At 40.5% G+C, this 72,089-nt stretch overlaps 4 protein-coding genes across 6 annotated transcripts; 1 reads left to right on the forward strand and 3 right to left on the reverse strand.

Annotated features, from left to right (window-relative positions):
• Positions 1-18,969: 18,969 nt before the first annotated feature.
• LOC104917906 (eukaryotic translation initiation factor 4E-1A) lies at positions 18,970-23,490 on the reverse strand. Its single transcript, XM_010729489.3, has 7 exons — positions 23,366-23,490; positions 22,549-22,652; positions 22,220-22,315; positions 21,916-21,979; positions 20,345-20,458; positions 19,906-20,045; positions 18,970-19,792 (listed from the first exon to the last, which is right to left on the reverse strand). Exons 1-7 carry the CDS (start codon positions 23,459-23,461, stop codon positions 19,678-19,680), a joined length of 729 nt encoding a protein of 242 aa, XP_010727791.3. The 5' UTR covers positions 23,462-23,490; the 3' UTR covers positions 18,970-19,677.
• Positions 23,491-24,414: 924 nt separating this feature from the next.
• LOC104917907 (alcohol dehydrogenase class-3) lies at positions 24,415-29,260 on the reverse strand. Its single transcript, XM_010729490.3, has 9 exons — positions 29,139-29,260; positions 28,516-28,617; positions 27,162-27,303; positions 26,969-27,056; positions 26,500-26,719; positions 25,577-25,837; positions 25,266-25,401; positions 24,748-24,886; positions 24,415-24,620 (listed from the first exon to the last, which is right to left on the reverse strand). Exons 1-9 carry the CDS (start codon positions 29,154-29,156, stop codon positions 24,596-24,598), a joined length of 1,131 nt encoding a protein of 376 aa, XP_010727792.1. The 5' UTR covers positions 29,157-29,260; the 3' UTR covers positions 24,415-24,595.
• A 1,388-nt stretch (positions 29,261-30,648) lies between these two features.
• On the reverse strand, positions 30,649-35,472 carry gar1 (GAR1 homolog, ribonucleoprotein). 2 transcript variants are annotated; one of them, XM_027279407.1, is made up of 7 exons: positions 35,454-35,472; positions 34,247-34,445; positions 32,249-32,403; positions 32,074-32,133; positions 31,861-31,975; positions 31,614-31,766; positions 30,649-31,514 (listed from the first exon to the last, which is right to left on the reverse strand). In XM_027279407.1, exons 2-7 carry the CDS (start codon positions 34,437-34,439, stop codon positions 31,504-31,506), a joined length of 687 nt encoding a protein of 228 aa, XP_027135208.1. In that variant the 5' UTR covers positions 34,440-34,445; positions 35,454-35,472; the 3' UTR covers positions 30,649-31,503. The 2 variants fall into 2 exon arrangements, with proteins under 2 accessions (XP_027135208.1, XP_010727793.1); XM_010729491.3 differs by lacking the exon at positions 35,454-35,472 and adding an exon at positions 35,335-35,449.
• Positions 35,445-43,518, forward strand: LOC104917909 (alcohol dehydrogenase class-3). Of its 2 annotated transcripts, none has more exons than XM_019263197.2 (10): positions 35,445-35,558; positions 35,677-35,715; positions 35,953-36,054; positions 36,342-36,492; positions 36,710-36,797; positions 37,268-37,487; positions 39,097-39,357; positions 39,541-39,673; positions 40,763-40,901; positions 41,358-43,518. In XM_019263197.2, exons 2-10 carry the CDS (start codon positions 35,683-35,685, stop codon positions 41,416-41,418), a joined length of 1,188 nt encoding a protein of 395 aa, XP_019118742.1. In that variant the 5' UTR covers positions 35,445-35,558; positions 35,677-35,682; the 3' UTR covers positions 41,419-43,518. The 2 variants fall into 2 exon arrangements, with proteins under 2 accessions (XP_019118742.1, XP_019118743.1); XM_019263198.2 differs by having other exon boundaries at positions 36,710-36,791.
• Positions 43,519-72,089: the final 28,571 nt, after the last annotated feature.

Consider the following 72,089-nt stretch of genomic DNA (forward strand, 5'->3'; position numbering starts at 1 on the left):
TAAGTAATGAAACAAATGGTCCTTGGGTTTCGTCCATCAGAATAATGTGAATGTAACACCTGCATGAAAAGCAGCATGCAGTATCCACTTCAAAGCAGGTCGAATGAGACAGAAGAATTGTTTAGTCTTTATTGACCGTGGATATTCGAAATGAAACGGTGTGTTGTTAACAAGTCAGAAGAGTGCGGTACTTGGAATTTAAGTAGGTAAAAACTAAAAATGTTTTTTTTTCCAGCTGTGAGCCAATATGCATGCCCACTGCCGTAATTGATGTGGTTTCATTTGTTATATTAAGAATATCATCAAGAACACATTGTAAAAGGTGCTCACAATGTTCCTTCAGAATAGAGGCAATTCAAGGATGCAGGAACATGAGCGTACTGATCAGTGAATGCCAAGTGGCAAACATTTTGGAAAGAAGCAGTTCAACACATGCTAATTAAATAAATGAAGTTTTGTTTTTGTTTTGTTTTTTTCTTAATCAATTAAGCGAGTCCTTACTCTGTGTTTTGTTGGCCACAGGACAGGAGGAAAGATGCGGTTGAGCAAGGGAGGCAGAGTCTTGAATGCAGATTGAAATCCCCAAACAGAGGTTGCCCTGTGCCTCTGCAGCCAACACTCTTAACCTGAATTGTCTCTCAGTACAGTTTGGAGGACATTAGTCCTGCATGCACAACTCCCAGGATAAAGCCTTAAGACAGCCTGGATTGCACACACTGCCAAGAGCTAAGAATGATAGAGTGGTCTGTGTATTCACACTGTCTCTCTCTCACTAGTATTATATGTTTATTAGTCTGTCTCGAAGCCAGCCTTATAAAACTGGCCAAGGCTCTCTCTGTCATACAAACCATTTTTCACTCCACACCACAGCACCACTTTTATAGTGTTGCTCTGCCCTTAGAAGAAAACGGTAAAAAAAAATTCAAATGCGCTCTCTTTTTAAGCTGTCAGCCTGCAAAAGGGAATGGCTTAGCACAGAGTTGTTTGAGATATGAGGTCACTATCGCAATATACTGCAAGTCTTCAACTCCACTTTATCACGTTTTTTAAAGGAGGTGGTTGCAGCAGCTCCTGCAAGATTAATGTAAGATAGATGCATTGTGAGGGACCTTTACCTTTGCTATCATTACAGTATTAATGCAGTATAGATGTCGGGAAAGGGACTTATCACTGCAGTATAAATGCAATATAGATGAAGGAACTTCTTCCATGGCTACCTATAGTTTTAATGAAGTATAGATGCATGCAATGGAGGGTTTTTATCATGGTTGCCTGCCACTGGAGTGGTAATTAAACACATATGAAGGATCGGGTGTGCTTTAATTGTCTTTTGGTTGCTGTGGTCCTTTCAACAGAGAGTTATATGAAAGCCCTACAGGGAAGTAAGTGATGAAATTTTCAACACAATCAACTGTCATGATTGCAGAAACTCTAAAGCTAAGGCCCAAGTTAAAAAGATCCCTTTAAAATCGACTAAAGAAATAATCTCTGACCCAGGTCGAATGCCCAGCAAAGAGCCATAAAGCACTGTCATTCTCTAAATGAAAGGAAGGGAAATGATTTATCTTCTCTACATAATCCTGATCACCCACATCATTAGTTATAATAAAATGCTAATAATGTATCATATGTCCTCAAGGGAAACTCGTTTGTCAAACATTCATTTGAATACGACAAGAATCTCTGCATACATTCTTCGAACCTTTCGAGGTGGCACAGGTTATTACTTCCAAAACCATGGCAATAATGGATCTTGTGTTGTGAAGAATAAAGAGAATCTTATTCACATGTTTCTGAAAGGGTGCCTTGAATCCATACTCCTTAATTTAAATGTATATTGATGGTTTGAAGGATGCTGACCATGAACCTTCTTCATGCCCTTTGGATTTTAAATATGGCAAATGATGACACTGTTTGACATTTGTGACAGAACATTTTCTCAAGTGACCTTACCACATTACACATCAATGAATCCTTGCAGAACAGCTACTGCTACATGTGCTATCAGGACAACTTGCAGGGCTAGTTAGGGAGCTAATATGCTAGCAAGCTGGGGCCATGCTAGTCACAGTACTCCTTTCTATTTTCTCTCTGTTTATTTCCCTTTATTTTTAAAAAGAGTTATTGAACTGAAATCGTACGATAACATTTTGAAAGTCTAGAAGAGCTCCATGATTACATAATTTTGTCCCCATTCAAGTTAGCGGAGGGCTAAAGTGGAAGAGACAGTAGATGTCTTTAGTGTGAGCTCGTTCTTTGGGCCCCGCAATGCAGAAGCATATGTGGAAGAGCTGAGCTGGGTGATTCTATGTCCAGAGTTCAAACGTTTTGACTTAATGCAAGCATTTAACGCTGCATCCAGTTCTTAATTTATTCAAACTTAATTTATTCATGATTTTGTATCAGCTTACATCTCTTAATTGTCTAAAGAACACTCTTGTGTGAACGTGGTCAACGACGCAGAACTTAAATTCAGTGTAAAAGATACATCTATTTGCTCCTGAAGGCATGTCCACTGATCACAGAGATTCCATTGAAATGAAAGGATTTCACATCAGAATGCTTGAGATGTTTCCAATGCTGGCCTTTATTCTTCCTCTCTTTTCTTCTATTATTCTGGCTCTGAATTCTGAAGTGCTGCTTATAATAACGGAACATTTTCTATTCTGTAATCAGCACCGTGTCTGAGAGAGTGGTAGAAGGTTACAGAAGCACAAACTGGAGACATGAGAGAACAGATAACAGCTGCTAAAATGTCCTCCGAGACTTTGGAAGACTTTATAAAAGATAATGTGTTGCTGCGCACAGTAAAATCTCCAGGTAATAAACAAGTAACACCTGCACGCGGTGAATGTGGTTTACATTAAATGCAGAACAGGAAATCCTTGGTTCAACAGCCTCGGTGTCAGACATACTCCACTGTATCATCCAGAGACCGGCTTCCTATTTTAAACCACTCGTAGAAAATGAACAGCCATGATAGGATATATATTGCTGCTCCCGCTGTTGTCAGTATGGCTGGATGTACAGCCATCTTATCTATTACCTCCAATAAATTCCAATTATCTCCCTCATCAGATAGGATCACACACACACACGCCCACATGTCAGCGCAGTAATACACACACAAAGCAGACGGCAACAAAAATTCACTGATAGTAATAAAATAATCCTGTCCTTGAATCTAATCTCTACTGCCTCAACTGTAGACAAACTCCACTCCAGTGTAATTAAAGCTGATTTAGCATGATTTACACGCTATGGGCAAGATAAAATAAACATGATTAGGTTAGACAAATACTGAGGTCAATATTTTTGAAGGCTTGGAAATTAATAATACATTTCGTATGATAAACACTTGCACCGTGGGCTCCAAGAATGGAATGCTAATCAGTTGGGTTGCTGTGCCAAGCAAGGATCTGGGGCCCCCTGCTGTTATCGACTCAACCTTTTTGTTAATTGCTGAAATATGTCTCTTAAGGCACTTGTTATGCTTAGACAAGGGGGCATTATGTGCTTTGAATTTGTAATATCAGTGATTTTCTGAAGATGTCACTTTTTCTGTCTCACTATTTTTATTCTGATTCTGGAACAAACATTTTCACTCGCAACCCATTATTACAGTCTTTTTCTTTTCAAAGGCAAGCTGTTTTGTTCCCAACACGTGCACACACCGCAGCCTTAAGTAATCATTTTGTAGGGCACCGCACCTTTACATATGCACCTTTAAACAATGAGGCAGGGAATGGACGCAGATGCATGCTCTCCAAACTGTAGGGTAACGACGCAAAATGTGTTCTGCAATTTCTGCAATCTGCAATATCTGGGACATGCTGTGTTTACAGTGATTTCCACCTGAGAAGGACTGGAACCTGAGAGAGAGAGAGAGAAAGAAAATAACGCCTTGCTCATTGTGAGCTGCTTATCGCAAGCACTCAGCAGTGTCATTGTCTAAAATTAGCTTGTGCTGGCTGAGCACTATCTGGTGAAGATAAAATAAAGGGTTGGGGGTGGGGGGATCAGTTATGCTGCATTATTAATTTTGAGATGTGGAGGGAAAGAAAGAGAGGAGTAGAAAGAGATGGGTAGAGATGATTGAATTGAATTGAGCGAGGGGGTACGTGGTGTGCGCAAAGGACAAGATAACTTCCCTTTGAACCCCGTTTTTTTTACAAGCTGGAACTCCCGGAAACCATGGGAAACATTTAGCTGAATGAGGTTGCCACTCTCACCTGGCACAGCTGCAGCAGCTTTAGCTGGGCGGAGAGTCCGCCACTGGCTTGAGGTAAAGAAAAGTCGAGGAGATGACTGTACCCCCCCCCCCCCCCTGAGGCTCACAGCACACACCAGCAGAAACATGACTGCCTCTTCTTTATTTTATTTTCTGCCCCAAGAGAGATTTTGGATGGCCCCATTACACCCAATCCCACCTCTCGCTCGGGTCACTGCCACATTGCAGCTATCTATTCTTGAGGTCAAAATTCAATTACATCACGATATAAATGCCTCAATTCACTATAATGTTTATTTTGTGATAAGCCAGAGCCAGAGAAAGTTGATGTGTGGTTGTATTATACCTTTACTAATAGCTTGGGGTCTGAGGATCAACTTAGCAGGTTTTTTTAGCAGAGTACCTGTTATATAAGGTATTTATATCATTTGATATGTTGGTCATTCAGTAAATAGCTACTTATCCAGAGCAGATATACAGGATGTGGCTTCAAATGAGGCTGACTCAACAGAGACCTAAAAGCACAAAACCATGCATAGTCAATTAGTGATGTGCATGCATTTGTCTTCCCACTGAAAAGCATTTGCTGTGTGGCTGGGGCAAAATAAAGCATGTGGCTTTGGTGCAGAAGATATGCAAAACAGTGAGGATCTCTGCAAAAAAAACAAAAAACACTTACAGCAACATATTTACCATAAGAGGTGGTGCTGTCTGTGAGCCAAAATGACATTTTCCACAGTGAGCCATATATGGAAATGTCATCAGAGAAAACAAGGGAGTTCATCAGTCCACATCCACAATTTATGAGTTCATGCATCTGGACAGGTCAGGAAAAAAAATGCCAGTGTGGCACTTCATCCAACCAGTGATGGAAATCCATGCATGATCCAGTGGGGTGGTTGAGGACAGGAGAGGGTTTTCAAGATAAAGCTGTCATGAAAAATAAATGACTATTTGCAACAAACACAGTGACTCCTGAATCATGACTCATGTAATGGAAAAGTATGAAGGAACAAATGACAGAGGAAACCCTTTTCAGCCCTGACAAACTTTCACAGAATAACGGGACAGATGTCGTTGGATGGCAGCAAGGCAAATGACCAACATGTATGTTGTATGTATAGTATACTGGATGGCTTGATGTTTGAGAAAAGATTATCGGGGATGTCCCCAATGAAAAATCCTCCTGATCAGCGCTGCAGCTACAGTATTTGACCTCACGCGCTCTTAATTTTATAAAGATCACAAGCTTAAAATATCAGTATCACGTCTGCAAATTGCAGGCAACACTGTTTGAAACCGTCCTCCAAATAGTTCAGGAAAAGAAAGATTGGAAATGTGTGCCACTGAAATGAAAAAACAATGATGTTCCTGTCCTCAGTGTAATTGGATTGTGCTTTCCTGTGTACATTTAGTGAACGTGTGCCTAATACACAAACTGTAGACTCACATTTACACAAAAACACACAGGCACCATGGGATGCGAGATGTTGAAAGGCGACTGCTTGGATTACTGCATTGTAGCTTCTCTATTGTAACTTATAATAATGTCTATTTATCATTTTGTGCATTTTTCTATATCATCTCTTGATCCATGTTTTTCCTTTGTTCACACCTATTTTCCAAAAGCTATTAAAACACATTTAAGTTGATATATATATATATATATATATATATATAAAGTCATGCAGTCATTACGTAGATAACTTTCTGCTTCTAACTTTCTTCAAGGCAAGTCACTGAAATGCTTCAGTGCATGAACTTCGGCCAAAAAGAAATTGCTTTCTTGTTCAGAAAGTGAAAGGATATAATTCAGCTGACAAAAAAAAAAAAAAAACTAAATGCAAGAGATTAGATCGCCATAAAGATCCCAGTCTCAAAGAGATGAACACCTCCCTGCCATAGCCAAGGACACAGAGAACCCTGAGATCTGTCTAAATCGCTCTCTCAATTATCATAGCAGAAATGCTACAGGAGGATCCAAGGTCCTTCGATGATAAAGATGTCAGAATAAGAATAGCTCAAGTCACCAAGAGGAATGAATGTGAATTGAGTTTTATTCATGACTTTGGTGTGGGAACATACAGTAAATGACTATCAAAGTCATCTAAGTACATAAAAGCAGGTACAACTTAGAGTACAACATAACCTTAGTCCTACTGCAAGGGGACGATGCCACACATAATGCAACAGCTGCCCATGAGTCCATTTTTATTGTTTGTGTTGTGTTTTTTTTTTTTTTTCCTGGTTCTGGAGTCAGGCATATATCATATTGAGCTATTGCTTGTATATCAACAACAGCAGACACAGAGAATCTCTGAATATAATCAGTCTTTCATGGCACATCATTTTGCACTGAGCAAATAGAGCTGTGTTCACTTTCCGCCATGATGTCACTCTTATACCACCGCCAGATGGTGCCAGTGTTAAATCATACATGTCGTGGCTTTAATGAACAAAAAACAATCAATTAATTAAAATGAAAATGTGATACAAAAAGTTGCACAAACAATAATTCATTTTTTTAAAGATTGTGTGTACGATGTACACTCACCGGCCACTTTAATAGGCACACTTGTCCAACTGCTCGTTTACGCAAATTTCTAATCAGCCAAATACACGGCAGCAACACAATGCATTTAGGCATGTAGACATGGTCAAGATGATCTGCTGCAGTTCAAACCGAGTATCAGATTGGGGAAGAAAGGTGATTTAAGTGACTTGTATATATATTTCAGAAACTGCTGATCTACTGGAATTTTCACGCACAACCATATCTAGGGTTTACAGAGACTGGTCCGAAAAAGAGAAAATATCCAGTGAGCGGCAGTTCTGTGGGCGAAAATGCCTCGTTGATAACAGAGGTCAGAAGAGAATGGCCAGACTGATTCGAGCTGATAGAAAGGCAACAGTAACTCAAATAACCACTCATTACAACCAAGGTATGCAGAAGAGCATCTCTGAACGCACAACACGTCGAACCTTGAGGCAGATGGGCTACAGCAGCAGAAGACCACACCGGGTGCCACTCCTGTCAGCTAAGAACAGGAAACTGAGGCTACAAATCGCACAGGCTCACCAAAATTGGACAATAGAAGATTGGAAAAACGCTGCCTGGTCTGATGAGTCTCAATTTCTGCTGCGACATTCAGATGGTAGGGTCAGAATTTGGCGTCGACAACATGAAAGCATGGATCCATCCTACTAGTACTGGTGGTGGTGGTGTAATGGTGTGGGGGATATTTTCTTGGCACACTTTGGGCCCCTTAGTACTAATTGAGAGCATCGTTGCAATGCCACAGCCTACCTGAGTATTGTTGCTGACCATGTCCATCCCTTTATGACCACAGTGTACCCATCTTCTGATGGCTACTTCCGGCAGGATAACGCGCCACATCATAAAGCTCGAATCATCTTGGTTTCTTGAACATGACAATGAGTTCACTGTACTCAAATGGCCTCCACAGTTACCAGATCTCAATCCAATAGAGCACCTTTGGGATGTGGTGGAATGGGAGATTCGCATCATGGATGTGCAGCCAATAAATCTGTAGCAACTGCATGATGCTATCATGTCCACCAAACTCTCTGAGGAATGTTTTCAGTACCTTGTTGAATCTATGCCGCGAAGAATTTAGGCAGTTCTGAAGACAAAAGGGGGTCCAACCCAGTACTAGCAAGGTGTACCAAATAAAGTGGCCGGTGAGTGTATAGGTCCACTGTGTTTGATTTGGGGGAACTGGTGTCCGCCGTGTTTCTACACTAGGCCAGAATGGACAATCTAAACACTGGCTATAGGTAGGGCCATCCGCATGTTTCTTCACACTAGCAAGCAGAGGGTGAGGTGAGGGGATTGCAATTCAGCCACAAGATCCTACACAGTGTTTTTTTATGAAGCTTCTGGCAGCAGAAAAAAAACAATTCAAGTGTTTGGAAAGCAATCTACATTAGCATGTTAATATCCAGCTATTATTAATGAGCACAAACATGTTAACATGTTCAAATACGAAATGGCAGCATAATGCATGGTTGATTAAAATTATGCTAATCATGCTAGGCACTTTTAAGACTCCACAGGTGTTTTCTGGATTAGACCTTGTACCAGCACTGCGTGGCCATGTGTATTTACTTTGTACAGCTGAGGCTAACAGTCGAGTCCTTAGAGGAAGAGTTTAAAAGCATATTTTCATTTGATACAAGTCTTTTGTGTGGGTTGCTAATGATGTAGTTAGGGTTAAGAGCTCTGTCCAAAAAAAAAAAAAATACACCTGTCAGTACCACTAAAGCTTTTCAACCTATCTTCTAACCCCTAACCCTAAAGGCCAACTCACACCGGACGCGGAACGGAAGCGGAACGGCACCGCCGCGGTCACCGTAGCAAATAGAATCCAGTCTAGTCAATGAGAGCACTCACACCGGGCGCGGATCAGAAGCGTCCCAGAAGCGTCCCAGAAGCGGCTCTCCGTGCCACGGCGCGAGCTTTCCGCAGGATTTCTATTTCTTCCGCGAGCCGCGGCTAAACCTCGTAAATTTCAACAGAGCACTGTGCACCAGACAGGAAACCGGGCCTTGAATCAACGTAATAAACTTCCGCCCCCCCTTCAAAATAAAACACAATACTCAGTTCATGTAGCTTTTTACAACTTCACATCAACGTTACGTCATGACCGGTGGCACCAGGTAATCAAAGATCGATCAAAGGCTCTCAACGAGAGACTAATTGTTGAAGTGGAACAACACACAATCATTTATGACACAACAGATGCTTTTTATAATCTCCTCCACGTCGGAGAAGCAAAGTCAGCTGTTTGTTGTTGTTGTTTTCTTTATAAACTGTTTATCGAGGGGTCTCGGGTATGTCCAGGATTCTCGCGTGATCTCGCGTGAATACGGCCGGCTCGCTCCGCTGCTGTTCCGCGGCTGATCCGCGTCCGGTGTGAGTTGACGCCGGGCAAAGTACCGTTCCGCTTCCGTTCCACTTCCGTTCCGCGTTCGGTGTGAGTCCCGTGTAACCATTTTGTAACTCAAAGTATACTAACAACAAGTCGAGGTTTTACTGAGCATTTTATGTTCTAGCAAATAGCACCGCGAGACTTCCAAGCATCCGCCTGAGACTGCACGAAGACGCCGTGCGATAGTAACTAGCCACAAAAAGCTGCTTCCAGTTCTTTATGCTAGGCTAAGCAAAGCGCCTCCGGCTTCATGCCTAATGGACGGATGAAAGTGGTATTGATCTTTTCATCTAACTCTCAGCGAGCAAAATGAAAGATGACGTTCCCTGAAAAGTTGAAATATTCCTTGAAGACACAGCCTTTAGTCTGAACTGGGGAGTATTACAGCCCAACGTGGCTGCACGTTTGGCTTTATATTTGTCATGTTGATTTGCTGTCTGTAAAAATGAAACATCTTTTTATTAATGTAGGACCATATAGTGACAGTGTTGTGCTGTCAGTGTCTAACCGGTTTGAACTTACAGTTTGATGTAAGATCAAATGTAAATAACGGTGACTATAGCACCAAATAGAGCATCTGTCACCTTTTCACTATGCACACAGACAGATACACAGATACCACACGCACAGGCGTCTTTTTCAAGGTGAAGTTTTTAATCCAGAGGCTTTGACATCTGCGGCTGCGGTAAAAAATATATGCAGTTATATTACGTTAGACTTTGTTTATATCTCATTTCAAATACAAGGCGGCTTTTTTTTCTTTTAGCGGCGGTGGGGGGAAAAAAAAATCAATAGGCAGAATAATGATGCTGTTGTTCTGCGTCCACGCCTTTGCATTCACTGTCATCAATTTACGACACAACCTTTAGACCTCAACCTCGCTTTTTATTCATCTGCTCTCTTATTTTTTTTGTAACGAAGCAGGTGTGGGCGAGAGAACACGTGTACTATATGTGTGTGTGTGTGTGTGTTTTAGGGGGTTGAAGCCAGGTAGTACGGACATGAAGAAGAAGAAGCTATTAAGAAATTAGAGGAGGGAGAAGAAAGGGAGAGGAGGTGTGAGGGAGATCAGAGGAGATGGTGAAGTGCCGTTGGAGGTAAGATTCTCAGCACACTACACAGCCACAAGGGGGGATGAAAAAAACACAAAGGGTTTGGTTGTAGAGGTTGGCTAGTAGTCTTCCTGCTTGCCAGCCTGCATAATGATGGGAAAAAGAGGAAATGTTCGTACTCCAAGCCGAAGATAAAAGGATTTGTAAGGGTATGTAAGTACAGAAGAGGAGTCGAGAGAGCGATCAATAATTAATTTACTTTCAACAGTCAAGGGCAATTAACACGCTTTTTTGCCCATTACCCGCCTAAAAGGGCCAACGCTGTGGCTCAAGCCCCTAATCTTGCTGACCATTGTCACAATCGCAGGATTACACAGCTAAAAAAAATCAATCCACGCACACACACACACACGCGCTCCTCTAAACGCTGGAGACTTGGATTAGAGGCGGTTTTGTATAGTTACAAATGTCGAACATGCAGGATTTTGTTGCATTAACCTCCGTCCCCAAGAACGGGGGGTACGGCTGAGCGAGTCTCCGTTCGTTCTTTTCCACAAACGATGTTGCTGTTATCCATCATGAAAATGCTATTGCGCAAAAAAAATAAAAATAAAAATGTAATGGCATATCAATAACTGATGTGGCTTGAATATTTAGAGCAGAAAAGCAAAGAGTCTCTGTGGCGTGACCGCAAGTATCCCAGTGCAGACACATTTTTCTGGGACTCTTTGCATTTGTTCCGCTGGCAGCAGGGTGAGTCGGTGTCTGAGTCTCTGTCCAAAGAAGGTTAGAGGTTTGTTCTCTTCAATTGTCACAGTTTTCCAGAAAAATGAATTGTTATCTGCTTCATAAAAGCCAGCCAGTGGATGTCTGTTTCCTCTCTGCCCTCATGTTTTCTACTACTACCCTCTCTTTTAGAAATGTCTACATACTTACTGTGTGTGTGTGTGTGTATCAAATTATGATACTTTATACTTTCTATTCGATTGTGCCCTAAATTCTAAAATATCCGTCCTCTGAGATCATCATCACAAGCTCTTGCAGCCACTGAACGGTTTTCTCGATAGAAATCTCCACTCCACTTACTCCACTGCATTCATCAGCATTTCTCATATGGAATATGTTGCCAGGGAAACACCATTTACGCATGATGAGCTGACCTCACAGTCAAGATCAAACACTGCATAAGAAGCATATTTCAGCAGCTCATCCACCAGTATTACTTGATGTAATTGTGATTGTGAAAAATGTTTTTTTTTTAAGTGGGTCAGAAAAACCCAACCTGCCCAGAGATGCAGGCACAGAGATGGATGATACCCAAAACTCTGGGGAACAGATTCAGCATAGACACCAGTGATTACTGCTGAACCGACAGGAGGCAAAGCTCATTTAACTAAGCAACTGCCAGGGGATCTTTTTTCCTGCCCAAACTGAACATGTACTAAAACTGATGAAGGAGAATGAATGTGTTTTTAAAAGCAACTTACTCACCATGGGTCGGAGCAAAGAGCTGCCAGGAGCAGGTAGGAGTGCACCGTCTTGCTCAAGGACAAATCAGAATGGATGGTAATATTGCTTGTAATATGAAAGAATATCTTTTTGTTCCTGTATAATAAAGACCTGATTTGTATTTTATATAGTCTCTCATTCCTTCCCTAGGAGACAAAACAGGTTTTGTTACTGTTAATTACAGGCTGTTGTACGGAGGGAGGCCTTTTATTACTAGTGGCTCAACCAAACAAAACAAAAAAAGTGCTATCACATTTCATTACAGTCCATAATTTACAGACAAAATGCAAATGCAAGTTCAAAACTAGTGAAAAAAACAAACACGGAGTAGATATTGTGGAGCAAATTTGTGTGAGTGTCGGATTTAGTGGCATCTAGCAGTGTAGTTACTGATTGCAACCCTTCACCTCACCATCTCCTTCCTAGTGTATGCAAAACATTTGTCTGTTCTGGGCTATGAGAAGCCTATGTCTATATGTCTAAGGTAACAAAAACACCACATGTCTTATTATTATTCTTAGGTGATTATAAACTAATGGAAACATAGTTATGCATATTATATTCTATTTTTGCCATATTCTGTAAAAAGAGCCCACTAAATCTGACACTGGACTTCATCTGGACCTTCAGGATGACTTGTGGTTCTCATTTCTAAAGTAATCAAGAGAGTGTTTTTATTACTTTATTTATTCAGCCTCAATAAAGAAGCTCCTTATATGCTTAGCCAAGATCCATAAAGGCTTGGCCCTTTGAACTGCTGACATTTATAAGGTTGACTCAGCATTTTCCACTTTGCACTCCTCTACTATGTGATTTTTTTTATTTTGTCTCATAGGTCATAGCGCGAAGTTTGTCTGTGTGATGTATGATCACGAGGACGCTGTCTTGACAAACTCTCAAAGCGAATGCATTTTTTAATCCGATTCACACCTCCATGGCAAGCAGCAGTAACGTTCATGAAAGATAAATGTCAAAATGTTATAATGTTATACATTTAGTTGAGTCAGAGGTGAGTACAGTTTCATTACTGTGGTGAACCATGCAGAGACATGGAAAATCAAGCTCAACAACGTGACAGATGCATGCTATTCTAACACATTTGCTCGCCATGCTCATGCACTTATTAATTAGTTTCTTTTTTTAGCAGATTTCCATAATTTATGTTTCGGATAATCAAGTCTAAGAACCCAAAAAAAATATCTCCATGATAGCGGTGTAGGCACAGAAGCAGCTGTGCACTTGTCGATTCCATCAGTTTAACAGAGGACAACCTCTCTCACACCACTACTCAGTGAACTGCTAAATAAATGAGCTTACAGTGGCTGTTCACTTTTTTTCCCTGATGCAGGGTCGAGGCTGCTCACTAGCACTGCCGCCAGTGTGTGGATTACAGACACATTATGCAGTCTGTTCACAGAAGAGGCTGAGAAATCTGTGAGGGAACATGGCAAATTTTACCATATTTTAACACTTTGGCTTTACTTCTGATTAAATATCCAGCATTCGTGATCAAGAATGGTAATAGCCGAAAGCTATTACTCATAGTACTATTTGTTCATACAAATCCAGTCATATTTTCATGATGAACTGCAGGACTTTACATCCTCGACAGAAGTCTCAGTGAAGTGTGACTTTGAGTACTTGAATAATCTTGGTGCATTATGGATAATACTGAGCTACAACAGCACTGGAAGTTGAGTCTTGTTTGGGTTGTAAAATGCAACCCCTCTTCTGCGTACTTGAACATGAGCTCCGTTAGAAGCAATTATGAGTGTAAATATGAGCTACACCCGCCCAATCACAGTCTTAGCAGCTTTTAGCGCTACGCCCATCCCATTTCCAGTGAGTCAAGTGAAGTTACATTTGTTTGCAAAGCCTTTTCTATCAAACAAGCTCGCTTACAGAACAAAGCACATCAGTTCAGGTTAAAACAGGAGACAAACCCAGGGAAGAACAAGCAACTCACTTTCAAGCAAGGATCACAGGCTTTTATTGTTGCAAATAATCTGTTTTCATACCAAAATCCAATCCACGGTGAATATCAAAAAGACTCAGATGTTACACTCTGTCTCGGTGCAGTAACTATTCTTATCCTGAATATGTTTGTTTACTCATGTCTCCTTGAGTTTTGAGTGGAATTTATTCTTCAAATTCTCCAGGAATACCAATAAAGTTCACTGACTTTTTTTTTTCACATCATCACAATCCTCAATGCAATGCATCACAATCCTCCACACTATTGCTGCTCAGCCAACCTCTCACAATCGTATCAAAAAGCAACAGCTGTCTCAGGTAAAGGATGCCAGATATAATGAGAATCCTGAAACTTCCCCAATTAAAATCCTGCATATTGAAAGAGTTATTTAAATGTTGATTAATAGTAGCAATTTAGCAAGTTCATATGCATGTAAATCTAGATTTGCGTTTGTTTTGTTTTCAGGCACATGTGTCAAGGGCCACCAGATGTCATAACCCAGATGTTGCATTAACAAAGTGGCACCATACTTTGTTTACTGCGTTTATGACAGCAACTGCATAATTGAGCCATGAAGACATCATCATCATATTATACCAACAAAAAAAAAAGTAAATGTTGACTTTAATTCAGTTTATCTTGTCAACAAGTTCCACGTAAGTTATTTCAACTTAAAAATGTTATGTAAATGAAACCCTAACATTACATTTTTGAGTTGAAATAACGTAATAATCCATGTTGTTGTCAAAATATAAAAACTACTTTTAATAGGGGAAACATGGAACTCCATGCAGCTTTGGGATGTGGTGTCAGATGCTGTGTGAGCTCCAAAACGTGTGTACACACCCATCAGTACTGTATGTCCATGTGATATGAAGCCCTGTACTATTTGGCAAATGAGCGGATGCTTTCCTCTGCTTCAGACAGAAAGATGACAAGATTATTATTGACTCTGGGATACGGTCCACAGAACCGTGGATAAGAGCCTGCCTACTGAGCCCAGCTTAGATTCCTCACAGGCAGCCGCAGGTGAGGTACTGCGAATGAGGAATCATTAAGTGACATGTCTGTCATGAAACACAGAGGGAGTGAACACCTCCTGCAGATACAAGGAACTATCTGCAACCTCTTATGCCGCAGCCTCATCCGGAGTGGAGTCATGTCAGTGGGTTTTTAACTCCTGCACTCGTGCATAGGAGGTGGTACAAAAACATCAGTCAAGTGGAAGGTGCACGGCTTGACTCTTCCTGTCCCCTTTTGTGCACCATACAGGGCATGGTGAGCAGGAGGTTGACAGTTGCCTAAGGCGATGGTGGGTAGGGGGATCGTAATGTGGATTTTTTTTCTTTTTCTTTTTTGGTTATGGTGAATATAAATATTTAAATAAATAAATGAGACACCCAGCTGCTATTTACAGATATCTTCTTTCCCTTGTGTGTGCAACAGACACACTCAGCAGAATCCCAATTCCCTCGACCAAAAAACCTTTGTGGAAGATTGAAAGAGTGGCGGCTGAAGTCAAGTGTGAAGCTTTACTGCCTCCCCGTGGACAGTTAACAAAAGGACACATCACAATCACACTGGAATGTACACCGGTTCATGAATTATTATTCATAGCAGTGAAGGTATGCAGAGAGACAATTATTTGTAATAGTATGAAAGGATAAAAACATAAAACAGATAGATAGATGTCAGTGGGTGGGGTATATCAGGCAGCAAGTGAACATTTTGTCCTCAAAGTTGACGTGCTGGAAGCAGAAAAATGGACAAATGTCAGGGGTTTGAGTGACTTTAACAAAGGCCAAATTGTGATGGATAAATGACTGGGTCAGAGCCTCTCCAAAAATGTGACATCTTAAGTGGTCCAAGGAAGTAAAAGCAGACAGGGTCATGGGCGGTCAAGTCCGATCCAACAGACGAGCTACTGTAGCTCAAATTTCTGAAAACGTTGGTTCTGACAGAAAGGTGTCAGAACACACAGTGCATCACACATTGTCCACCCATGTCCACTGCCACATGTGAGCATCAGAAGTGGAGCACAGAGCAAAGAAAAAAGGGTAGCTTTGTCTGGTGAATCACATGTTCTTGGATGGCGGTGCATCCACGTGCATGACACCGGGACGCACTATGGAAAGAAGGCACATTCATGTGGATGTTACATTGAAATGTACCACCTACGTCAGCATTGTTGCCCTTTCATGGAAACCAGCAGGGTAATCTTCCCCGCCACAAGGCAAACATGGTTCAGGTAATGGTTTGGAGGCCAGGTCAACACCTTGAACCTGTTGCTGTGTTCCTCAAAGTCCCCACATCAAGCATAGAGATGCTAAGAATCCTAAGATTGCTTGTGGGCTTTAGTTTGGGTAGTAGACACAACATGATCATAAACAGACATTTCATCAAAGTGTCCTTTGATTGGATAGATAGAAATGTAGACAAACAGGAATGTACACTGTTTTGTGAATTGTTATTCATAGCAGACACTTGCAGTATGATAGGATAGAAACGGACAGAGAGATGTTGGAAACTTTTAAAGCATTTCCTAAGATAGACAGTGCTGCATTCTGTAAGGTATGTTCACATTAGCATGTAGAAAATCAATGTCACACAAAGCTAAGTGGAAAGTGATAATTTACTACATTTACTCAGACTTACTGCTTATACTCACCTGGACCACGCTGCTTTCATATATACTTGAAATGTCATTACTTAAGTAAAGATCTGAATACTTCCACCTTTGGCTAAGAGCCCAAATGTAAAGTTGAATTAATAAACAGCTGCATTAAAACATGTTTTTTTTTTTCTTGCCTCTGCTCATCTCTTGCAGCCTTAAGAGAAGGAGCACATTTATGTTGCCCCCCTGTGAATTACAGGTATCAACTCAGATTAGCGCTCCCATCTGTCAAGGCGTCAGAGTCATCAAATCCGCACACCTCAGATGTCAGCTGTTATCACTGAAAGGTACTAATCAGTGAAAAGGGGCCAAGAAAGGAGAAAGATTTTACATAAATCAATACTTAATGGCGCAGCCGGTAGATGATTGTGGCAGGTAGGCAGCATTATTGTCTTCTTTGGAGACTTTGAAATGGCAAGCAGAAGCAAGGAAGAGAAAGGTTTGTGGACGGTGAAAGAAGAACTACAAGAAAATGTGAACCTTAATGAAATACAAATGTGCATGTTTTTACATCTCTTTGATGCACTGACTGAAATGCACTGTACTGCATGAGCTACATTATCATGGAGGGAAATAATGAAATTATCCATCAGGAGATGTTACAATATTATCAGCCAGTTAATTACATTAACATATTTTATCACATTTTGTACTCATCTAAAGGGACTAGAAAGCTGTCACAAAATTGCTTTAACGCGCGTGCACGCACGCACACACACACACACACACTTCCCCCACAATAAATGGACAAATAATCTCACTGACCTGTACCAGGAGGACATCTGAAAACATCTGAGGCCTAAAGGATTTACTGTACCTGCAGTAAGTTCATTTAGCCATGCTTCTGTTAGTGCTGAAAATAACACAAAAAGAAATCCACCTAGCAAGGTATAGTTTACTCACACTATGCAGGAAAAAGTCCATAATATACATACTGCATATAAAAGAGAGGGACATTTCTGACTTCAAGAACACAGATGGCATTATGTGCACATGTACAAATATATATTTTATTCTGTTTATTACTGAAAAATGCCAAATAAAGTCCGAGTCGGATATTAGGAGTAAAGAACTACAAACTCTGTAGCACATAGTGATTGTCTGGAAGCCTCATTAACCACTTGGTCTTAATAAATAAACTTACTTTAACGAATAAACCTGGCCATCTTAGTTTATGAAACACATTATGATCAGCGTTTCTTTTTTTTTTAAAGCCTTTGAATGCTGTGTCCTGTGCTGTTTCACTGAGTTTCTCCAGAATTATACCACGTCAGCCAGCTTGAGTGATGAAAATCATTATAAAACGTAGCAAGTGAAACCACCCGTGCTCTTGAGTTTACATTTTATGTTATTTTTCTATCTGCTATGGATCGATTCTAAAGGTCTGCAGGGTCAGACGCACACAAAATATTGCATTATCTTCAGCTGGCAAATAATGATTTGAAAAGGCTGCTTGTTGTCTTTCGTGCATCGCAAGTTAAACTTCACCTTATAACCCCTGGAGACATTTCACTGGCTCTCTCTTCTAATTTCCTTAGTTGTCTCTAGTGCGCAAATGTGCCTTGATTGATGGTGTCAATTACAGGGAGGCTTATTTCAAATGAACGGGGGAGGGGCTGTGTGTCTGTTGCTCTCAAGAAGAGTCAATGGATGTCATAAATTACTTAAAGCCCTTTCATGTCCAGCTACAGTTTGTATAGCTTCATAAAGTGAGGACTAACCAAGACATAAATTACAGAAGCCATACAGCAAACCTGAGTAATCAAATTTCTACATAAAAACAAATGGAAATTCAAACTTAACACACTGTCAGTCCTGATCATTTTTTCAAGCAGCCTCAAGAAAACGTGTGATTAATGAAGAACACGATGCCATCCTCGCACCACTTGAGTGAGAGAGCTTACAGATGTTATGAATTGCTATTCGGCCTATTATTAGCATGCATGTAGAGCTTTCATGAAACAGATGTAACTGTAAATGGTAGATTAACAGGTCTGTTATGCATTCAGCATTCAAAGTAATTATTTTGTGCACGATAGGACTTCTTCTGCCGCTAAAACATCACCAAGATGGCATGCAATTATGACTGAGTGATCAAGATAATTAACACCTTGTTTTAAGAAAAGACACTTGACTGTACACGTTTATTTACATCACTCCTCTGTACATTCACTGCTTCGAAATGTGAGGCAGGATGTTACATTCAAGGCACAGCTCACTCCTTCAAAATAACATAAGGTTTGCTTACACATAAACTAAACAAAAACACATAAGTAAACTTTTTACACTGTCAATGGCTTGAAAAGAAATACCCAACAATATGGAGATTTGGAAAATATCCTCATATTACATCTTAATACAAAAAAGAAAAAAGCCATATTCATCACTGGCATCTTCCTGTGCTCAGATTTTTATGTATGAAAGTAAACCAACAGCTCAAGTATGAAAAGCTAGAATTTTTAGATTTGCACAGGTGATAAATCTGAGGCACCATGTATGTAAATATCTATAGACATAAGTTATGAAGCACCATAAATCTCTTTAAATATATGTTCTGCTCTTCAAAACAGTGACTCTTTAATAACTCTTCGCATATTGCACGAGCTGCTTGACAAGAAACTAAACATCAAACAGAGACCTGTTTGCAACGTTGGCAATAAAGTGACTTTTTAAATAAAAAAAAAAAACAACTACACAAAAGGAAATGTCCATGAAAACAAAAGGTTTCCCATCAATTTGTTAGTTCAGTTGGCTTCACGTACAGATGTGGAATAAATCACAGTGCATAGTTAGAAAACTCCACTGTGAAATAAATCCACACATTTCTAATAATCTGACACAGACAGCACTTAAAAAAAAAGCTACAGCTTATACCAAAGTAGAAAATGTTTTTACCTTTAATGTGAAGTGCTTTAAGAAAACAACTTATTGATATACATTAATGAGTGGATAAATAAGTTCTCCTCAAATATGGAGCTGTGTTTGAAAATGAAATCGGGGCATTAACATATTTAAATCTTCTTCAGCCCACCACCACAAAAACAATCAAGTTATTATGTTCTCAAACAATAGTGCTACATTTTAACTGTGCGTACTCTCACCGTAAACAAAAGCGTTGGTAAAGTGGCAACACAAAAAGGACGCAGCTCATCTCCACTTGAGATGTTTGTGAGCGGATAAACATGTCAGTTACATTTTATGACAGACAAACGACAGCAGAAGCATGGCTGGCAAAAGAAAAAGAAAAAAAAAAGCATGATTGATGAGTCTGGTTATGACGGTCTTCAGGCAACAAACTTGTTCTTGGTTGTGGAGCCGCTCTTTGTGGCCGTATCTGCATGCGACTGGTATCCGATGATAACTTTTGTTGGGACGCCTAATCTCTCTTTATAGACACGGCTAAAAGGGGGAAGAGGACAGACACGAATTTCCTATTAGTAAAACAGACAGTGAAAGTCATACAGACACTGGTCTATATATTAATAATGCTTGGCACTGTTATCTGTGGTCACCCTATGTGTGTGATGGCCTCTTTGTTTTCGTAGTCTGTGGTCCATATCGCTATTTTATCTCCTTTGGCTCGGACGTTGATGACAGCTCCGCACACGTCGTCGCTGTAGTCATCGAAAGCTTCACCCACAAGACACAGGAGCTGCGGGACAGACAAACATTAGTTCCACTCGCCTCGTTATTTGGGAGCAGTTCCTTTCTCGGTGGCAGCTAGAAGCCTTTTTCAAAGCAGACATTCTAACTTCTCCCAGGAGGAACAGCACAGGACATTAACCACGGCTCCGTTCTATTCAAGTGGCCCAGTATCGGCCGACATTCATTTTATTTACACCTGTTCTTTCCCTGCCGTGATCAAGCTAAATGTTTTCCTTTAAAAAAGGCCTGCGGATAAGACTGATGATGGTCATTAAAGTAACCAATACTGGTCATGACTGAACATACCGTCTCCAACCAGAACCGATCCAGGTCTGCTTTACGCTGCTGTTTGGACAGAGTTATCAGCCAGCGGCCACCTCGTCGATTCCGGTCGTCCTCCCACATGGGCTCAATCCCATCCTGTATCCAAATAAAAAAGGTCAAAGCTCACAGCACTAGAAACATCCCACCGTCTCTGTAATGAACAAAGCTTTCATTGATCTGTGAAGAGCAGTGCACACAGCAGTCCTTCAGTTCCATTGTTGTTCCTCTGAAAACATCATTTTAATACTAATCAATACGTTGACTCTACATATTTAAAAAAAAGACAATTGACTTTGTGTCCACCTGCTTTGAAAGCTTGATATGCAGTTGTCTCATCTGACCACATTGTCAATTATGAGCCAGACAAGCATGTGAATGGCTATAATTCAGGAAGAACACTAACAGAGAAGGAAGGGAATATTAATATATTAAGAGTCTAACCTGGAGAAAAATGACACCACTGGAAATAAACATTACACAAACAGAGTGGCTTACAATGTTCTGCTTAGATTCATGAAATAAAACATATCGCACAGAAATAAAACATTAATATACTCACGCTATATTTGTCTGGAAATAAGTTCATTGTCAACTGGCTGCAGTAAACACGTGACACCTGTGCTGCAGGGTTGTGTGTAGGAACTAAAGGCCTGTTCTTCTATATTGTACCTACAACTTAAGAACGGCAACCATCAATTATGGTGACTATATGCTAAAATCAGATATTTATCCACAAACAGCACAGTCCCTCCTAACCTAGTTCGGTTAGATAGAAACATTGTGTGATACGTGGTTCTGTCAATGAAACCACATCACACTGGATTCAGAAGCTGAACTAAAGTGATTACACAGTTAATCCGCTGATCATGGCAACTGTCAAAAAAAAAAAAAAAATAAAAAATCTATTTAGATGTGCATTTGGTAACCATGTCAGCATGTGAATGTGGCAATAAAAGTAGCAACCACCCTCATCTGACAGCTTTCGATTCCACCCACCAGACTGCAGCACGAGACGCCACCTTTCCATCCTGTTTCTAAGTGTCCAACAGAATTCATGACGGATGAGAACGGGTTTCGGTCTTGACTGATGCTCCTCACTAACTCTTTCTTCATAGGCTCTTTGTGGCCACCAGAGAAGATAAAGTGAAGTGCGGTGAAGTGCAGCCTGCCTTACTGCCAGTATCGGCAATAAAGTGTGTTTTGATTCGCCCCCTCTCCTCCACCCACCCAATGGGTACATGTATCACTGATGATGGAGGGTCACAAGTCAGCAAAACTCAGATGAAAGAATTATCCATCAGGCCATATTTAATACTCCTGGCTCCTTTGTAATAAGACGGTGCGTGCTCTAAATGGACCAGAATTACAGTTGGCCTCAAAGAAAATTGTTTTTCTTTCCGGTTCTGAACAAATGTACCTGAACTACAGGAGAGTGCAGCAGAGCTAGACACAGCAGAAGTGTCTCCCTGAAATAACGTGAAGATCTATAAACAGTGGAAGATCAGACGGACAGTTTGAAGTACTGTGGAAAGATAGTAAAAAAGCAATCTCACCTTAAAGAGCGAGTAGTCACAGCCAGACATCAGGTTACTTGATAGCTGAATGTGGTTGTATAATCTGGGAAGGTAGAAGATATTTTATGTATAAGCATGCAACAAAAAACAAAAATATGGTATAATATGAAGCGCATGCATCGCCAACTACTGATGAAAACTCATTTTATAAGTTGATTTCCTGTAGCATTGCTTTTTGGTGGGTTTGGTTAATTTTGCAACCTTTTTTTAAATTTCTGAATAAGTCTGAATTCTCTGTAAATAACTTTTAATGCAGCCGTGCATATACCAATAATATACTTACGCCCAGAAGTCTTCCACAGTGTCAAATTTGGAGATGAGACGAAGGTTGGCCTGCCACGTTTTGCTTTTGTCATTCTTGAAAAACCAAAGAGCCCACCTGAAAATCAAACCATGTGACAGGTTGCTTATCAATAGCTGCTTTCACTGGAAGAGATGCTCAGATCTACAACAAAACCACTGTAACCTGAAGCTGGGATCAAACACTGTATACCTGCTGAGTCACTTCTCTTCTAATTCAGCAATAAAGTCATGTGAAAGTGACTCCAGCATCCTTCAGAAGAGAACACTGCACTGATCAAAGTCAAGGTTTCTGCAGACGGGCGCTCTTACTTGTTTTGTAAGGGATGCTTGATGTACGCGTCAGGACTCACAATCTTTTGAATGGCTGTTTCGCATTTCTCCTTTTCACAGTTTGTAGGAACTGAAGTTGACACCTGGGAAACAGAAGAACAGGAAGAGGCACTAACATCTACTTTAATGGTCAGTTATCGGTGTGAGGGCAGACTGTAGATCGAGGCATTTTTATCAGACACAATTAATTTCCATCTCGCTGTCTATCTGTATTTGTACTGAGAGCTTTGGCAGCTGAGGTCCTGAACATTAAATATATATTTCCACCCACAGTATTTCCATATTATGATAAATTATAATTTCGTTTCATCCTGTTAAAATAAGTTCACCGTTTTATCTTCACGAGCAGATAAACGCTCGTGTCCGTTTGGAACGGTTGGCAGGGTAACGTTAACGTTACTTTAACGGCGTTAGCGGCGCGTGAGTCCTCTCATTGGTCCGAGCATCGTCTCAGCGTTCTGTCCGCTCAGTCAACACCGCGTGTCAACTTGAACCGGGCGGCCAACTCACTCTGTGGCAACCGTCGCTGTAGTTACCGCGAACTTTAACGTCACGAATAACGTTAAACAAACGATAAAGAAACGTTAGTGTTGACTCCGAGTGCTGCTAACTTCATGTTGTTCGGCTAGCGAGCTGTGTTACCTGCCGGAGGTAACAGAAGTTTACAGCATTACCGAGGCTGGCTGTCTCCGGACCGCCGCTTCACCGTGTGTGTTTTAACCGTGGATGAAAACACACAGAGCTGAAGCGGGAGCTCGGTCTCTTCATCACCTTCAGTGTGTTGCAGTTCACTCACCACCAGAGCGGTCGCCATCTTTTGGAAATCACATTCACTTTTTTCGGCGTCTATTAAAATAGCTGATTGGACCATCTGGTACTCCACGTGACGCATGCGCAAGACGATGTGTCTGAGAGCGTGTCGTCTTCTTCCAGTTATTGACACCGTCGGTAGATTACATAAGCATCTTTAACTATTGGATGAACTGAATATTGTTCAAATTAAATGATAAGTAATGGAAAATATACTTGTTATCATCATCTGAAATATCTTGTAGTTCAATATAACAGGGGGTTTAAAAGGCTGTTTAACTGGAGAGGAGCAGGATCTTTGCAGCCTAACTGGATCAGCCCAGTCTTTTGGCAGTGTTGCTGATGGTGATCAGACCAGGTTTATTTTTATGGGGACAGCCATCAAACAGCAAAGTCACCTTAAAGACGGTATAAGTAAAACAAAAAAATGAGATGTTAGAGATTCAAGAATCCAACTACATGCCACAAACTTGTGCAGAGGGCATTAATATTGTGTACAACCACCCGTCTTGTATTGCATATGTACTGTTATCTGTATGTAGAAGACAAGTCAAAAGTGTGTGCAGCATAAAGACATGTTTACAAATGAGAGCTGGATGATGTGTGGCACTGCACTTTGCTTTAACATTGAATACTAGTTATGAATACTAGTTGAAATATGTAGACTTGGTAATTTACATTTCAATTACCCATACATTTTTCACATATATTCCACAATGTGCACTGATTAACCACGTTGCCCTGGGTGACAGGTCAGCAACCTCATTGTGTGATTACAGTTATCGTTTATACAGGATTAACTCACCACACATTCATTGAAAGACTATTTAATATAAACCTTAACTTCAGTTTAATTGAAGCTTATTTTAACTGGGATGTGTGTTCTCTTTTAAAACATGGCATTATGCAACATATTCATATTGTCATTAATACTTATGTATTTTGTGATATTCATTATCTGGCATAATAGGTGTATTAAAGTGTGAATGCTGTTTTCATGTTATGAAGTCAAGAACTGAATGGAAGACTCATTGCTAAGTGGCTTTTCAACGCACTTTAATGACACAGTACAAACAGGTGTTGTCGAGAAATAAATGTTCGAACACTGAAAGTTATGTCATCAAAACAAGTGAACAAGTGCAGAGAAGTACATTAAGTGCTGCAACTATGGAAGGAGGCTGTTTAGAGGCTGGGTGTGAAGGACGTTCCAGGCACTTTAGAAAGTCAGCACTGTGCGGATACTGTAATGGGGACAAAAAAACAAAATAATTAGGTTAGGAAAAAAAAGCTGGAGTGAACAGAACAGCAGAAAAAGGAAACAGGAGCACACACATTTCTATGAATGCATCAATGAACTGTTCTTCTCACCTCTTCCCAGCATGCATGAGGTCGAATCCCTCATTGATTTTGTCAAAGGGCAGGGTGTGGGTCACAAACTCATCCACCATCAGCTTCTTATTCATGTAGTCTTCCACCAGCTTAGGAACGCTCTCCACACTCTTCCACCCTGGAAGTGAATATGAAAAGCAGTTTAACAAATGGAATCTACATTCAACCAGAATATCTATTTGAATGGCACTAATGTTTCATCAAAAGGCAATAATACAGTATTTTACATGCTGAATGAACATCGTATTCCTTCAGCTGTTCCGCTGCAAATGTATACAATTTTACTAGGAAATAATTTGCCATCATTGAGTTCAAATTATTAAAAAGAAAAGTCTGAGCTCCAGTTTTAACTCTTAATGAAGTGGATGCTAAAACAGCCTAATTACCGCTAATTAAAATTGAAATATACAGCAGGTTTTGAACTCCCAGAAAGCTGGACTGCAGCCAGACCACATTATGCCCTTTATGACAAGCTGTTTTCTAACACAGTCAGTCACCTCCGAAGGCTGTGCCTTTCCACACTCGGCCTGTCACCAGCTGGAATGGTCTGGTCGAGATCTCCTGCCCAGCTCCGGCTACCCCGATGATGACACTCTCACCCCATCCTTTATGGCATGCCTCCAGAGCGGCTCTCTGAAATAATTACATGGTCATTTTCCTGATTTCTATGAATTGCCCAATTATGAAAACTATTTTATATGCTGCTGCTTGTGCGGCCTATCTGCACTGGCTCTACGTTTATCAACTGGTATGCTTGACAAACAAAATTCATTTATGACAGTGTTTCACATGTTAAAGTAAGTCTCACCATGATTTGCACATTTCCAATGCACTCAAAAGAATAGTCCACGCCGCCGTCAGTCATCTCCACCAGAACCTCCTGGATGGGCTTGGCATGGTCCTTGGGGTTCACAAACTCAGTGGCTCCAAAGAACTTAGCTTTCTCAAACTTGTCAGGATTGATGTCCACACCAATGATCCTGGTTGCGCCAGCAACCTTGCAGCCCATAATAACAGCCAAGCCAACAGCTCCAAGGCCAAATACAGCACATGTAGAACCAGGCTCGACCTGAGTGTGTATGAGAAAAAATAGCAATGCGAGGATTCAAGTATTATGGATAATACTGCATACAACAAATCTTTGTATGAACTTTAAAAGCCTTTTTCGCTGATGTAGCCTGGTCACTCTTAATCATACACATGCTTCTTTTTTTTTTTAAATTGCATGTTCTATTGTATTTATTTCTATTTTTAATGCATGAGTACCAGGCATTAAAAGTAAGGTGACAAAAACTCTGGAACATGTCAAGCTTTCTGTTAAGAATGTTTTTTGTTTTGTTTTTGTTTTAAAATTGTCTAATGAATCGTTAACTAATCAAAAACTTTTTTGGGGTCAAAATAATGTCACTACAAAAATATGGGAAAAATAACAACAACTAAGAAACAGACCCCCTTGGCAACAATTCATTTTCACATTCAATCTGCATGATTAATGAATGTGACCCACTTCAGAGTAAAACCTGCAAACAATGACAAAAAAACATTCATTCATTTTCATTCTGTCCTCTGGGCGACAAACATGTTCTGCATAACGAGCTTAAAACAATAAAATGTGTCACAATTTTCCAACCGCGGCTATCTAACTTTAGAAATGAACTCCTGTACCAATCATTTTGTTCTGTAAGTAGAAAGTTTTATGCTGTAGCATGGTCTACAGCCTGAGAGACCCACCTTGGCGGTGTTAAGAGCGGCGCCGTAACCCGTGGAAATGCCACATCCGAGAAGGCACACTTTATCCAGTGGGGCGTTCTCGTTCACCTTGGCCAGAGAGATGTCAGCCACTACGGTGTACTCCGAGAAGGTGCTCGTCCCCATGAAGTGAAACACTTCCTTTCCCTTGCAAGTGAAGCGTGATGTCCCATCAGGGAGCAGGCCCCTGCCCTGGGTTACTCTGCAGGAAAAAGATGAATTCTTTTCATATACGTAGGTGTGTGTATGATGAAACTCAGTTGCTGTACACTTCACTGCAGGGCAGGCAGAAGCTCAGTGTGATGATGACTGAGCTTTGACTTTGGTGCCATGAGGTGCAGCACTAAACTATTGACGTCACAGAGAAATGTATATGTATATATATAAAAAAAATCTGTTTTATAGATAAAACAAAATGAAAAACTGTCTGAAACTAGTCTGGCAGTATTACCTAATTTTCTGGCAGAGGTTGGTCTTGGGATTTTTGCAGAACTTGCATTCACCACACTGTGGTACATACAAAGGCACGACAGTATCACCTTGGTGAAGAAGAATTGTGAATAGTTAGAAATCATACAAGACATACTTATTCAAAACAGAATGCACAAGTTTAAGTCTCAATATCTTGTCTCGAAGATCCATACCTGGCTTGAACTTGGTGACACCCTCGCCGATGCTCTCAACGGTCCCAGCCCCCTCGTGGCCCAAGATAACAGGGAACAGTCCCTCGGGGTCGCTGCCACTCAGAGTGTAGGCGTCTGTATGACACACCCCTGTAGCAAAGATCTGAGAAGCACAGTGTCATTTAAAGATCATGTCAGACACAGCTGCTAGCAGTGTTGTACTACTCAAGATTTTTTCTTGATCTTGAGACCGGTCTCAAGATTGTTAAAAATTAGGATTATACTGGGGTTCAGATGTTTTAACTCACATAATGTGTGTGTTTTCTTGTTTTTTGCATGTCTCGTGCACTTCCTTTATTTGGACTGTGTTTTACTGAGGATGGCAGGGAGAGATCATTTTAAATCAGTAGTTCAATGACAGGAGAGACAAGGACGTGAGAAACAGGCCAGGGAAGTATCATTTTGATACATAATGTTCATTACTGAGCAGAAAACCAAAAAAGGAAATTATCAGTGGGGATGTGTCCAAGACAGCCCATTAAAAAAAAATGTATAGGAACCAACTGTTAGAGCTCCTCGAGGAGCCTTTTCTCTGTAACCCCTTTTGTGTGTTGCACTGTTAAATGCTCCTACTTGTACAAGAATAATAAATTCAACTTAAACTTTGAATCTTGTCGAGGACTCAAACAATGAGGACGCGGTAAAGGTAGTCTTGACTATAACAAAAGATTTTCTGATATTAAAAGACATGACATCTAAGAAAACAAAAGCAAGATTTTTTATGTGCTCATACACTAATGAAAACATAGTTATGCATCTTATATTGCATACATTTTATCTATATTCCAAACTTCTAATACATTAAACTTGCATGAAGTTGATACAAAACATGACTTATAATGAGTAATACAAAGTCTGTTAACATTTAAGTTTCAAACATATCACTCTTGCTCTTCTCTTTCACAAGATCGTCCAGAAAGTAATATAGTTGTGTCACATCTACAGTTACACCAGCAGTTATGTCCTTAGAGGTTAACATTTAGCACATTCAAATGCTTTATTATGTCAACCAAAAAAGACAAATATGCCAGCCATACAGAATCTGACAATCCTAAAAATCCATAAATAGCATAATATAAAAACAAAGCTTCAGGCCACATGAAATCTGACCATGGGCCGTGATTGGCTGGCCGGATTTTGCATAATATTTGCACACTGGACCTTTAAAATCATTTGAATGACCTGAGTAAATTAAGGCATTCCTCAATTATGAAACTATAGGCTGTTTGTGATCTTTCCAGGGGAGATTGTGGAGTCATATTTCATGATTGAAAACTGATCCACGTTTTTTTTCTGACGTGGAAAAGTGGTTTACCTTGATGCGAACTTCATTGGCCTTAGGTGGGGCCACCTCCACTTCTTCAATGGAAAGAGGCTTGCCAGCTTCCCAGGCAACAGCTGCCTTGCACTTGATGACCTGAAGGAAAAGTACAGTACTTGCTTTGTTTTGTGCGGTTATTGAATGGACTGCAGCCATGGGCTGAGGAGGGCTCTGCAGTGTTATGGCAGGTTAAGCTGGCTGCACAGTGTAGCTGCACTTTGAACTGCAGCCAAAGCCAACCCAGAGTTCACTGTTCTGCTTTAACACCAGTATTCAGCTGTGTCAGATTTCTGATGCTATCAGACGTGGCTACGAGTTACAGCCCGCCTAAACTACTGTTCAACACTTTAACCGCTTCCTTAACGTGTCAGATCTAAATCTCTCTCTCTGGACATGCAGTGCAGCAACTTGCAGAAACCAGCCGTGAGTGACCGAGCACAGACCCCGGCTCAGCCCACGGACTGCAAGTCTTTGTGCGCGTTCATTCAACGCACGCAAATGCGTGCACGTGTGTTCAGATAACGCTGTTTTGTAAGCTGCACGTGAAGTTTCTGTCATTGTTGCGATACAAAGGTAAGGAAAGATTGAATTATTAATATGTGTGACATGGAACTTACTTTTCCAGCTGTCTCCATGTCTGCTTCTTCAGCACGAGAGGGACGGGGCGGTGCGCGCGGCCGTAAAGGAGTTAACGTCCGGACCAATCACAAACGAGAACGCGTAGGTTTGCGCATGACGTAAGCTCGTCGTTTCAATGTTTGTTATACAGGAGAAGAGCAACGTTAGGCTGGACTGTACTACAGAGGTGTATATGATTGTGTTTAAGAATTATAGAAAATAATTTAAAACATTTTAATTCAAAAGTAAAACGTGTTTATCCATGGGCTTATTTTAAATTAAATAAAAATATGACCATTTGACCTGTTTTTCTACTTGGAAATGTTGCGTATCAATCAAAAATTGGAATACATATAAGTATTCACACGCATTACCCAAGTAGAAGTATCGATACTAGTGTTTAAAAAGTATCAACTCAAGCTTTTTACTAAAGTAGAAGTGTAAAAGTACTGGCTTCAAAACGACTTAAGATATAAAAGTAAAAGTAATGTAAAGGGAAAAAAAAGCATTCGAATGTTATAGGCCCCACGCCACAGGGGCCTATAGTGCACCACACGACCTCCCCCCAAAAACCTTGATTTTCTAAAGGCCACGTTATATTAAAATGTTGAAACATTTGGGATGCACTAGGCTACCTGTTTCAGCCTCATATATGCCCAATGAAAATGAATGCATTCTAGTATAGTGCAAATACATTAAAGAACCATATATGTGTGCTACTGAGCATTAACATGTGTTTCATTGAGTGGAAGATATGATGACTAGTCAATATGCTTTTTCAAATTAGACTGTAAGTTTTTGAAAGCCATTAACTCATGGTACTTGGGTGCGCAGAACTTGCAGCACATTCGAAAGGAGTTGTTTTTGGATCCAACCATTTCCAAACATTCTTCCAGGTATGGCCAGGGATGTACAAGAATCGGCTGGTCTTCCTGCCTACCAACCTCCTTGCTGGTACTTGGTTGGGACATTTCGCTCGAGTTCTCTTGAGTCTCTGCCATAGACATTTTCACACTAGGCTACATAAAGTCGGTCAGTCAGCTCCTTGCCCACGTGTGACGTGATTTGTAATGTGCAGGGGAGATGGACATACAAACCAATAGTGTGTCGGAATGGTGTATGTTTAAACTTTTCGTCCAATCACAATCAAATTCACTCTATTTTTTTTGAAAACCAGACCCAAATGAAATACGAGTAACAAGGCTGTTATGAAAATGTAAGGAGTAGAAGTTCTGCTTATGTTTTTATTTATTTTTTGGGGGGGGGGGTTCTAAACGTTAGATCACAGACACACAAGTTTAAATATTTTCAGAATGTGCTTTACAAGAAATGTCTACATTTGGAACTGAATTTCCAGTAATTTGTTTCCATTTATGTTCTGTTTCAAGCTAACTGTCAAACCATTACCAAGAAAGTTGAGATGGACAAAAAAACCCTAGTGGAAAGTTTTTTTTTTTTTTAAGACAGAGATGTGTTTGAGAGCTTAATATAAAAATAAGTAGGATGCAACACTATTTACTCTTTATTACTAAACATCCTGCTTGAGGGATGAGGTTATTGATTTGTCTTAAAGTAGCTTTTTTTCCCAGTGCAGATGTCACAAGAATGTTTTATCAGAAATATCTCTACTTGACGCATCACATACTGCACAGAAAAGCCAGACAGCATACATTTGTCAGTGTTGTTTTGTGTATCACACCTTTGCATGTTGAAGCGTGACTAAATTCCTTTGTGACATCTCAAAACCGTGCTCTACATTTTTTATGCCACGTTAAGCATAAAAGTCTGGCATTCTACCACTGAGAGCGGAGAACTTCAAATAAAGACACCTCTTACAAAGCACCTTTTAAATCAAGGCCTTTAACACAAATGTGACAATATTCTGCTTAAGATATTACAAATGATGGGTATTAAAATGTTTAACAAACAGCATATAAAGTCAGATTTCCCACATGTTCACATATATCCATAAGGGGCTCAGTGACTGTATCTTCTGAAATCTTATTTAAAGTACAAACATCTGTTATGGCCCAACATTTTCACACAATCAGCACATGATGACGTGCCTGTTCAGAGAGGGACCCTATAATCCTCCCTAACTGGCAGATAAGGTCCTCACTATGTTACAGACAAGCGCACACATGAACCTTTAAAATAAAAATAAAAAATCATAAAGATTCATCAAGCATTCCAAACTGGTACAAAAATAAGGAAAACAAAAAACAATCCATTCAAGTTCTACAGAGAGAGGCAATGTCCATTTTCCGGGTCCAACACGTCAGCCACCAGTATAGAACGCAGCCTTTATCGCTTGCGTAGCAGAAGACTGGAATGGGAGCGTCACACCAGACCATCACTTTCAGATCAGTTCCCACCTACAAGTAAACAACAAAAAATGATTACACACTGCACACCAGAAAAGAGAACAAGAGATCTGAAGATCATAAAAATAAATAAATAAAAAAAGGACCAACCTCTGAATCCACGTCCGCCACCACCTCCTCTTCCCCGGAAACCTCCACCACGTCCTCCGCGTCCACCGCCAAATCCTCCTCCTCCACGGCCGCCTCCAAACCCTCCTCCGCGGCCGCCACCGAATCCTCCACCCCTGCCGCCTCTAAATCCACCTGAAACAAAAATAACAAGAATTAGGAACTAGTTATCATTTCCACTTTAAAACCTACAGCAACCAAGACAGACCGATAAGTCTGGCTGCCTCACCTCCACGACCACCGCCTCTTCCTCCACCTCTGCCTCCTCTTGGCGGACCCTTCTCTCCTGGCGGCCTGGGGAGGAATCTCTGCAGTGGTAGGAGCTTCATTGGATCTATATAAAACTGAGAGAGGTTGCATATTACATATGGTGTGGCACGCAGAGACTCTAAAATTAGTATGAAAAAGAGCTGCTTTAAAATGTTACTGATGTCTTTCATACCTTCTGCATTTTCTTAAATGATGACGCCTTCATATTTTCAGATAACTTGACTGAAAAATACTGCAACAATGGTTAAGAAATCCTAACAGGATTTTGAGCTTTAGTCACGATATTTAAATCAGCACAGATTGTTCCAGAGGTCCAGAGACTGGACTAACGATAACAGAAAGGATACAAAGTCCCGGAGCTGGCCGAATATCTCATCCACCTTCCCGATCTGCTCCTTGTTCTCCAAGTACACCGGAGCATTGAAGTAGGGAACTTTGTTTTCCTCTGTCGTACACTTGCACACGATGTCATCTTCACATGGATGCACAAACTCTCCCAGTGCTGCAAAGTGGAAACACAGTGAGCCACATGTGTAGAAAGTGTTAGAGCTATCAGCGCAAAAGCACCTAGTTCCAGTATCCACCCCAAGCTGCTGTAAAACTGACTGGGGGACTCTTTGGTTAACTTAAAGAGTCCTTTACACGTGGTTTGTGTCAGTCTGCAACTCCATTTATGCACTGACAAAGGACACAAAAGAGGACACAGCACATGTTATACAGAACATGTTATGCATAACACTAATATGTAAGGATAAATTCATTCCACTGAGGTCATCTCTCCATATAAAACTACAACGCAACTGCTCGCAGGGCGCTGCTCAGGGTGGCTGCCCATCACTCCACATTGCATGTCTATGAGAGCTTTGTGGGTGTGTGTGGTTGTATTTCAGGGTTAAATGCATGTAAAATAACTGAGTGAAAAAATATTTTCCCCCTTGAGGGATTAATAAAGTATCTCTTCCTCTGCAAGGCAAATTAAAAAATATATAAAAGATATATATACACATACCTGAAAACATTCCCAATTATTACATCCATAATAGAAACCCACACACACACACACACACACACACACACACACACACACACCTCACAAGGCACATGAAATAGAGTAGCCCATCTTGAAGAATGTGGTCATTTCATTACAGGCAGAGTGTCCTCCCAGCATAGCATGGATACACATATAGATGCATCTCTAAGTCAGTTTCCCCACATCTAGTGGGATCAGGTTTAATTCCTTAAAACAACAGGCTGCCTGGTTTGCTTCCTTATAAAGTGTGATATATCAGAGCATGCAAAGTGTGATTCTCAATGTCGTGGTTAAAACTGGGATGTTGATGTGATTGCAAGTTGGAAACCGGTAGTTATGCTTATAGTGACTTAAGTTATTTACTTTTGTGTGACATAAACAGAGGACTAAACTCAACACAGAGACGACATAAGTGAAACACTCAAGGCCAACTCACACCGGACGCGGAACGGAAGCGGAACGGAAGCGGAACGGCACCGCCGCGGTCACCGTAGCAAATAGAATCCAGTCTAGTCAATGAGAGCACTCACACCGGGCGCGGATCAGACGCGGATCAGAAGCGTCCCAGAAGCGGCTCTCCGCGCCACGGCGCGAGCTTTCCGCAGGATTTCTATTTCTTCCGCGAGCCGCGGCTAAACCTCGTAAATTTCAACAGAGCACTGCGCACCAGACAGGAAACCGGGCCTTGAATCAACGTAATAAACTTCCGCCCCCTTTCAAAATAAAACACAATACACAGTTCTTGTAGCTTTTTACAACTTCACATCAACGTGACGTCATAACCGGTGGCACCAGGTGATCAAAGATCGATCAAAGGGTCTCAACGAGAGACTAATTGTTGAAGTGGAACAACACACAATCATTTATGACACAACAGATGCTTTTTATAATCTCCTCCACGTCGGAGAAGCAAAGTCAGCTGTTTGTTGTTGTTGTTTTTTTATACACTGTTTATACGCGGGGTCTCGCGTACGTCCAGGATTCTCGCGTGATCTCGTGATCTCGCGTGAATACGGCCGGCTCGCTCCGCTGCCGTTCCGCGGCTGATCCGCGTCCGGTGTGAGTTGACGCCGGGCAAAGTACCGTTCCGCTTCCGTTCCGCGTTCGGTGTGAGTCCCGTGTCATGGCTCAGTGCTAGAGGTGGATACTGGAAACAGGCCAACTTTTTTTTTGTTTTGGAGATGAATAACTTCATCCCCTCACAGAGCACATTAACTGTCCACACTGTCCGACTGAACAACTCACTGCACTGCTCGAGCCTGAAGCTACTTCCCCTTACCAAACAAACTGCAGCGTCTTTCCAGCATGAACTCACCAACAACATACTCTGGAGGACCGTAGTCTTGTTGCCTGTTAAAACCACCTCTGCCTCCTCCTCTGCCTCCCCCGAATCCTCCTCTGCCACCTCCACCTCGGTTAAATCCTCCACCTCGGTTGAATCCTCCACCTCGGTTGAATCCTCCACCACGTCCACCACCACCACGCCCGCCACCTCCTCTGAATGACATGTTTCTCTGTTGGGGCAAGCATGACAAAAAAAAACAAAACAAAAAAAAAGTCAGAACAAAACACAAGTGAAACATTGAATGCAGTGTGAGTTAAGTGACATCACAATGCTGTACACTGTGGAGTACATTGTGGAGTAAACTGGAGTACACTGTGGAGCACACTGTGGAGTAAACTGGAGTACACCGTGGAGTAAACTGGAGTACACCGTGGAGTACACTGTGGAGTAAACTGGAGTACACTGTGGAGTAAACTGGAGCGCACTGTGGAGTACACTGCGGAGTAAACTGGAGCACACTGTGGAGTAAACTGCATAAACTGGAGTACACTGTGGAGTAAACTGGAGTACACTGTGGAGTACACTGTGAAGTAAACTGGAGTACACTGTGGAGTAAACCGGAGTACACTGTGGAGTAAACCGGAGTAGTAAACTGGAGTACACTGTGGAGTACACTGAAGTACACTGTGGAGTACACTGAAGTGCACACTGTGGAGTACACTGGAGTGCACACTGTGGAGTACACTGGAGTGCACACTGTGGAGTACACTGTGGAGCACACTGGAGTAAACTGGAGCACACTGTGGAGTAAACTGGAGCACACTGTGGAGTACACTGTTCAGCACACTGTGGAGTACACTGTTCAGCACACTGTGGAGTACACTGGAGTAAACTGTGGAGTACACTGGAGTAAACTGTGGAGTACACTGTAGAGTAAACTCATGTGTTCAACGAGCTAACGCGGTGCTAACACGCTAACTCCCTCCACTCATCCAAACTACGTCACATCGCGCGCGCTTTCTACCACAAACAAACACGTCACGTCTCCGACACGAACATAAACTCTGAGTGAAGTCCTAAACACTTTCTGCAACACAGTCACAGTAGCGTTTACTCACAAAGTCAGTCGGATAACAGCAGCTCTTCACTCCTGAGGCACTTCCATGCGATGACAACACGTGTGACCCAAAAAACGGCCGTAAAGCTATACACCGTGTCGGCAAGTGTCGTAACTCACCCGCTGACGCGCCCCTGAGTCCCGCCTCCTGTACGCCACGCGCACCGTGACTCACTTGCTTACAGTGTGTCGGCTGATTCATGAAGACACAGGCTTGCACCCACGGTCAGTGTGACAGAATATTGAATTCATATGCACAAAGTTATACACACGTTTATGTGTTATTGTTTTTCTGATAATGTACCATTAGAACTGTTTTTTTCAAAATATTTTGTTTTAATAGTTCAACATGGAAACAACATTCACGGGAACAGAAGGTCAGGTAAGACACTAGCTTTAATTAAATAAATAAATAATATATATTTATGTATATTCGTTGTTCGTTGAAGGCTGCATGTTGTTTCCATCGTCCAGCAACGCCCAGCCTGAGCCCCATTTTGTGTTTCTCGGGGATAACAGTGTCTCCACCCACCAAACTCTGTCCAGACATGATGTCTGATTTGCACAGCTGTGCAGCTGAGACACCTTTTATCAGTAACATTTTTTCCCCCTGACTCAGGTCATCCGATGCAAAGCAGCTGTTGCCTGGGAAGCTGGCAAGCCTCTGTCTATTGAAGATGTGGAGGTGGCCCCACCTAAGGCCCATGAAGTTCGCATCAAGGTAAACCACTTTTCAGCTTGCATACAGTGTTAACAGCTGTTTTTTATTATTGTTTTTATGTATTTTTATTTGGAGTTGTTAAATTATATTAGAATAGAAATAATAAGAACACAATGTGTCAAATGAAATAAGAATGTGACTTTTTAATCAAGCAGATGAGTCATATTAAGTTTTTTTCAAGAATGAAGAAATGTTATGTGTAACTTCCTGTTGATTTAGAGTATCGCATGCTCACTTCCTCTGCTGACTGTCAGGTGAATGTGCACCCTATATACATATTTGTACAGGTAGTCGCCACAGGTGTGTGCCACACAGACTGGGAGTACCTGTACGAGAATAAAAAAGGGATGAGGTTCCGACCGTTCCCGTTAGTTCTCGGCCACGAGGCAGCCGGGATCGTGGAGAGCGTTGGACCACAAGTCACCAAATTTGCAGCGGGTAAATGTCACAGCTCGACACAAACAAGCTGACATTTAGTTTTGATTCCTCTTATGATGCAGGTTTTATTTCCAGGTTTTGCAACTTCTAACCATCTTGCTTCCACCTCTGTTTGCTCAGTGATCACACTTGCAAATATGCAAATGAAAATAAATACAAATGTACAATTTAACCTGCTGTTTTTTTGTTTTGTTTTTTTGTTTTGTTCTTTTTGCAGGTGATCAAGTCATTCCTCTTTTTCTGCCACAGTGTCAGGAGTGTGATCGATGTCTGAGTCCTAAGACAAACTTGTGCAAGAGGAACTGGTGATCCACTATTACATGTTTTCACATGTTATGAAGTATTTTTACTCACTTTACTTCAGTAAACGTTGTAATATATCAGTGTAAATATACACCAAGCCCTGCGTTCACAACCATACTTACAGTAAAAGTACATTAGTGTTAATGGACAGATGTAAACAATCAAACATAAAGAAAAACGGGCACTGGGACTGATACTTTATTATAAATTACATCATTTGATTGTTAATATTGATTCAACAAAGCTGGAGATAAAAAGTTGTCCAACAAGAAGTCAGGTGATTATGATAATCTGTGAAGATCTTGCCCCAGAAATGTGGTGACCTATAAAATATACTAAAATAGAATCAAAGTATCACAAAAATACTATATATACAATACTACAGTATATGTACTTAGTTACTTTCCACCACAGCCCTGACACTGTTGCATGGTGTTTAACTATTCATTGCTTCCTTTGTTGTGGATTGCAGGGCAAAGACACAGGTGGGTGTGTTGGCCGATGGGACGAGCAGGATATCTTGCAAGAGGCAGCAGATATACCAGTTCCTGGGCGTCAGTTCTTTCTCCCAGTACACCGTGGTACCTGATACCTCACTTGCGAAGATAAATTCAAATGCACCACTGGACAAAGTCTTTCTGCTAGGCTGTGGTGTCAGCACTGGTTACGGTGCTGCCCTTAAAACAGGCAAGGTAATATCTTCAGACCTGTCAAGACACAAGAGTTAGGAAACCGTACCCGTCCTCAGAAGACATTTGCAAAGATGTATCTTCAAACATGAACCTTACTGATCTTATTATACAAAACTGACCTGTAAAAGTAAACTTCTCTGTTGCACTTGTTGCTTGTACTGTATTTTACAGTCACTGCCGGTGATTGTAGTTAATTATTTTCACCACTAGATGTCAGTAGACAACACAAGTGCCACATAAGGTTACTTAAAGCAGGGGTGTCGAACTCAATTTACCATTGGAGGTAGAGTCTGGGTGACTTATTAAAGTTCATGGTGGAGAAGATCTTTTCACGCAAATATGTGCTCCCAAAAAGGCACATGGTCTGCTTGAACATCCTGGAAAGCTCAGGGAAGGTGGGGGGCATCACTAGGAATCACTGTGAGCAACTCCTCCATCACTTCAAAATTGTCGTTAACACCACGGACATACATTGCGAGCTGCGCAGTGTCAGTGATGTCTGTGTTCTCATCCAGAGCGACTGAGTATGCACAGAAACGTTTGGCTTCCTTATGCAGATCATATGTTACCTGACAGGTCAGAAAATGTGTGTTTGATGTTTTCTGAAGCTTACAACTTTCCATACTATCACCTTTATTTTGACCTGTATATGTGAATCGGGCATGAGTGAGCGTGTGTGCACGGGCATAAACTGAAACAGGCCGGTTAGAAATGAAAAGAGGAAAATCACAGAATCCAGGATATGTCCAAGACACTCAGGACGTGAGTGAGGGAGGAAGGATGGTGGCTCAGGTAGCGATGAGGAAACTGTCACTGTCAGCTGCACACCTGTAAGCAGGTGCTCCATGCAGACATCTGTCAAATTTTATTTTGTAGGCTAAGGACAGACTAGATCCTGATCGTGTTGGATATAAAGCGCCCTATCGTCACCCTTACTGATTATTGACTTATAACCTAAGAAATCTCTCGGCTGCTGTCCAGTCCGATAATGACGGGTCTCTGTGAGTGTCTGTTGTGAGTTTAGAGGGCACGTCAGCCAGAGCTGTAGTGTGTGTGTGTGGAAGAAGGATCTGAAGTGTTTCGGCTACAGAAATAGCCAAACTGATCCGAACCCAGCCCAATTTTTATCCACCAACCCAAACCCATTGTTGCCCGCTAAATAGATTGTAAATCTGCCCATCTGGCAACCCTGAGCGCAGCCCACGCAATGACTGGGCCGCACTAACACCAAACTTTGATGTTCAAGTAGGGCGCCACAAAATATCATCCAGTGGGCCGCAATTGGGCCGTGAGTTTGAGACCCCTGACTTAAAGGTTTAAAAGGAATTTAGCATGTCTCATATTCTGCTCCTTTTTGGATATTAAAATGTGATGAATATAAAACTTATGGAAAATGATCAAACCTGCTCTGAGTATTAGGCATATGTAGGACTGCTCTTAATTATTAAATCAAGCTTGCACAAGAATAAAATGGGACAAAAAGAAAGTGGATATGTTTTAGAAGAAGTCAAAATGTAAAAGTTATCTGTAAACATGATGAAGTGATCTCAGCAGATGTCTCTTTTGATCAGCTTGTTGGTTAGCTGACTTCCAAGTTGTTTGTGTCCAGGTTGAAAGAGATTCCGTGTGTGCCGTGTTTGGGCTCGGAGCCGTCGGATTGGCTGCCGTCATGGGCTGCAAAGCTGCTGGGGCGAAAACGATCATCGGGGTTGACGTCAACCCGAACAAATTTGAGAAAGCCATAATGCTTGGAGCCACAGAATGTGTCAACCCCAACGATGACTCCAAGTCCATCCAGGAGGTTCTGGTGGAGAAGACCAATGGAGGGGTGGACTACGCCCTGGAGTGTGTTGGAAGTCCAGTTGTCATGGTGAATGTCTCAGTCTTGTAGTATTTCACGTCTATGACAATTCAGTCCTATATGTACAGTAGAATCATCTGCAGTATGTGCACACACAAAAGGTCAAAAGGTTCACAAAAACAGTACCTTTTTTTTGTGAATTTGTAAATATATTTAAAAAAGACTGCTCAGTGATGTTTTGTGTTGTCCTAGAGTGCTGCCCTTGAGTCTACAACAGATGCCTGGGGCGTGTGCGTCATTGCTGGGTGGACAGAGACAGAATCTATGAGTGTTGTGGTTGAAAAGCTCCTGATGGGACGCACCTTGACGGGGACTTATTTTGGAGGTGAACTTAGACTATTAGTTTGTGCAAAATGGGCTTCCATAAATAATGCTTTAGTGACTTCTAATAGTAACTGGCCTGATTAATAGAAACAAAATGTGATGATGTGCAAAACATAGAAACTCCATACTTAATTGAAAATGGCACAAAGAGGACCAGGCCTGGACTTTTTGACTATGAAGCCATGCTGCTGGAATACGTGCAGAATGTGGTTTGGCATTGTCTTGCTAAAATAAATCGACATAACAAAGACATTGTCTAGCTGGCAGCATATGGTGCTCCAAAGCCAGCATTCATTGTTCACAAATGTGGTTAACCATCATGCGTCATGCCATGTTCACTGATGCACCCCCATATCATCACAGATGCTGGCTTTTGAACTGTGCACTGATAACAGGCTGGATGGTCCCTCTCCATTAGCCCGGAGGACGCATGAGGAGTTCATGATTTCTGAACAGAATAAAAAATTTGGACTGGTCAGGCCTCAGAAGTGTTACTCAGCCTGCAGTGATGTTCACGACAGATTTGTGTCTGTTTTTGATGTGACTGTTGTTGTGGCTGAATATCATGACCATTCAATACTTTTGTTTTCGGCCTTGTACCTTGAGTTCTTTTGATTCTCTGAATCCTTTAATAATGTTATGAACTGGAGACAATACAATTCACAAACTCTTTGTAATTTTACATTGGAAAAAACATGCTCTTCTATTAATTACCAGCGCAGTCTTTCACAGTCTCCATCAAGCATCGTGTTTCAAGTAATTTACTTGGAATGGATACTGTATTTATACCCAGTCATGTTACTAACCTGTTGCCAGTCAGCCTCATTCACTGTGAGATGTTCCACCAGAACTTTTCTTTTTAACATAACATAACTGATTAATGACTTAATGACAATTTAAAAGTTCTGATGAAACGCCTTCATTATCAAAGACTTTTTCTTGAGTTACTGTTCAACAAACACACCTTCGCCATGATATTTATGACATATGATCCAAAGGCAATTCCACTCTGAGCAAAATTAAACAAAAAAGATTGGAAAAGTGCCTTTCTTAAAGACTTGTTAATGTTTTTTTTAATCCTCTTCTAAAGGTTGGAAGAGTGTGGAGGGTGTGTTTAAACTGGTGGAAGACTACATGGAGAAGAAGCTGAAGCTGGATGAGTTCATCACCCACGACCTCCCACTGAATCAAATCAATCAGGCCTTTGAAACACTGAAAAGTGGCACAAGGTAAGACCTGATTTGACTTCTTCCTAACTGTGTTCTGATGCTATGATAAAAGCATCCTGTGGTCATTTTTCCTGTATATATTGACCAATCAGTGGTTTGTTTAACTTCAGCTGTGACCATTAAAACTACCATGCTCCTATTTATATTTCACACCAAGATGTGTGGGAATATTATCTGTATGTGGCTGCAGCTTACTATTAATTTATTTACCAATTTATTTGCAGATGGTTTTTATGATGAACCTCTTATCTATAAAATAAAAATAACTAGTAGCAGAGAACATTGTTTTTATTTTTATTTTCAAACTTAAATTATCTTCCATAATAAATGATGATTCATTCCAGTTTTAATGATTTAATTTTCAGATCATTGTAGTCTTTATTATTTATACTGTATGAGGTTTAGCAGTATCTATGTGACAAGTTTTTTTCCACCAATTTTTCTTCTTTTTTTTAGCATCCGTACTTTAATCAGGCTCTGGGAAAAAGAGGCTCCAGCTGAAGAGGTTACTTCATAAGACGATGGAATGACGATGGAATTCAGTGTAATTGTAATAATAATATTTTGCATATGACTCTGTACTGGCTGTTTACATTATAACATATCAGAAAATTTATACAAATGCATAGACAATCATGCTATTTTTCTTATAAGAAATATATATATATTATACAAAGTGTTTACAATGTTTGACTTTGGAGCGAAGTGACCCAGTCCGGCCACTAGATGGCAGTCCCATGTCATCTAAAAGCTTCTGTTCTTGTGAATACCATCTAACTTCATACAGACATTTTCTATCTGCAAATGAGCCTGTATTTCTAACTCTTCTGATTTTTCTTTGTTTATCGCATATTTGATTAAAAGTGAGCAGCACCACACAATGTTCAGTGGACTTGTGTAAAGTGATATAAAATGTAATTCATAGAAGTATTCAGCAACCTCAAGACAAATTCTCATTACATCTGTCATACTTGGCTGTTCCAGTGATTCTGCTCCTGATAGCAGTGTGAAGTGATAGTTGGAATTGAATACGCTTGTATAGAAGATGGGGTAAAAGACACTGGATCTGTCATCAGCCGCGGAGAAGTATCTGCTTCATGTGGTCAGGCTTACCAAATTTCGACCTTGGTAATATTATATATTGATTTAAAAGGGAGCTGAGGAGAAGGGCTGAGATGACAGTTGTGGGCTGTCAGGAGAGAAGACAAAAGGTTGTTTGGGGAATGCCTCTCAGTGAAGGACTGAAATAGCTGTCGAAGGAATTTGTTTTATTGAAGTTCCTCTCAGATCAAATGAATACCCATGGTGGTTTCCCCCTGCTTTTCCATCTTTATTTAAAATGGAAAATAAAGTGGTGCTCTTCCTCTTATGTTGGTCTCCTCTGCCTGTGTGCTATCAATCACAGATTATACAGCTCCGACCCCCCCTCTCAAAGTAAAGAAAGCTTTTGAGAAACAGAAAGCAGAATGATGATCAAAAGAAAAGAGGAAGACAAGTTTTGACAGGTGGTTATGTGACTGGGCACCCTCATCAGTGAATGTCGGACATGCTCACAGATTTATAAGGCTTTTTTGGGGACATATGTGTCTGAGTGTCTGCCTCATCTATGGGAAAACTATCCAAAGTGACAACCATAAGTCTCCTACCTTTTTTTTCCCTTTTCCTCTGTGTTTGAACTCTACAACCTCTGGAATTGTCACAGCATTGTGCAACTGATACAGGGAGGACATGCTATCTGAATTACAACCACGGCATTTTTTGTACGTCTTAACTCTCCGTCTTGTCATGTTCCACGTACATCTGTGCAATGTTTCTACATATATACCGGATAGAAAACTTTGGGGGAAAAAAGTGTCATGGTGCTGAATTGCGATAGAAACAGCTAACATTTGCAAATGAGGAATTCATATTCACATTTTTATATCTATGTTAGTGTTCTTTACCTCTTGCTGTCATTACTTTACAACAGCAACTCTGAAACAGCTCTGTCAGACGCGAGTTTCCATGAAGGTAATTGACAAACAACAGAAATGTCAGATGAGGTAAATGCCATCACACAAATAAAGGCATGTCTGGAAAAAATGTCAAAAAGTGCAGCCTTGCCTTTCACAATATTTAGATTGGGATCAAGAGATTTCCCCTTATTTATTAAGCTTTATTCCTTTATGACAGACAGATGATGGTACATTAAATATGATGAGAGCATAAAAAAAGGTACGAGGGAAACACCCTGTTTTAACAAAGAGTGCTTTATTGTTAAAAACAACACAAAATATAATGCACCAATACCTTTTTACACACAAGGTAATTAGTGTGGCTTTGATGCATGTCACAGCAAAACTACAAATCATCCTTTTTGCTATCCCTAGCTTAGTCGTGGTGGTTTTTATGTCGCCTTATATTTGTATGATTTCATATCACTCAGTACATAAAGAACAAGTCAGTATATGTTCTTGAGTTTTGGATGAGGTGCTATGAGGTTGTCTGGTTTGTATTTAAACTGAATTGCACTCATTTTCACATTCTGGCTGTTTGTCTTCATCCAAATGACTGTGATGTGGTGAGAATTCAATGTGAACATCCAGAAAGACTGATTTATTTCCTGGATTTCTGATATTTTTATATCATAACATTTCTGACTTGGTCCTAGTACAATTTCTAAATGTTTGTTTTCTTGAATTTCATGTAATCCTTGGTCCAGGTATAAATAATAAAATGAATAAAGGATGAATTGCATTCAGCTGCTTTTGTTTCAGGGTCCTGGTGTTGTTCATGCTGCCATTTAGTAACAATCAGTCAAAAAAAAGTATTAAGATCTCCAAATGATCCGCTAAAGGGGAAAGAATGTCTGAAAGAGACATAGCGAGTTGGACAGAGAGATAGAGTGATGGATATACTGTATAGCCCCACCGGCTATGGAAGAACGGCCCACTTAAGTCACTAAAGACTGCCAATGTGAGGCCCCTGTTTTATCAGCAAATCCTGGCCATTATACGGCTAATGCCAGGCATTGCCTGTGACATCCCCAGCCTTTCTCTGACACGGTTAGGTTTAGCTCCCGTGTCAGTGGAATATAGCCAGCTTCACTCGAGGACAGAACAATCCACTACTTAGCGTTTTGGAGGAGCAACTAGTTTTTCCACTGCATTAGTGCACCGTCCGGTAATATAGTATAGGTACCTGACTGTATTATTGTTAGTTAGTGACAGATTATTTTATCTGCAACAATTTAACATCTTTAGAATAAATGATACACAGTGTTTAATGGAGTGAAGAGTGACAGGAGGTTAGAGGTAGCCAGGTAGGGAGAGAGAGAAAGGGGGGAAGACATGCAGTAAAGGGCCGCAGGTTGAAATCAAACCCCAGGCTGCTGCAACAAATCCCGGGCCTTTGTGCATGCCGCCGGGGCGCCCCTATAAAAAACATTTTGTTGGCTCAAAAGTCTACAGTGCACTTTGGAGGCCTTGTTGTAATGCAATATCCTAATAATGACTGTATCATACTCCTCACACTGAGCCATACAACACCGTATGTTTTGTATTTTGTAACATGTCAATCATGTTGTGTCAGTGTTTTATAGTTACGTTGCAACAGAAATAGACAACAAAGAACGGGATTAGACGGACCACACATGGCTATTACCAAAGAGACACACAAACACACACATACATAAAGGTCTTTGTGCGTGACGGGTCTAAGCTTTTGTTGTGTTTTGTCTGACAGCAGCAGCAAAGTAGTAATTGAGAGATTAGCTCTAAGGTGCTATCATGGCACTCCTTTGTTTGGTCTCTCCCTTATTGGTCACACAGAACATTTGTAGCATGCGTGGGAAGGAGTCATACACCAAGGCAGTGCAGTTTGCCTTATTTTAGTTCTTTTGAATCTTTTGACCTGATCCAAAAATAGCATCCACAGAAAAGACAGTATGTTAACAGTGCAGCTTCTGTATATCTAAGAACATTTGACCCTGTGGGCTTGACAGAACACATCCACAGCAGCAGACTTCTGAGCCGGTCCTATCCCCTCTGTCACAATGCTTTTTCTTTTTTCTCCAAGTGCCGACATTGAGTCAACAGAGTCATTTCATGTGGTTTAGGGGCTGAAGATAGGGGGAGGTATTTCTCTCAGACCCTGTGTGTTTACACCCTAATCCTTGAGAAGAAGTTCACAAGCGCTAGGAAAGTACTGGGAGATTTAGCTACCTCACAAACCTGCTCAGTTTACCGGTCGCCTGTTTTCCACAGCCACATGAGGCTTGGATAATTCTTGGGAATGTTTTTTTGCGTGTGTGTGGTTGTAAGAATATAATTGGTGTGAAATTGCTGGTTGTGTTTGCTATATCGAACAATCTAGTCTATTCACTATACAATAAGGATGTTCACCGATGCTGTCATTTCTTTTGGGTGTTACTGTGCTCTAAAACTTTCAGTTCAACTGTAACTTCTATGTATTATTACCATGATTTGTTTTTTGTATCTGCAACATTTTCCAATGTTCATTTTTGTTTATGTAACACTGGTTAGTACAGGCTCTTTGGGGGCATGGGTTCGAGTCTCACTGCTGCCACTAGTGTGGGTTACTCTTAGCATTAACTATAAACTTGACTTTTACTAATTTAAATGTGTTTCGGGCTGTAGGTCAAGCAAATACTCAGGGATAGCTTTTTTTTAAAGATTTTTTTTTTGGGGGGGGCCTTTTTCAAGCTCCATTTGACATAGACAGCTGAGGAGTGACAGGAATGTGGGGAGAGAGAGAGATGGGGAACGACACACTGGAAAGAGCCACAGGTCGGATTCGAACCCTGGGCCTCCACAGCAAGGACCCCACCAACCGAGCCAAACGCCGCCTCAGGGATAGCTTCTTCTGTGTAACGTGAATACTTTAATGTCTGCTTCAACTGTAGGACAACTCAGCACCCACCAAAAATGTCACTCCGCCAATATAAACACTCACTTATATTATATAAAAGGTGTACCATAAAATATAGTTCCTGTTCTGAATGAAGGAATATAATACAAATACTTATTATTAATTAAATTCTTCCAGTTCTCTCACTGAACCTGAGCCAAATAAGGAAATCTATAAAATTTCATCTTCACGAAAATAAATCCTGATTTTACACTTACATAGCACCAGATTATAACAGAAGTTATCTCAGGACACTCGTATAGGTCTTATGATATTACTTACAGAGACCAAATAATTCTCACCATGAGCAAATACTTGGACACAGTGGCAAGGAAAAACAAAACAGAGCAAACGGAGCTCATGGTGGGACAGTCTGCTGTGACTGGTAAAAGAAAATACATAAGTATCAGTGCAGATTGTGAATGGTGTTTCATTCTACCTTAAACTAGTGTCGCGACAACAAACGCACTCATGGCAGCAAATTAAGACTTTAGAAACTGCTTTTCTTGCTAGCGTGAGTGCACACTGTACAGTACATATGAGCTTATTAGATTAGAAATATACCTTGTTCCCAACATCATGCCTTATACAGTATGTGATGAATAGAGACAGGCTTGTAGCTTTTGGAATAATCAAGCAATCAGAAATGCTCAGTGGCTGTCAGAAAGAATTTATTTTATTACTATTATTAGCAATAATAATAATAATAATTGCTCTTCTCATTTTAAGTTTCTTTAGATGGCTTTGACAGCTAAAAATGGCAAGTATACAAATGTAATCAAATGTTTCTTATAATAAGGCTCAATAGTACCTGGGTCAACTTTTTCTTGCACCACTGAGAAAAATGCTTTTGCACTTCTTGTGCTTGGCACTGAAAAAGACCCTTGGGTTGTCGCAGCAGTTTGTTACATTTGTCCTGTTTGACATATCTGCCAGGGTTGCTCCAAATGAGTGTGTGTTGAGTCATAGTTACCTTGTTAAACCACCACAGTAAAGTACATCATTCTGTTTTCCTCCTGCTGACAACTCACTGTTGTCCAAAGATGAGGCTCCCAAATCACTGTGTCTTGGTCTATTGCCAAACCACAAAAGGATTGGGCCAGTCCCAAAAAATACACTTCGAACTGAACACAGTTGAAACACTTTTCTTTGGCTGGTAATTGTGGTGAAAAGAAAAGAAACCTGAAATGATCTATCATAAGTGCCTTGGACCATTACTCATTGTCAGGCATCCCATAGTTTTCAATTATACATTGGCAGGCATGCACTGAAGTGAGTAATGCTGAATTTACACTTACGTATATATTTAAAGTGTAGCTCTTAGCCAGTCAAATATGCTGAATGATGAAGGCATATTCAATTATTCTTTACCACATTATTATATTTTGTAACAGTTCATAAAGCTGGTGTAATTAAGACGAACTAGTTGTAGCTATAACGATCAAACTGAGAGTTTTTAATCAATCCCAATAGTATGTATGAGTATAGTATAGTATGAAGTTTAGTACAGTTTCTATGTTACGTTTTCTTAGACTTAGACTTAGACTGCACTTTATTTATAAGTATACAACAAAAGATGTCAGGCACAGGCCATGGCAGTAAAGAAATTTGGTTGAGAGCTGATGTCAATGAAAGCAAAATAGTGAAAAGTCAAAGATAGCAAACAACTGAATACCCCCTGCCTTTACTCTCCGTCCAAGCATGTAGGAGCGACCTTAAGTGTACAGTCAGGTTTGTCTGTTCTGGGCTTCTGTAGAAACATGGTGGACTCTAAGGAAGAGGACCCGCTCTTTCTGTAGCTATTCAAGGTAACGAGAACAGGTAGCATAGTTTCAGTCGATCATACACTACTGAAGACACACTTATATTTAATTTCTACCAACCACACCTAAATTTCACACATTGGACCTTTAATTTGTGGTTCTAATTAGTTGACAATTAATGGCAATGACAGTACAAAACAACAACAAAAATGAACAACTACAACCAATTCAAGAAATGACTTATAGGCAATAGTGTATATATGATGTGTATGTTGTGTAGGCCTTGTTGAAGTGAAAGTTGGGGTGTCTGTAGTGTGTATATGAATCTGTGATCTGTAGTATAATATAAGAAATTTATTGATCCCTGAATGGGGAAATTCTTTATCTTTTCACTCAAGTATTACACACACACACACACACACACACACACACACACACACAAACAAAGGACTTTAAATCATGTGCAAATCTGAGAGGTGGTGGAGTGATGGGCAGCCATGTAGGGTACCGTGGGAGTAGTTGGGGGTTCGGTCAGTGCCTTGTTAAAGGGCACTTTGGGGGTGCTCAGGAGGTGAACTGACACCTCTTTAAGTACTAGTCCACACTGAGCTACTGCTGCTGTTTGTGTCATTTCCCATACAATATCCCATACAATATGTATGTGTATAAATGTAATGAATGTAGATTCATTTCATTAATAAATGACATAATAACATCATTAATAAATAACATAGTAACACCATATTAAAATGTTACATCATGGTCATTTTGCATCATGCACTTATGCTCTTATTTGTCATTTTGTGATAAAAATGTTTGTTTCCCCCAAAGTATGACCCCCCCTCTCTTACTAATCTCACATTAGCAGAGCAGCAGAAATCCTTGATGCCTTTGGGAAGTTAGCTTTTAAGCAGGTTCACATTGCGAGGTCAACTTTGCTGTCAGCAGGTACACACAGATTTAAACTTCAGCAACGGATTTAACATCAAATAATGTAATCCTAACCAGGGAGGTTTGGATGTGGACAATATTCCCACAACGTCACACTGAGAAAGCCAACAGTCCGCTGCCACCTCCTCGGCTACATTGCTTTACCAAAAAGTCTCTCTGTCGCTCCTCATCTTAGCTGGAGTCCCTGTGTGCTGCATGTTTGCCTATACTTCCCAAATCCCTAAGAGCAAACAGGAGCATGGGCAGATTAGCTTAATATCATCCTTGGCACTAAATACACACAAAAAGAAATGTCATCTATGTCCCAGGGTATAGTCAAAATAAGAAAGTCAGAACAGGGCTGAAAAGGGCATCATTTCAATCCCCAAATAATTACATATGGATATTTGATTATCTATCTATCTATCTATCTATCTATCTATCTATCTATCTATCTATCTATCTATCTATCTATCTATCTATCTATCTATCTATCTATCTATCTGCATAGCAGTATAGCTATCCTCTTTTCTCTGACAGATGCATTCATGTCAACTCATAAAAGGATTAAAATAAAAAAAAAGTCAAAATGGATTTTAATCAGTGATCTGGCTACTTCTTCGTGGTTTGCATGTGAGTGTCGAAGAAAAGGCAAATGACTTCGAATGAGAGCTAAAGCTAATAAGCAGGCCATCGCTAATCTCTTAAACAAACCTCCTCTCTCCCTATGTGGACTTCTTTCTTGCATTATAAATAATGTATATTTTGCCAGAACACCCAAACACAACACACACACACACACACACACACACACACACACACACAATGTCTCCCTCAATGTCTCTTTTGACTTTTGAGTTGCCGGTAGAGTTCAATCTGGTTCCTCCCCCACCCTTATTAGTTTACTTTAATTAGTGATATTGAAGGCAGGGGCAAATGGGGGGGGGGGGGGGGGGGGGATGCTGAGAAGAAGAAGGAGGGGGGGTAAATACTGAAAACAAACAAGAGAGCTGAATGGGAGGATGGGGACACCCGCTGGGTGCAGTCCCGATGCCGCTGCGCAGACGGAAGGGGACACATGGTGTAAGCAAACATTCATAATTGCATTAGATTCCCCTGGCACATGGGTAATCTAGCCCTCCCCTGTTCCAGAACACAACAGGACACATCTCCCGCTCCCCTCGCTCTCTGTCACTCTCTCCTCCTCCACAAATTATTAATGTAAAACCCACAGCGCTGTCATTGATCATTCAGCAGGCATGATGAAGGACTAATTATCATTTAGGAGACTGAGGTGTGGAGTGTCAGTAAGTGTGTGCTCACAGATTCACTCCGCTTGTGTTTGAGAAATGCAGCATGGGCGTGTGTGTGTGTGTGTGTGTTTGCATGCATGCAAAATTGTGTATGTGTGTGTGGCTGTGTGAGTGTGCGTGCATCCCATTAAACAGTTGTCCTGTTTGATATTTCATTCCTCAGCCCACATGTCTTGAGAGTATGAGCAAACACATTTGCGTGAATGGGATGTTCTCTGAGCAAACGGGGAAAATCTGGCCTTGATATGAATATCAGTGACAGTCAATGATAATTGGGATGGGATGTTTATTGCTGCTTATTGAGATGTCAGGTCTACAGACACTTTATAAAGTGACACATGTGGCCTGATATTATTTTTTTTAAATAATTTGGTGTTGACTTGTTTCAGGCACCTTGTTGACTGGCCTTTATTCAGGGCAGAACAAGTCTCTGCTGTGGCTGTAAAAATCCACTAGATGGTGTCGTGATATCCACAATGTCCAAGATCCACACATCCACATTATAAATACTGCCAGCTTAGACTATCAAATCTTTTAAAAACATTTGTTCGCTACGGCAAATACGCAGAACTTTTTAAGCATTCGTGCAACAAAAAAGACCAGATTGCTGTGTGTGCTTGTTAAAAAAAACTATACTTTGTCTATTATTCCAGTGCTTATGTACTCTGTATTATGACAGAAGTCTAGCTTTACATTGACATTTTCCAGATATCTTGTATTTTTCAGCATTAAATTGCTGCTCTTAACCAGACTAGTTTGAGGAAGAGCAAAACAAGTGACAAATAACTCCTGTCCTGTGGAATAAACTCTATATTTTGTGCAACGCATAGCCAATTCACCATTAGTGGATCAAACTGGTACCAGAGAGGCCGAGTCAGGTCACCTACACAAACATTAATGAAAGGGACGGTTGAGGAAGAGTCTCAGATCTCTGCTGGTATTTAGCGGATATGTGAGGCTTTGAGGGAAAGCCACAGCGCCAGAGGGTTTAAATTTGTGTGGCCCCAGGGCCAGTGCAACAGAAAATAAACAATGATTCCCAGTGATTAGGACTTTATTAAGGCACACAAAGTCCTCAGCCTAGATAGGGTTTATGTCTGATGAGTGGGCCTGGTGACAGTGCCAGTTGAGTACTTTGATCATCCTCGCTGGGCAAAACTGACGATATTCTTCCCCAGAAAAGTCTTCAGGAGAAATAAGCTAAGATACAACACAATGCAAGATGACTTCATCATTTAAAGCTGATTATGTTTGCATTCCTAATTCCAGAGTGCACGCTATTAGCTTCTATTGACCTCCCCTGTAATCACTACCATTTGGATTAAGAAATACTACCCGCACAAAATGCCTGCTCTCTAATGACTGACAAACAAACAACCAGGAGAAGACAGAGGGAGAGAGCACCGGGAACACCCACCAAGATGCTTTTAAAGTAATATCCCTAAGCCCTGGACACCCCAACAAAGTCTGTCATGTCTAACCTGGCTCCTCACCTGTTTGGAAGCAGCCAAATAGCCCAGGGTAATCCCTCATCCCCGGGGCACTGGAGGCAGATTTACCCACCCCAAAGCTCTGTCCTGCCCTGACAAGTAAGTGTACTGCAGGGGCCCACAGAACACCCACAGCCACTACTCTATGCTCATTTTAGGGCTTTTATCCTAGCCAAAGTGACTTAAGGAGTTCTCAAATGAGAATAAACTTCAGTGGCAGCATGTTGCAGACGATAAACAGCAATGACTGTCGGGGTAAACAGCACAGAGGCTTGATAATAGAAGAATCCACAAATGAAGGACGTATCCAGATCAGCGACTTACTGCAGGGAAAAGAACAATACTGCACTACTCCATCAGTGCAACTACAGAAGTACTCACATCAAAATACTACTGCATTATGCAGAATAACCCCAGTCAGTATTATATAATTACATTCAGGATCATTATTATTTATTTAAAGTTGTAGTTGATGAAGGTTGATACTACCTTCTGTATTTTTTGGTAGTTTCATCCATATACCGTGCATCATATTTTATAAACTCATCATGTGTTTTGTAAAATTGCACTTTGCGGTGAAGTCCATGTAGTCACTGTTAAGTAAATGCATGAACTTAGTTATTGGACCAGCCTGGAAATAAAAAAAATCATAAAAAGGTAATGTTATATTAAGGGCTATAAACATAAGGAATCCTGGAATACTTCTGAGTGCAACCATATTCACTGTTTTTATGTAGCAACATATCTATTTATTGAGCAAATGTAACATTAATTGTAGATGTCATGGCTTTATGTGAAAAAAAAACAAAAACATAAATGAGGTGAGAGATGGGGAGCCAATTGATTTTATTGCCTCTGTGTGTTCCCTGTCTGTGCACTAACCACCTCTCAGCTCATTAAGAAAGCAGGTTTAACTGCTGCAGAGCCCAGTGGCAGAGGGATCAGCACTCCAACCACTAACTGGGCTCTTTCAAGGAGAGCTTGAACTGGAAAATATTGCTCAATGATCAGTTGCAGCATTGCTCTTTGAGACACACTTGATATTTGGAGACATAAAGGGAGAGATTTGCCTGATCTGGCTCTTTTTTTTTTGTTGTTGCCTCAGTTGAAATCTGCAGCTCTGCATCATAATGTGTTTGTGTTCTACAAATCCAACGACAGGAATATCAGGGAGAAACATCCACTTCTGATTGTGCTAAACTTTATCCTGTGCTGTGCTGTGTGCTCTTATGAATGCAGCAGAGGTGTAACTCCACTAGGGGGAGCAGTGATGCACAAAATCATGTGTCACTGAGTTTCAAAGACAAAGAATGAAAGTACATCCACTGAAACAGATCATACAAAGAAGCATTGTCACATTAATATGAAGGGATTGAGCTGCATATTGTACTTTAAATATATATTTCAGATTTATGTTACAATGATATATACAGCCACATCTATTGTTTGCTTTTATGGTAGATAAATGACACATGTATACATTGACAATAATGATACTAATGATAATAATAACATGTATACTAGAGGATCATTAACTTACTTTATAGTGTCTATCCATTGAATATTATGTCTAAATTCCAAATTCTATGATTAAACTTTTTGATATATATTAATTATACCAAATTGCAGTTTGTTGTCCAACAAACAAGCTGATGTCACACTTGTCAGATACACTTTAGTTCAGTATTTAACTTCATACGCCGATACACAAAACATGCAAAGTACGAAATGTATTTTTTTTTTAAATACTGCTGCTGAAAATATGAAAAGGTAGACAGATTACAGTGAACAGTTGTTCACTTTACACCAGTGCACCATGATTGTTGCTTTAACATCAGCAGTCACTGTCTGCAGCGTGCGAAATCCTCATTGTGTAAAAATGTTATCTTTATCGATGTAAAATGTGAATTGGATCTGTTTGTGTGATCTGTCATTATGCATACAGGTTTATTGACAAAAGCACAACATGTTTTTGTCTCTTCGCCTTCACACAATTGTTTACTTCTGGCCCATTGTCACGTGTGATGATAATAGTCATATTTCATTAACACAGATTAAAGGTGTTTATTCAGCACTGAAATGTAAATGCGAATATGGACATTTTGTTTTGTTTGACTTGTTGGAAAAAAAAAAAAACAATTTTAAGTACTCAGTTAAAAAAAAAAAAAACAGCAATTATGTTCTGTAAAAATGTTTTTATATATGTCAGTGAGATATGTTGTCATATTTTTGAATGAAACTCTTGAATGAAAAGTGTCCAGAGAGCAGGTTAGAGAACCGCAGGGTTCACATCGCCTGTCACGCTGCTATAAAATTGGCAGACTCTCCGAGCCATTAGTCTTTCTCTTATCTGCCAACTGTAACCACATTAATCATGTGGCTGCGTTCGAGCTTTTAAATATTATCCAAACCTTCATGTTCACAATTTGTTTGAACGGCGCGTCTACGCTCAGATAAGAAATGAAAATTAGAGCAGCATTAAATGGAGCCTGTTCAATTTGCTACAGTAGAAGCTATTTGTCTTGATTAGCATGAAGAGATTGTGGGCTCCTTCATGATGTTTTATCTTTGACGGGCCTTTTTTTTCTATGTGTGCGCCTGTGCAAGCCGATGCATGTGCATAAACACTTTTGAAGTAGAAATTCAGCTGACTTTGTTTTGTTCATACCATGTGTGAAATTGATTTCCTTTCAAAGATTCTTCCCTTGCTCTTAAGTTCATTTGGACATTTTGTTTGTTTTGATTTGAATCCCCAAAATCCCCTCTCACTCTGCTAAGAGTAAAACAACTTATTAACTTAAAAACAATAATTTCCCATGAGCATCCCTCACGGATGCTTTTTGCCAAGATATTTTCTCTCATCCACAATATTTCTTTGAGCCTTAATTAACAGAACGAGGATTTAGTGTCCTCCAATCGTATCACTCAGAGGACAAATTTGAACCCTTGCAGCTCCCCACATCCAAATGAAAATGAGTAAGTTTAAACTAGGAACCAAAACATATAAGCTTAATTAAAACATCATCACTGCCAAAACTCTTTATGGTGTAACATTTTTGAACTGAATGCTGCATGCATGTGTGTGTCTGCGTCAGACGGGTCTGTGTCTTCTGTCTTTCTGACCTCATGTGGTAAGAGTATAATTCCAAGGTGCAATGAGTTCAGATGACAGTGTTATGTTTATAATAGCATTTTATTCATACTCTATGTTTGTATTGCAGCACGTCTTAACAGAAGAAGTTTGGGACAAAGTTGTCTCTTTTTTTTCAACAGGATCGTGTTAAAAGTGACTGTGTTTCTTTCACAGATGTTTTTTTGTCAACACCTCTGAAGCTGCATTTAGACAATAAACTCATATGAATTATGAAAAATGGGTCATATGAATTCCTTTAGGGTTCTTATTATGTCTTTAAATTGTCAAGACCATGTTGAAAATCAATGTTCAAAATATGGGGTTAAAAATAATTAACAACATAATAAATATAAAATAAAAAAATAAATAATCAAATAAATTATTTAAATAATTAATAAACATAAAATAAATAAATATTAAATATCACAATACAAAATAACATAATTAATAAATATAAAATAAATAAATATTACATATTAAAAAAATAAATATCATAATTAATACATATAAAATACATACATATTACATATTCAAATAAATAAATATCATAATTAATAAATATAAAAATAAATAAATAAATAAAAATAGTACTGTATTGCAATTGCATTTATTCAACAATTTGTAAATTGCAGAAGATACACCATATTTTCCATAACCATTTAACATCAGGTCATGACCCTGCCTTAAATATTAGTTATAATATATATTATGCTGGCAAATAAACCATTCCCGTCTTAAAGGGCTAAAAGTCAAAATGTGAAAAGAAAATGGAAATTTTATTGCAGGTTTCTAACTAATGTGGAAGTGTCAACACTGAACCTCCATCCATTTGTCAGTGCACGGCACATACTGATTACTGTCTGATGTCTGCCTGTTGATGTGTCTGTCTGTGTTATGAATGCTTTGCTGTGCTGTCCAGCTAACCCACAGAGACAGTTAAAAACTCTTCACAACACAGGCAGGGTCTTGTACATGTGCTTTAGTTCTAACTCGTAGCAGGTTCATACCATTCTCACAAAAGCTGTCCTGACTAAGTTATGACCGCGAGTGAATTATGTCTCTGCTGTCTGGTGATGTGCTTAAAAAGTAGTCAGTGGAAAACACGTCATAACATTTTATGACATCAAGGCATAGGTGCAAGGAAAACACGATAAATCTCTGATTTCTTCAGGATCCATTTGCTCACCATATGATTCTTCTGTCAGGTTTCAATAACAGTGCCTGACCTCACAGCAGGTACGTGGATACACCATGAAAAATGTGTTCATCTAGAGTAAACTCTGAATCAAACAAATATGTTTTTAAGGAACGGCATAAATATTTATGAAGGGCATCGGTGTGGAAACTTCAGGGGTTGAGATCAGAGAATGAAGTCGTGTGTTCTCATCTCACAGCAGTAGTGAAGAAGCAGACGGATTTAGGAGAGTGTGTGCATGTTTCAACTTTCCTTCAGGTAAACCCGGGGAGATTACCTTATTGTCTTTCTCATTTACAAGCGAGGCCTGACAAAATTGCAGTCAAAATCACATAAGCACTGAGCTGAAAATTGCTGAGTCCTCAGCAAGCAACAACAAGCCGGCAGGTGACAAATCTGAATAGATCTTGGATAAACAGAATCTACACAAATCTTCATTTAGTTTGTTTAAAAGAAATCATGCTTGTCGCATTGTGGTCGAATGCTCAAAATATCAAGAAATACTCACAAAGTTGAGTATTCCTCAAAGTTTGAGCTCACTGTTTGTACGCGTTGAAGCGATTCCAGGGGGTTTCCGATGATCTTTTTTACCGGAGCGTGTGGTTACATCAAGAGGTAAGAGAGGATTAACCTTCAAAGGACTGAGCCCGTTATTGTGTATAATTAGGATAATCTGAGGGGTTACAGTTAAACTTGAACCGTTTCACACTGTTCTTGTTGTCACACGGACGAGAAGTCTGAGTCAACAGACGTCGACTTGTGCTGTGATAAAACAAAGCAATTTAGAGATTTTAGATTTTTTTTTTTATGTTAACTCTGCAGGAACTCATTGGACACATTTGAATTGCACTAAGTGGCACTTTAATGGATCTAAAGCTGACTGAAATATCAACATTTTACATAGACATCATCTGATAAAACATGGGTTATTAGTTGTTTTGGTTACATAACGCAGCTGCTGCAAGCTGAATTGTTGCAATAACTACCACTTCAGCACTGCTTCTGATTGATAATGAAACATTTTACAGCAGGTCATGTGATTAGATGATGCCCAGCAATGATAGGCAGATGGGTATTTAACCCCAGAACACTGGTCTGGTGACTTTCACCCACACAATTCTTGTTATGTGATTTTCATTGTGTTGCTGTTGTCTGAGTTGCATGGGTCCTTTTTAAAGGGTCCCCCATGGTACCTTTTTTTCATGTGTTGTATTTCATGTGATATTGTATATTGGGAAATTAAAAAGAGTACTACAATTTGGCATACAGTGTTATACTTTTTCATGAATTGATGAAAACTGTATTTTATCCGGGATATTATATCAGGTAAAATATACCTGACATTAGTGATGGTGTTACTAATTTTAACGTTAGTGTTCTAGGGTTAACTAGCGAATGAAACCAAAAGCAAGTCTGCTGTAATTGAGCTGATCCGTCACCAGATCTATCTCATAGTCAACGTTACTGAATACATCTCTTTAGTACTCCCAGGGCTGTTTGGAGATTTGTGACATTTGCGGTATCACACTGCTGCTTGCCATGCTGTGCCCCTTGAAGGCCTCAGCACTGACTAAACATGGTGGTACCCTGACAAGTTCAACACTCACTCACTCACCTACTCACTCACTGGCTGCTATTTCAGCATGTAAGAATATACAACCGTTACGCCTAACCAGCCAGATAGCCAGGCGCTCAGCTGTCGATTGAGGGATTGCTAGTGAAATGGGACGTCACCAACCCCGAAAGGTGCAGAGATGGAGATGAATAGCTGTGGGGCTCCTTGGCGTTGCAGTGGAATGTCGCCCAGCGAGGAGCCGTTCTGATGCGAGCGGCCAAAAAAGACGGACCTCCTCCCCCTGACGCAGCGGTGGAGGAAAGACGAAGAAGGATAGCAGCCGCTCCTCGACGACAGGTAAAAGACGCAGCTGACACAAACTGTCACCCAACTCCCAGGGGGCACTGGGGCTGGAGATCTGCAGACAGCTATATTGGCACAGGCTGTGAGCTTGAACAGCAGAAGGAGGGCACCATCCAAAACCCCTGCAATGCTGAGAAGGAAAATATATGTGGCTATAATTAAGTAAATTCGGGGAAAATATTAGTGGCTATTTACACTGTGAGCAATGTGCTCTGTCATAAGTCAAAGCCATGCCAAAGGAGGCCTAACTGCTTTGGAAAAGTGCCAGTCAGTTATTCTTTTTCATGCTGGGTTTTATTCATATTTAAGGATTAACACAAATACCTTTGGGAGGACGGTGTATGACATTGGACTTAAATATGTAGAAAGAAAATGAACAAAACACAGTTAGCAGCAAGAAGTTGATTATTCCATTTTGAAAAAGGATCAAGCAGACCGTTCAGTCCGTCCTGATCAACTGTGAACAGTCCACAGTGAACTTACTCTATTACAGCTCTTGCATAAAGAGCTCCGTGTAAATGTTTTTTTTATTTTTTTATTTTTATTGTGAACGTAACGCTCCGCACAATGGATAATGAGCTCTTGCACTTGACTCGCCATTGTTGCTCCGGACATTTTAATATTTGTCTGGCAACTGCTGCGCTCTCTCAACGGGGTACTCAATCAACGGTAGATCTCTCTGAGGGACAATAGCATTGTTGAACTAGCTCTCCTAGCCCACAGGGACCGAAGCTGACACTTGTTTTGTGGACTGGAGTGACCCTTACAGCACACTTACAGGGATAATGTGACATGATGGATGCTGCAGGTATGCAGCACTCAAATTCTTATTCATACAAATATACCAATAACAATGTTGTGCACCTTTTTTTTTTTTTTTTTTTTTTTTTTTGCCAGTGTAAGCATGATGACCCACCGCATCCATCCAAATTTTAGATGCCTATTAAAGTATACTGATATGAGCAAAAATAAATACAGAACTGTCTTTATCCTCTTCCTCTAAATTATGGGAACAATTTTGTCACAAGTAATTCAGAACCTTTATAACAATGTTTCATTTTTATTATTTTAAATGTACTGTGCACTGTTTTTGTAGTTCGTACACAAGAAATGAAAAACAAAAAGAGACCCTTTAATTTGTGCATTGTTTGTGGCACAACAATGTCTTTCTACACCACACTCAAATATGACATTTAATATGTAATGTTCCCAATGGTGGTCCAATTTGAAATTTTTTTGGGACTTTGGACTTTGGACCCTCCAGTTAAAAGATGCTTTCATGAAGAGTCTCTACAGCTAAATCATGAAGACACAATGTACCTTGATTCCACTGGAATAAAATATTCTATTTTCGATGGGTCTGCCAGATTAAAATGTTGTTTTCCTGGATTCAAGGTTTATCTTTAACACGTTACAGAGAAATGTGCCTGGCATACAACACTCACAGTCGAATGCAGAAGTGATGACGGGTTTCCAGTGCGGCTGGATGAATTTGCAGATGGATTCCATGAAAGTCTGCCGTCCACAAACTCAAAGAATGGCTGAGATGAGATGTTCCACCTGTGTGTGTGTGTTTGTTCATATCTGTCTGTATGAGGCATACAGTATAATATCTACATTTGAATCTTTTTCATGGCCTGTCTAAAAGAAATTATATAACTATAATTATATATAACTATATATTTATATATGAATTCTTTGCATCATGGCTGGGACAAATTATGATTCAATAACCCATGTCTTTAATATCCTCAGCTAAGATGTGGATAGGCTGTTATAATGAGGGAATGTGAAACAGACTCATGTCTGTCGCCTTAACTCGATCCTAACAGCACGCTGAGTGTCAGTCCAGACTTAACATCTCAGGCAGGAGGACCAAGAGCCAAAAATCCATCGTCAGCTCAGTGCGGCCTGTGTGGTTCTTTGCTGCTGCTCATCTGTGAAATCTGAAAACAATGTTAGTTTGTTTCAGCTTAATACTGCACAATGCACTGAGCTTTTGTGTGTCTTTGGTTAATTAAGCCGTCTAACAGCACCATAAAATACAAAATATTCATAAGAGAAAGCTGACACTTCTTCAATCTGATTTATTACTTTATTAAAGTTCACATCCAGTGGACTTATTAGTATTTATTTAGTTATATATAGTTTCATATTTTTGGGATGACTAATATTTAAGCACATTCTGAATGCCTAATCAGATTGCTTGGTCAGAATATTTTGCATATGATCCCTGATACACAACGTGTTCTATAAAGGAATTAAATAATATAATATATATAAAAAATATATACGAGCCTTTGTATGTTCATACACAAACAATGCATAAATGTACATGTTCCTACTTATGGAATACTTATTGATTTATATGTATTGATATGATTTTATTCTATTTATTTATTTGATTTTTGTTTTATTATTTTATTATGGTTAAAGTGCAAAAAGGATTTATCTTGATTTTTTTTTTTTTATCTCTCTGTGTTGTTAAAACAAAAAGATATCACAAGCAACCACAAGCAAAGGCTTTGGGAGTAAGACTGATTGTTGCTCTTAATACATCCTGTTAATAAAAAAATAGAATTATAAATGTAGATTATAACTTTGACTTTAGCAACACATCGGTAACGTGAGGTGTGTATTTGATATTTTGTTTTGACGTTCATTATGGCAATCAGCGCTCCCAAAATAGCACCAGAGGACGATCCTTCAGATCTGACCGTATTTAAAGTTTGACAGTTTTACAGTCTTTGTCAAAAAAATCAGACTAGAGTAAGAATAAAGAGTGTTATAGTAATAAATAATGAAGTTTGCATTTGGGATGTATTTACTCGTTTAACTGAATAAATCACATTGCCAGTGCCAGACATACAACTATGGAAATATTTGGCTCCTGCTTTGTGAAACAAAATGGCTTCTTCTTCTCCTCACAGTAAATACAGAAAAGAAACCTCAAAACAAAACAGTCGAGGGGATAACCATTGATCCCCATCTAAGCCACGCTCAATCACACTTAAACGGGGCGGCTCTTCCTACCAGAGGAACCAGCACAAACCTTTAAGTCGACAGCTAATGCCCGGTTTAGTCCTCTCTCTGTCTCTCTTTCTTTCCCTCCTCAAAACTGCCATGCTACAACTTAATACGAGACGATCTCATGCTGGGCGGCTGGGAGGTGCTATCAAGGCCCGGCTTCACACACTCAGCCCTTGCCTTTGCTTTCTATTTTGTTGTCGCCATTCTTCGTCTCACCCCCTCCGATTTCTCATTTGCGGGTCACCGAACCCCGGGACAAAGTTTGTCTGCCCCACCTCCTGATCCTTGGACGCCACTGCCAAGACCACCTCGCCACACACAACGCTTGGAAGATGACATTTCCTCACCCCCGAGGCCGCCCGCCTCCCCCTCCCTCGCCTCTCCTAATCCAATCAGTAAGGCCTGAGTTTTTCTAATATACTGGTGGTCTCATACTCTGACTTTATCCCTGCAGCTGTGCCGGACCACTCATTGGCAAGATTAGGGCCTCCTCAGCTCCTCTGATCATGTATTTCAATATGAATGGGACCAATAAGGAGGTGGATTATGGCTTAGTTACTTTGGAAATCCAAGGCCCCCCTTTGATGCCCCCGGGTTTGAATAGCAATGGCAGAACCCTGCCTGGTCGGCATGGCGTGGCAGCAACGCCACCTGGCAGTCAAATGTTTGCTCATATGCGCTCATTAAACAACACCACACTGGCAGTGTGGGTACTGACTGCGGGCCCGATGGCGAGCCTTGTCCGCGTCCAGATGGCGCCGTCACCAGTATGCCAGGTGGGGTTCGTCGTTGCCACTCGTGAGATGCCTCATGGACGAAGGATGGGGGAGGACGACGAGGGTGGACCGAGGATGTTGCCAACTAGGGAAGAGAATAAACAAACACACATTCGAGCCACCTTCGCCGTTGCACACACTCATTTTCCTCTTCTATGTCGATCACTCTTTTCCTTTCGCACATTCAGCGGACACTTCTATACACTCAACAGATGTAAACATGCCCTTAATGCAGAATTACCAACACTACATTAATCAGGAGAGATCCCTTGTGCCTACTCGACATCACCCATATGTACAAGTGCAGCTGAATTTGAGCACTAGAAATATACAAACACACACTGAAGGTGTCCTGAAGGCGTCAGGCCCCACCACGACTTGGTCCCTGTGGGGGTTTTTCATTAGTTATTGAGGCCTGTGTCGTCTTCTCTGCCAGCACTCCTGCCCTCACGTCTCGGGACCCTTTGTGTGTGAAGTGCTAGAGGTGATTAAGATTTGTTTTCCCTTCTCTGTGGGAGAGGAAGACCCAGCTGATCCGCTGTGACCCCTCCTCAATCCCCAGCGGTTTGAACCAGTCTCTCCATTTCCTTCTCTCTTTTTTGGGAGGGGGGTTTTCACCTTTAAGGGTGCCCACCCGATACTAACACTCATGTGAGACCTGAGGATGGCGTAGGACCCAAACTATTTAATGCCGACGTTGGGTTTAGGGCTGAGCCGCGATGACAAGTTGCTTTATGAGGGCCAGTGACTTTTTATATGCCGTGTCTCTTGCTTGTAAATATGACAGGTGATGTTTAGTTTGACATTTACTCAGAACCTACAAAAAAATCAGACCGGGACAGTCTCGTATGAACCTTCATAATTTTTTAGCTTGGTGCAGCAGGATGTTTACCCTAAAGTTTTCTAAAACAAATGTCTCGGTGTCAAGTTCAAAAACAGACTTACATGTCAAATTTTGGAGAGCAGCTATACTAAATGGCCTCTGTATGTGTAACACCCTGCTCCCCAGGTAGTTTGGACAGTTTGGACAGGTGAAGGAAGTATCTTCCTTACAGAAAGTGGTAGGATATCCTGAATGAATCGGGCTGTGATGGCCCAGTTGAGGGGTTTTGGGGCTTTGCTGAGGCCAGTGGAGAGGGTGTCTTGAAGGATTGAGTGGCTTGCGGGGTCTATTGAGCACTTGATCCTGTTGACAGATATACTGCTCCCTTTGTGACCACATGGCTGTGATGGAAATGGCAGGTGCGGTATGGGTAGCCGATGGAAAAAAAAAAAAAAAAAGAATCCTTTCGAGCGTTGTGTTTCAGTGGTTGTAAAAACACAGCTGTTTTCAGCTTTCTGAACCGGCTGCGCACTCGGTTTCCAATTCTCTCCAGCTCCTTGTTGCCTTGTTGGCGTACTTGCTAAACTCGCAAACACAGTCTTATGGTCTTAGCTCTTTATAAGAGCTTTAGTTGGAAAAATGTACAGATCAGTATTAACGATCAACACTGTTGGATGAAAGCTCTTAGCAACTGGCTCAAAATCTGCCTCAGAGTAACTGATAGTAATGGGAAACTGCTCGGCTATTTAACACACAAGCATATAAACACAAGATGAGAGGGAACAACTCAGCCATAGCTGAGCTAAGAGAGAGAGCAGGTATTTTATTGAGGGTGTATTCAGACGTAGCTTGTTTGGACCAGTTGTTGTAATATTTCACTCTTAGGTTTGTTTGGGCGTATTTGAACACAGCAACCACACACCCACACAATGAGGGGCAATACAAGCAGGCCATCACAGTCTAGATGCTCTGTGGAACTGGATATTTTATTTTTACTGAACACTGGTTCTATAATGAGGAAGACATCAAAGGAAGAGAAAGAAGCATCATGAGGTGAATCCTACCTGTAAGATTTCTGACCAATGAGGAAACAGCTTGCTTATGAATAGCAACTTTTTGGTCTGTTTGAATGTTTCCGTGTGAACAGACACAAACCAAGGGGCACATGTATCATCTGTCTTTGAACTGGAACAAAGCTACAAACCACAGGTCTGAACAAACAGCCTAAGATCTATGGTGTAAGCAAATATTAGTTAAATATTGAAATGAAAAAATCAATAAAAAGTCAAATTAGTCCTTTTATTTATCTTTTTACTTATTATTTTTAATTTATTTTATAAATTTGTTATTGAATTACACATTGAACATTCTGTATGCACGGAACTCATTAAGATTATTATTTTATTATTATATTTTTCCCTTATCAATTTTGTATTGTGGAATTATAATTATGATTGTGATTATCATAATTATTATTAGAAGTTTTAATAGAATCCAGACATTAAATCTATGAAGTGTTATGAAAAACTTTTAATTTAAAACTGGAATGTGTGACATGAAAATTATTTTTGATTAGGAAGGTGTGTGTGTGTGTGTTATTATGATGTGATTTGTTAACTCTTCTTCTTCCATTTAAGTACTATTCCTGCAAAAATCCTGCAGTATTTATAATATACCTGTGCACCATATAAACATTCTCTTCTTTCGTCTTGTCATTTTTGACAAACTTTCTGTCGGAGGTGTTCCTGGTTTTCATTGGACAGCACGGTGTCTGACATGCTCCAGTCATGCTGTGTGTGGGAGTGTGTTCAGTGGGAGAAGCAAAGCTTTTAGCTCTCTGTGAAGTTATCTAATGAGCGGCGCCAAGTGTCACAACTCCTCCACAAATGATTTTTCTCCGCTGCCAGTCCTGACTCCCATGCTAACCCGCCGCTTCTGCCCCGTCTTCTTTGTGTCAACACTGTCGGACGTCTCTCTGCCATCTCTTTGGACGAGTCATCAGAATCAGCAGCCATCCTCTCTTCATTTTGTAAACTGTCAATGATGTGATGAACAAACTGGACAACAGGGTTCATGCAGGGCGCGTTTGTAATACAAGGCATAGGGCAGTGTGTAACCAGCTCAATGATAAAAAATATAAGAATGGATACAAATAACAATGAATTGTGTAAGAACTCTGCAGTTATTCTAGTATTCCTATTATAATATACCAAAGTATGCTTTAAAGCAAATGTGGGCAAACAGGGAAGTGTCAGAAGATCGAAAATATTTTGATTGTATATAACGTTTTTATTCTTTGTTTTTACCTTCAACCTTCGACTCTTTAATTGAATAATTCAGATCATGCAATTTATGCAAGTTCTACATGACTAAGATTATTAGTAGGTTCTCAATTCATAAATAATGAATAAAATAGCTTTTAGTCAAAACAAAAGAAGCTAAAACATGCAGAATTTGTTCTGGTTTCAGAAATAGAAGTATAGAAAAATATGATTTTTACGTGATGGATAAGATCCTATTAAGAGTGTCTGAGAACAGCATGCTTCAAAATACTTAAACTGTATTGAACAAGCTCTCGTCTTAAAAGATTTATGACAAATGTCACAGTACAATAAGCTTAAAATCCTCAATGACCAACAGAACAGCACCGCCACACCAGGGGGACTCGGGTAATAGAGGTATTGATATCTGCCAATAAAAAAACAAAAGCTTGTCATTCTGTGTGGATTCAGTATTCTGACACATAGATTGACGTCTGACCGACAAAACTGAGCTTGGAGCTCTGAACTCTGCCACCAGAGCGCACGCTGTCACTTTTTACTTTCCCAACGTGAAGCAAGCGTACCTGCTTGATCGCTCTGGGGTTTAACTGATGAATGACACTGCAGTGTGCTGTGCCTCACTACGGGGCCATTTGTGGGGAGATAAGAGAGACTTCCTGGATTAAGGAGGTAGTTGAGGTACATCTCCAGAGAGCCTGTTTGTTTGGGTAAGACAGCTCCTTCATTACTGCAAAACTGTGGGAGGCTGGGAAGCCAACCTGTCTCCGAGATAGCACGGGACTCATGCCAAAATGTACTTAACCAGACTGAAAATGCAACCCACTTCCCCCTGATGCCACTAATATATTATCATGAATTGTGCATCGGGCATAATGCATGGTTTGAGGCATTAATATCAAGCAGATGCTGAAATACTGACTTTAAAATATCATATACCTCCCCCCACATTGGTGTGAAATTGCACGCTCTTGATGCTCTGATATTTCTAAAAGTAGTTTTGCTTTGTGGGTGGCCCGGCATGACCTGGCAAGTGAATGAGAGTCGGCATTAAAATGAATGAGTTCCTGATGTCAGTGTCACTTTGAAAAACACAAGCTGACCATCGTGTTCTTATCCAAGCATACAGGATTACACTCATCTCAGACAGAGAAATAAGACGAGGAGAAAATATAAAAGAAGACATGGAGGCCAAAACATTAAGCTTCGCTGTGTTTGAACAGCACATTCTTTGCCAATTTGGGTATTTTAGCCAAAATGAGTCATTTATATGCTCCCTTATTTTTATCTTTTTCTTTGTCAAATGTTTTTTTTTTCATCACATATTTTAGCATTATCCCACTGAACAAAGCTGCACACATGAGGTCTGCTAAAATTAATAATTATTTTCATTATAGATATTTTTGATGATGGGGGTTTGATTCCATGCCATACCCCCCTCTCTCTCTTCATTTGTCTCTATCTCTACTGTCCAATAAAATAAATGTAATGTAATGTAAAAATGCCAAGAAAACAATTAACTAATTCACCCCCAGAGCCCGAGGTAACATCTTTAAACTGCTATGATTTATCCGGCAAACAGTTCAAACCCAAATTTCAACGTACACTCAAATAAAAAGTGAAAATCTGAAATTAGCAAATAAAAAATATTTCTGCTCTATAGATAACTTGCATAAAAACAATTATATATAATTTCTAAATACATTTAATGACAATCCACTAATTAAAAAAAACGCATGTTTACCCAGCAAAAATGTTCTTTTACTTTATTATTAATAATAATAATGACAAAGCTACATAATTAGAAGAAGTTGTTAATAATGTACCTGTAATGTGTCAAGACTAGAGTACATCATGAGCTCTTGCAGCACAATTTACCACAATTCAAGCATATTAAATAATAATTCATGGTTTGGATTTAGACAATCACAGATCTTTGTTGAGGTTAGAGAACGATTGATATTTAAAATATTTTAAAAGTCAACTGTTTGATACTTAAAGACATTTTTGGTATAAACATTTCACTAAAACCACAACTTCTTTTATTTAATAACTGCCCAAGAACACTCAGTCAGGATGCAAAGCCCAGTCTCTGATGTCTTATGTCCTGTTTGCACACTATGCCCAGACCACATCCCTATAACTTTGAAATGATACAGAAACACTGTGTTAATTGGCCAGAACATTGCTGCTGAACATAGGCAACAAGAGATTGACTTCAGCACATGTGCAGTATATAAACAGCAGGGTTATTGTGATGGAATGACTTATTAAGTCCATTTGGCTCACACCGGTCAGTAAAATTAGCAAATGAATATCTAGCTCATATCTGAGTCTAATAGAAATAGTTACATACACATGCACAGTGATGTGTTCAGTGCTGGTGTGCTGTAGTGCTGCGTGGGGCCTCTTGTTGCCCCAGTGGCGGTGAAGGGGGAATTAGATGTAGTGTTGTCTGAGTCCCTGTTAATCCTCAGCTGATTAGTGGAATTCTCATCAGGGCTCCTTCAGAGAGAGCGAGAGAGAAAGAGTGTGGAAGAGACAAAGGGAGAGAAAAAGGGACTTGGAGAAACAAAAAAGAAAGCAGGGTTGAGAAACCCCCCTTTTTCGCCTTCCTAGTTTCCTATCGTCAGTCACCCCCTGCCAAGGACCACAGGCCCACATCTCCTCCGGCCAATAAGATCTCGGGCCCTTGGGTCACCTGGCTCACCAGACTAATCCTGAATCTGCCTTGTAGATTAACACTTTCTCACTCGCAGCCACTCTAGCCCAAGCCCCGGCAAATCCCGAGGTAAATGTCGGAGCTTCCGGTAAGTGGGTGAGCATGGCGTTGTGCAGTGGATTAAGGAGAATAGGATAATATTTACAAGCCCATCGCCAGTAGTGATAAGGCCGAGGATAAACAGTAATGGTCCCTCTTTAGCCTTTTTTCCCTCTCCCTTGTCAAGGCAAATGGTTAAATCTCGGAATCCCCGCGTTTGGTCTCTGACACTGATGTGCTAAATTAGTCAGCTGTGAATTAGTTCACGTCACTCACCTAGCCTTAGTCCTGCTTAGACGGATAAACAATTATTTATGAACTGGGGATATGCTGTAAGAAATGATTAAAACGAGGCATGGAGGGACTTCCTTGTATATTTCATGATATTAGAACAACAGGAGCTCACTTACAGTTTTGTTTTCCATACGCTCAGGACTGTTTACAATTAGACTCAGTGTCAGAATGTCAGAGGGTTAGAAATTTGGATGTTCCAGGCAGAAAGAGGCCCCTCACACAGACTGTACTTCTTACATGATATCAATCATGGAATGACTGAATTAAACTTATGTCTTTGAACTAAATTCAAAGGGGTTTCAAAGGGCTTTGAGTAAATAGGCTATAAACAGACAGTTATTGCACACGTGGTATTTTAATAAAGCCATGTCAGTGATCACATTTCAAAATAAGAGCGCACAACATTACCTTCGTTTTTTTTTGTCTTGATAACTGTGTTTTTAGGACTGTGCTGTGTTTGCTTAAGCTGTGAGCAAAACTTTCATTTCTAAGTATGTTTAATGCAGCAATCCAGCAATATCATATATTTTTATTGAATATTGGAGAGGAATGATGAGTGAGGCCCTGAACTGTAGCCCGAGGCAAAAAACATCAGTACAAGATGGCTGATATCTCAGACATGTCCATGTCTGTTCCTCTTATATCATCAGTATCATCAAATCACAAGATGGACTAGTTTTGTCTCTACTGTAGATGGCACTGTTAACCTTGACTTGCACTTGGTTGGGACTTCAGCGTCGAGGAGTCGGGTAGAAATGGTCGACGTCTGCTCCTTATTACCGCTCTGAGCCCCGGGGAGAAATTAATTAAAGTGGGGAATAATAATAATAATAATAACAAAGATTATCTTTATCATCACAGTTATGCTAACAACAGTAATGGAATTTTGAGGGTAGCCGGCGGCTGAAATAAATACCCTCCAGCTTTTATCTTACAGAAGACTGTAGGTGCAGGTCTGTTTCTCTTTCTCCTCAGTGTTTTTCAGAGAAGTGGAGTGTGGTTTTTTTTTTTGGGTAGTGAGTGGGGGGGGGGGGGAGTTGAACGGGGGAGGGTTCGGGGTTAGGGCCGGAGTGAAAAGCAAGTGTGTTATTGTAACAGAGCTTATGAGGGAGTCAAGAGGAGGGCAGTGTGCCGATCGCACGCTAGGCTGCATGATTCACAGAAGAGACCTGAACACGAACCCTTCTGGACCCTCTAACTTCCCCCCTCCCCTGCTTCTGAAATCCTCACCGTCAGCTTGTATTATGGGACTAATACCAAAGCGATGGCGAATCACCTCACATCACCTCTCGTGTGGGGGCAATAGCCATCCATCTGGCGTTAATTGGCATAATTGGCAACCTAGCCTGTGGATCACATCAAAACAGATAAAAAATGACCTCAGTTTGTACTGTTGTTTTCTGCTCTGAGGGGTAGACTAAACATGGCTGTCACCACTGAAAGAGACAAAAACACAAAAAGATGCATTTCAAAACATTTGCTCCATACAATAAGGTAAAAACTGGCAAGTAGTCTCAGATTACAAGGTTTCATGTCAGCTGAGAAAGTCTTTGATCTTATAGCTTCACGAGACCCTTTCATGACCCTTTGACACTTTCAGATCAAGGTTTTAATTCCTGAAAAGCTCACCTTAGAGAAACATGAAATTTGACGTGGCAGCGAGCGATTATATATCCCTCACTCCTGAAAGTTGTCAGCAAATGTCAGTGAATGCATGTCAATGTCAATGTCATCTAATTACATCCGTACATTAGAAATGTGCAGCAGCCACCTCGCCCTGCTATCTGAACTGATGAACCCTTGAGACAAAATGGACCCAGCCCCGTCTCGTGACCGGCGCTCGAACCTCTTTTCATGTTGCCTGTAAAAAAAAGGGGATGACTGACCTCATGGACTGCTGGGATATTACTTTACAACTTCATCAGGCCGCGCCCTCGCTGTCGGCTTGTGAATGATTCGAGCCTGTCGAGCACGTCACTGCATCGCTTCCTGTGCACCGTGCAATAGCCGGCCGCCAAAGACCTAATGGAATACAGGTGTTGAGAAGGAAGGAGAGAGACTGAGACTGAGAAGCTAAAGATGACTAAAAGGATGGTCCAAAATCACTTTTTAAAGCTTTTTCTAATATCCTAAATCTGAATAATCTATTGACTGTTAAGGGTCGGAAGATTGAAATGATATTGGTTTCTGCCGCTCATCAATAGTTAATTCAATCAAATTGTAATGCAAGCTAGCAAATTTGCCCAAGTTATGAATTCCTGATAATTGTGAAAAATAAATGTTCTTTGTCCTCTTCACTTCTCCACAATCCAATTAGGATTCGATGCCTAGAAAATCAGATGACTGTATGCTCTGGAGCGAGACAAAGTTAGCTTAGCTGCTCATTAGCTATTTCCTTGAGCCCTCTTGTAATATTGTCTTACCAAAGTTAGCTTTGGTCTGAATTACTAATCAAGTGCACACATCCGGTGTTTGATGAAATTTTTACCTATTCCCAAAGCATTTCCTCTTCCTGCAAAAATTCATTAGTTTCAGCAAGAAAAGGAAAATGGGGGAGTCGTGCACATATTGAGCTGAGTTACTTTGTCTCTTTTTTTTCCACTCCTGCTCATTCCTTCCATCTGATAACATCCCCCCCCGCCCCTAAAGTTTCTTGTCTTCTTTGTGGTTCCCTCATTCCTTGTGCATGCATGTCTTTGTTTCTTCCCAGGGAAACATCACTGAAGCTCGGGGTTAGGGGGTCGCTGGTGAAAATCACTGTGTTGACTGTTCTGTGGACGCGCTCTCTGTTTTGACTGGAAATGGACCCTCATGTGGGACCGAGGTGGGAAGAACATTACAGGCAGACATCCACTGCAAAACCTGCAAGAACATGACAACTACCAAGATTGTTACAGACATTTTTCCCTCTTCAACAAGTCTGCATATTGATGGTTATGTACCATTTAAAAAGGACCCACTGTGCTGTTTAGTTTGTATTCCACTCAGACAGTGAGTGTGAGATAGCCTAGTTTGCTAACATTAGCACTGATTACCATGGTGAAATGTTTTGTTTGAGTTATTTTAACGTTTATTTGGCATTTGCCTTTCATTGGTTCTGTTGTGATGGTGGAGGAGACTCACAGCAACAGGTAGGTCAGCTACCTCAGAACTGACCCCAGAGTAACCATGGGGTCACGGAGAAGCCTAAGATGTCTTATAACCACAGATGAGATGGTTAAGGGAAAAAAAAGAAATTAACAACGTCATGCTCCCAGCTGGTTGATTTCCTGTGTGGCTGTTGGCACTGAACTGATATTATGGACAGTTGTTTACTGTCTAAAGAGAGGTCACGCTGCATGCCGGATGTAGTGGTAAATTCAGTCATTGATAACAAACAAAAAAGTTCAGAGGTCAGGACAGCAAGGATATAATGTTTTCTTCACACACACACACAAAAAAAGTAAAATTTGTAAAATATCAACAAATCTGTCAGGTTATTTATGTTTTTCAGTGTTTTTTTTCCATATGTCAAGATCTGCAGTCACTCAAGAGGAATAGAAATGAACTTTGAACATTTTTTTGCATGCCCTGAAAGAAATAATGCATTAGATTCTCTATACATTACAGTTCTAAAAACAGACATTCAGCTGGACATTTCTTGCAGTGTAGAAACCAGAGAATAGCCCAGTATGTACATAGCAATTACATCTCAGCACCCTGCGCACATTGCCGAGGCGCACTCAGAAGGGTCACTGCCCAGGGGATCGAGGTTTGCCCATTAAAACATCATCAGACAATGCAGTTTATTTTAAGAGACATATGACTCTCCACTGCTACTGTTTACCTTCCCTCCACTGGAGAGCAAAGATAATACCGCTTGGAAATCAAAGTGAAAATAGGAACTGTAATTTCCAGTCAGTGAAGTCACCGCAGGTGAAAATTGCATGTGTGGACATGGCTGATTTATTTATTTGCGATGGGGAGTGAGAGAGGATGAGCAGGGAATATTATGTTTAACTTGCTCCTGGGGTTTTAGTCTTTTTCCAAAGCCAGCCTGGAAACTTTTCTGGTTTCTGGAGTTTATCTTCCTGGATGTTGAAAATCCTTACGGTTGTTCCTGTTTTTGGAGCATGTGAACTTATATTCTGTAATCTTTTACAGTGGTAGATATTTCCCTATGGACTAAAACAACTTTACTGTCACTTCACGTGTTGTCATTTCTTGGTTCATAATAGTCAGAAGTCAGACCTATCTGTGTCTCTCACCTTTACACAGTTAAATGAATCAACATGAACACTCCCATGGCGCCCTACTGGGTGAGTATTCCCTCCTCTCAGAGACTCTGGAGGGTCCATCACCCGCACTGCATGCCCACCCTATCTGGAATATTTAGCTCAGATTTGCTCCCTCTAATTGTCCTGTCAATAAATCAGTACCACCCCCCACCTCACCCCTCTCTCTCTCTTCACCGTTCCATGTCACCCGTTCTTACAACACGCTCCCTGATGAGTGCAGATAGCAGTCTTTGTTCTTGAGGAGCGCCGGCTGTTTCCATTGGCGACTTCTGACGCGGTGAATGAATAGCAGGTCTTC

The sequence above is a fragment of the Larimichthys crocea genome, chromosome I (assembly GCF_000972845.2).
Source record: "Larimichthys crocea isolate SSNF chromosome I, L_crocea_2.0, whole genome shotgun sequence".
Classification (NCBI taxonomy): Eukaryota; Metazoa; Chordata; class Actinopteri; family Sciaenidae; genus Larimichthys; species Larimichthys crocea.

Bases quoted from the DNA above. Each gene is read 5' to 3' on its own strand.
- LOC104917906 (XM_010729489.3), bottom strand. From the start codon at position 23,461: ATGCGTCACGTGGAGTACCAGATGGTCCAATCAGCTATTTTAATAGAC. The intron at 22,316-22,548 runs GTAAGAGCGCCC...TTTGATTTTCAG, and splicing joins AAGCATCCCTTACAAAACAA to GTGGGCTCTTTGGTTTTTCA. The intron at 20,459-21,915 runs GTGAGATTGCTT...ATTTGGATACAG, and splicing joins GTGACTACTCGCTCTTTAAG to GATGGGATTGAGCCCATGTG.
- LOC104917907 (XM_010729490.3), bottom strand. The intron at 25,838-26,499 runs GTGGGTCTCTCA...ATACACACTCAG, and splicing joins CCGCTCTTAACACCGCCAAG to GTCGAGCCTGGTTCTACATG. The intron at 25,402-25,576 runs GTGAGACTTACT...TAATTATTTCAG, and splicing joins TTGGAAATGTGCAAATCATG to AGAGCCGCTCTGGAGGCATG.
- gar1 (XM_027279407.1), bottom strand. From the start codon at position 34,439: ATGTCATTCAGAGGAGGTGGCGGGCGTGGTGGTGGTGGACGTGGTGGA. The intron at 32,134-32,248 runs GTATCCTTTCTG...CCATTGTTGCAG, and splicing joins TCGGCCAGCTCCGGGACTTT to TATTTTTCAGTCAAGTTATC. The intron at 31,767-31,860 runs GTGAGGCAGCCA...TTTTTGTTTCAG, and splicing joins AAGAGGCGGTGGTCGTGGAG to GTGGATTTAGAGGCGGCAGG.
- LOC104917909 (XM_019263197.2), top strand. From the start codon at position 35,683: ATGGAAACAACATTCACGGGAACAGAAGGTCAG. The intron at 35,716-35,952 runs GTAAGACACTAG...CCCCTGACTCAG, and splicing joins TCACGGGAACAGAAGGTCAG to GTCATCCGATGCAAAGCAGC. The intron at 36,055-36,341 runs GTAAACCACTTT...ATATTTGTACAG, and splicing joins CCCATGAAGTTCGCATCAAG to GTAGTCGCCACAGGTGTGTG.